Source organism: Vigna angularis, chromosome 8 (genome assembly GCF_016808095.1).
Source record: "Vigna angularis cultivar LongXiaoDou No.4 chromosome 8, ASM1680809v1, whole genome shotgun sequence".
In the NCBI taxonomy this organism is placed as follows: Eukaryota; Viridiplantae; Streptophyta; class Magnoliopsida; order Fabales; family Fabaceae; genus Vigna; species Vigna angularis.
The window spans coordinates 6,438,141-6,498,987 of NC_068977.1; the positions used below are offsets into that span (position 1 = coordinate 6,438,141).

General features: G+C 31.8%; 6 protein-coding genes across 10 annotated transcripts; 3 read left to right on the top strand and 3 right to left on the bottom strand.

Annotated features, from left to right (window-relative positions):
* Positions 1–601: 601 nt before the first annotated feature.
* LOC108344919 (UDP-glycosyltransferase 83A1) lies at positions 602–7,292 on the bottom strand. Its single transcript, XM_017583459.2, has 2 exons — positions 6,695–7,292; positions 602–1,600 (listed from the first exon to the last, which is right to left on the bottom strand). The coding sequence occupies exons 1-2, from the start codon at positions 7,179–7,181 to the stop codon at positions 723–725; spliced, it is 1,365 nt and encodes a 454-aa protein (XP_017438948.1). The 5' UTR covers positions 7,182–7,292; the 3' UTR covers positions 602–722.
* Positions 7,293–9,740: 2,448 nt separating this feature from the next.
* LOC108345324 (UDP-glycosyltransferase 83A1) lies at positions 9,741–15,476 on the bottom strand. The gene is made up of 2 exons (XM_017583915.2): positions 14,948–15,476; positions 9,741–10,792 (listed from the first exon to the last, which is right to left on the bottom strand). The coding sequence occupies exons 1-2, from the start codon at positions 15,447–15,449 to the stop codon at positions 9,915–9,917; spliced, it is 1,380 nt and encodes a 459-aa protein (XP_017439404.1). The 5' UTR covers positions 15,450–15,476; the 3' UTR covers positions 9,741–9,914.
* Positions 15,477–19,328: 3,852 nt separating this feature from the next.
* LOC128193560 (uncharacterized) lies at positions 19,329–29,212 on the top strand. 3 transcript variants are annotated; one of them, XM_052867297.1, is made up of 3 exons: positions 19,329–19,668; positions 22,584–23,554; positions 29,009–29,212. In XM_052867297.1, the coding sequence occupies exons 2-3, from the start codon at positions 22,597–22,599 to the stop codon at positions 29,038–29,040; spliced, it is 990 nt and encodes a 329-aa protein (XP_052723257.1). In that variant the 5' UTR covers positions 19,329–19,668; positions 22,584–22,596; the 3' UTR covers positions 29,041–29,212. The 3 variants fall into 3 exon arrangements, 1 of the variants encoding a protein (XP_052723257.1); XR_008244879.1 differs by lacking the exons at positions 22,584–23,554; positions 29,009–29,212 and adding an exon at positions 22,187–22,390; XR_008244880.1 differs by lacking the exons at positions 19,329–19,668; positions 22,584–23,554 and adding an exon at positions 26,150–26,489.
* A 5,116-nt stretch (positions 29,213–34,328) lies between these two features.
* LOC108345272 (protein CHLORORESPIRATORY REDUCTION 7, chloroplastic) lies at positions 34,329–35,469 on the bottom strand. Its single transcript, XM_017583859.2, has 3 exons — positions 35,310–35,469; positions 34,792–34,919; positions 34,329–34,686 (listed from the first exon to the last, which is right to left on the bottom strand). Exons 1-3 carry the CDS (start codon positions 35,362–35,364, stop codon positions 34,411–34,413), a joined length of 459 nt encoding a protein of 152 aa, XP_017439348.1. The 5' UTR covers positions 35,365–35,469; the 3' UTR covers positions 34,329–34,410.
* A 360-nt stretch (positions 35,470–35,829) lies between these two features.
* LOC108345305 (uncharacterized) lies at positions 35,830–37,114 on the top strand. 3 transcript variants are annotated; one of them, XM_017583894.2, is made up of 3 exons: positions 35,830–36,163; positions 36,609–36,717; positions 36,851–37,114. In XM_017583894.2, exons 1-3 carry the CDS (start codon positions 35,967–35,969, stop codon positions 36,941–36,943), a joined length of 399 nt encoding a protein of 132 aa, XP_017439383.1. In that variant the 5' UTR covers positions 35,830–35,966; the 3' UTR covers positions 36,944–37,114. The 3 variants fall into 3 exon arrangements, with proteins under 3 accessions (XP_017439383.1, XP_052723291.1, XP_017439384.1); XM_052867331.1 differs by having other exon boundaries at positions 36,818–36,893; XM_017583895.2 differs by having other exon boundaries at positions 35,833–36,163; positions 36,860–37,114.
* Positions 37,115–42,393: 5,279 nt separating this feature from the next.
* Positions 42,394–43,975, top strand: LOC108344535 (uncharacterized). Its single transcript, XM_017582965.1, has 2 exons — positions 42,394–43,154; positions 43,786–43,975. Exons 1-2 carry the CDS (start codon positions 42,394–42,396, stop codon positions 43,973–43,975), a joined length of 951 nt encoding a protein of 316 aa, XP_017438454.1.
* The last annotated feature ends 16,872 nt before the right edge of the window (positions 43,976–60,847 follow it).

Genomic DNA, 60,847 nt, shown 5'->3' on the forward strand with positions numbered 1-60,847 from the left:
TGACTTTTCTTGTCCTTCGACCCTGGCTAATTAGGTTCGACTTGTAATATAGGTCGACTTGGTTCTACCTACACCCTAAGTCGACTCATCTCGACCTTTGACTCAAACCAACTCTGATCGACCTTAAGACTAAGTTTACTATATTCGACCTTCCACCCAAAATGACTCAATTTGACCTTCGGTCGAGGTCGACTTGGCTTGACTTCTGATTGAATCTATAAGGAATCTAAGATTAGGTGACCCTAACAGAGGAACTATTAACAAATGGAACTAATTGTATACTTTATCTAGGGAAACTTCCTATACTTAGATAGTCGAGACTAATTGTATACTCGATCAAAAGTGACAATAACAGTGGAATTCATTATTATTTAACTTTAAAGAATTGGATGTGGTTTTTAGATGAAGAAATGTTTTATACATAAAAATGTCTACATGACGAATTTCATGATTTTTTTATACGAAAAATATGTTAAATATATAATTCATAATAATATACACATGAACAATGGTCGTACGATACGATCTCAAAGGAAATAAAGAAAAAAAAAGCTACATAATAACATTGCGTTGTTTTGACGCTATAAAATAAAAAGACATGTAAATAAGAAATCTCAATGGCTTGAAAATATTGCTAAGGTTTTGTGAGAGTTTTCATCAAAATGTCTAGTTTTATTTTATCCAACATAAAGTATGCATAAATTAAATTCAAATGGCAATTCTTACTCTTTAAGCCACTTGACAAACCTATTAAGGTTCTCCAATGATGCACCACCTTTGACTATGTTGTTCATGACTTTCTCCTTCAACTCAAGAGACCTTGATTTTGTGTTCTCGTCAATAAGGATTTGCTCCACTTTCAATTTTACCTCTTTGCATGACACAAGTCCATTTTGGTCTTTGTCAAATCCCAATCCAACCTTCAACTCATCACAAATATATTTTTTGTTCAGAATTTGGTCTCCAAAATATGGCCAACACAAGAAAGGTACCCCGTTGGACAAACCTTCTATGGTAGAATTCCAACCACAGTGAGTGACAAAACATGCTATGGCAGGGTGGCTTAAAACCTTTTGTTGAGGAGCCCAGCTAATTATCTTTCCTTTGTGCCCTTTGAATTCATGAGGGTATTCCATTTTATTATCTTCTCTTATAACCCAAAGAAAAGGTCTATTTGTGAGGGCTAATCCAAGGGCAAGTTCACTGAACTGGTTTTGGTCAAAATGAGTGAAACTACCAAATGCAACATACAACACTGTACCATGATGTTGTTCATCAAGCCAACTCATGCAAGACAGATCTTCTTCCCAGTATTGTCCAATTGCTTTTGTGATACCAATTTTACTATCATAACTTCTTAATAATGGACCAATTGGTAGGAGCTTAGGAAGAAATGATAATGCACCAGGTTCAAGTTCATGTGTGGTGTTGCAGAGCCACCATTCTGCCAAATTTAAGCTTTGACAACAATGTCTTAAATACTGAAATACTATCTTACCATTTATTTTGTCTCCCATGTTGAGCCAAAAAAAGTCTCCTGTTTTCATCTCAGCCATACTTGGTGATATTTGAATTGTCTCTTTCGTTGTTAATCTTACTCCTACAATAAAAAACAAAAAAGAAGCATTATTGTGGCAATTTTTAATTAAATGTTTAATACTTCTACTTATATGCACTAAATATTCCTAAAAATATAATTTGATAACTTCATAAATAGCCATATATTGTAATCAATTATAAAAAGCACTAGTATGAAAATTTCCTTTTACATAAAGATATTGTACTTTATTGATTGATAGGCATGGTCACGTAATTTGTATTTTCTCTTCAATGAAAGTATTAAAATCATGTTTTTAAGTTTTCAGTAAATAAAATTCAGTGAATTTTATATATTATTGTGATACAGAACAAGGAAACATTGAGTATGAATGTGAGAACTACATCATTCAACGTAGATATAGTGTTGGGATAAACTTAAATTTAGGGTTTATTTGTAATTACTTTTTTGTTTTTCATTTAAGTTGTACTTTTCTATTTTTTTTGTTGTTCTTGGGTTCAGGTTTGTCAGTTGTCGCATATGTTTCTATTTGTGTTTCGTTGTAGTTGGTTTTTTTTATATTCTTGATATATTCGGCAGTTATTTGGTCAATATTATTTTCAAGTATTCGTTGATCAGTATTCAGTTATTGATATACGACTATTTAATGGCCTGCTCTATTCAATGAATTTACACAAAGTTATAATTCAAAAATTTTTGGGTCATTTATTTTTTACAAATTGGTATCAGAGCTAAGCCTTGAGTGTTTGAGTGCGAAAAAAGAAAGATAGTGCTAGAGTGAAAAAAGAGAGAAAGAAGCGTGCTTAAGTGTTTGAGGAAAAGAGAGTGAGATGTCAAATCTTGTAAACGGTATGTTCCTATCGCAATTGATGGAGAAAACCAATTATGATAATTGAAGTCCATAGATGAAGGCTTTTCTTGGATACCAAGACGCGTGGGATGTAGTAAAGAATGGATATGAAGAACTAGCGGAGGATGAAGAACAAACTATTGCACAAATTGTCGCGTTGAGAAAAACTTGAGTGAAGGGCTAATTGGCTTTGTATCTATTGTACATAGTCGTGGACGACGAATCTGACTTTGAGAAAATAGCAAAAACTGCATCTTCAAGATAAGTGTGGGAGATCTTGAAAATTGCATATAAAGGGGATACTCGTGTTAAGCAAGTTTCGCTTCAAACTCTTAGAGGAAAGTTTAGAAACTAGAGCATGGAAGAGAAATAATGAGTAGCCAAGTACATAACTCGGGTGGAGACTGTAACAAATCAACTCGACAGAAATGGTGTCTGCGAATCAAGTTGTGGAAAAGATCTTAAATTCGTTGAGAAACAATTTTGAGAATATAGTTTGCGCCATCGAGGAGTCCAAGGATCTATGAACACTCTTAGTTGAAGTGCTTGTTTGGTCCTTAGAGTGCATGAGCAGCGGAGAAGGAAGAATTCACAGCCACTTGATCAAGTACTTCAAGCAAAACATGACGTGTAGAGAGATGCTTAAAACACTCAAGGTCGAGGTCTTGGTGGAAAAGGCTGAGAAAGTCGATGAACCGAAGGTCATGATCGAGATGACCATGAAGACGACAAAGAACAAATTAGCTAGCAAAATGGGTGTGGTCGAGGACAAGGTAGAGCTTGGGAAGGCTGGCTAATAGTGCAATGTTTTAAATGTGGAAAGTATAACCACTATACAAATGAGTGCAGATCGACAAGATGCAATAACTCTAATAAGGTTGTTCACATAACAAAGTACTTTTAGGAATTTCCTTACTGAAGAGGATGAGGAAGAAATAGGAATTTTGTTGATGGCAAAGAGCTTGAACACCAATATGCCGAGCTAGAGACCAGATGCCAAGCTACGTCCACGTGATGGGAAGGAGACTGGATGTTGAGCTGAGCTGCATGATGTCAGGAAGATTGGAAGCTGAGTTGTGTTCGAACTAGAGATCAAGTGTCGACCACAAGGACATTTCGAAAAGTTTGGATACTAGCAAGTAGAGCTCGCCAACATTGCCGAATAAAAAGGATTGCTCAACAAATTTTCCAAATGGCAAGAAGAACTCGACTAAAATGCCGAACAACAAAGAGAACTCGGGAAAATAGATGATCATACTTATGAAATCAACAAGACAACTAAGTAGCATGGAGAGGACAAGAAGACACCCTGACATATCAATGGTGCATTTGAAGAGGTTGACATCGTGCATTGAGAGCTCGAAGAAGCGTATGGGGAGTTTGAAGAGCAACTTGACAAGATTGCCAAGTAGTATGGAGAGCTCGTATAAACAATTGAGTATGATGGATAGGTCGGCCAGACAACAGAACAACCTAAAAAGGGTAAAAGAAAGCTCGGACAACCCATAAGGGTGACTTGGAAGTTTGGTGGAGAGTTGGGTTAAGAGTTTGATGTAAAGCTTGGTGGAGGGTTTAGTGACGAGCTCAATAGAGCATGTCGAAAGAGCATGAGGTTTGGATAGCCTAGAAAGTTTGGCAGAGAATGTGGAGATCTTAGATAACACAATACATTAGGTAGGAAACTCAAATATCTTTGTCTGGAAACCAAGTAGCTTGATAAAGCATGAGAATGGCCCGACTAGCCTCTGCATAGCTCAGAGGAGAATGTAAAGAGCCCGATGAAGTATGAGAGAAGCTCAATTAATTTGATGGGATGCCTGGATAGTCTAAAAAGTCTGGCATAGAGCGTGAAGATCTTAGATAACTCAAAAAGGAACATGTAGAGCCTGATAATGGATGAGAATAGAGTCTCAATTGGAAGCTTGAAGAAAGGGTGAAGTGTCTCAGCATAGAGAACCATATATGAAAAGAGTTGGCATATAAAAATATGAAAGAGGAGTTTGCCCATGAGTTGGCATAGAACAATCTAAAAAAGGAGCTTTCCCATGTTAGCAAGGAGAAGCACCATCTTGGCGGAGTCACCATTGATAAGTTGAATTTCAAAAGGAATAAGCATGGCCGGGAAGAGATGAATGAGAATGAATACGAAAATATGAACCAAAACAATGATATTGGAGGAAGAATCATGTGCAACGAACGTAAGGATAGTAAAAGAGTTGAAGCTACAATAGCTCGTGGTGGTAGCAAGGTTACTTAGAAGACGACCATGGTCAAGAAGAAGTCAATCATGGTTAATAAGAAGATAACCATTATGAGGGAAAAGTTGGCCATGGTTAATAAGACAGATAAGATGAAGAACAAGTCGGTCAATGTTATTGAGAAGTCAGTCAAAGAAATAGAGAAGTTGGTTAAGGTGAAAAACAGAATGACTATAATGAAAATAAAGACCCTGCCTGTTTATGGAAGGAGCAAACTTAGTAATGGATGAAGGATAGCAAAATTTAAGTTTTTTTTGGAATAAACTTAAATTTAGGGTTTATTGCAATTACACTTTTATTTTTGTTTTTTGTTTAAGTTGTATTTTTCTGTTTTTATTGCTAGGTACAGGTTTGTCGATTGCCACTTATGTTTATGTTTGTGTTTTGTTGTACCTAGTTCTATTTTTATTCTTGATGTACTCAGTCAATTATTTGGTCAATATTATTTTCATGTACTAAATTATTAGTGTTCAATTACTCATACATAATTATTTAGTGGTCTGTTCTATTCATTGAATTTACATAGAGTTACATTCATATATTAGTTGTATCATTTATTTTTTACCCATAATCGGTGTTAATATTATTGATTAAAATTATTAAAATCAAGTTTTTTTAGTTTTTAATAAATAAATTTAACTGAACTTTATATATTAGTGTGATATGTAACAATGAAACATTGAGTGTTACAATTACATCAACATGAATGTAGATCATAATTTGTCTTAATATTATTGATTTTTTTTTCTAAATATACCGTTTGAAGTGAAATTTAAGCTTAATTCAATATCATAAAATCGGTTTGTAAGTTGAGATCTACATTCATTTATATATATTATGAATTAGCTTTATCTTTAATTAATGTGGTACTTCCAACACACCTTTACAATGAGGTATTTATATCTGGTATATGAAACTAGACTTTAAAAGGTGGTCCTGTAATAGATAGAATAGTAAACCTAACAAAGCTATAATATAGTCTAACCTAATTTATGATACCATGTTAATATTACGTTAGTAAATGAATTTTAATTCTAACTCTTTCTTCTAGAAACTGATTATAAAATAAAATTTAGATTTATGAATTGATTTTATTATACATATATAATTAAACACTACGTGAAAAACACAATTCATATATATTATTTAAAACCTAATATTTATTTTTATTGTAATTTTTTTTTAGAACGAGGAAGATATCAACACAATTAAAGAAGTTTTTTCCCATGGTTAAGATATTTTTTATGTACTAGAAATCATTACTTGTTATGGATAGAATTGTATATGCTTTGATGTTGTTAGTTTAGTTTTTGTTAATAACTATGATCAGTTTAGATATGATTTAATTTCGATATATTAAAATATTGATGTATTTAAGTACAAGTTTTTAAATTGTTATAGAACATATATCACTGTTTAAGATCTATATTACTTCTCTAATTGGTATTCATACTTATAAATAACCAATATAAAATATACTACACATATATCTACAACACTAATTAACAATTTAAAAAACCTCTATTTCACGTCAGGACCACTTATATATATATATATATATATATAAGTTACGTGCAAACTTACTCTAATAATAAAAAACATATGAAATAATATTTTTATACTCTTTTCTTTATGTCAAGTTTTGTTATAAATTAAAAATAATAATTTGCTTGATTTGTAATCAAAATATTTAATAATTTTTAATATAAATTATTGTGTCTCATAAAACATAATTCTAAAAGACTTTTCATGTCAGATTTTCCATGAAAAAATTTAACAAACTGTATCCTATCAAATAAAATAATATACTTATTATGATTATATTTCGATACATGTATAAATGGTTCAATTTGTTTAAAATCATGTAACAACAAACAGAATTACTTTATGACCTAATACACTTAGAAAAACATGCAATATAAATAAACTAAAACAAACTGAATTTAAAAGTAATAAAATCACATTTAAAGTATTCTTTTATAAAAAAAACCAGATAAAGTATGAGAATAAGGTCAGCATCATCCTTACCCTCAAAATCTATGGTCCCACCATGAATAAGAGAGGGAAGACTCCACAACAAGGCAAAGATAGCAGCTGATGAAGGCCACACTATTGCTCCTTTGATCCCAAATTTTCTTCCAACATCCAACGCCCAAGCCATACACAAATCTGCAACAACGAAGCTGATTCTGTTATCACCTTTCAAGTTCATATCCTCTATCAGCTTCTCAAGTGCTTTTGGCATGGAGTTCTGCAGACCATCACACAGCTTGCTCAGATCGTTTCTGTCATCATCAGCTCCTAACCCATCAGGAACTGAAACCAACTTCACCGCCTGGTTCGTACCATGTTGTTGCTCTCCGAACGAACTCACCACTCGCCTGTGGTCGAATTCTGTGTTCACAAAAACCACTCTGCAACCATTCTCGACCAACTTCTGTGACAGGATCATCAAGGGATTCACATGTCCTTGGGCTGGATAAGGTACCACCAGCACAACTGGAAGATTGCTCATGTTCTTCTCACGGTTTTTTCTTTTTCTGATGCCCCTTTTATTATTTGATGATACAGGGATATTTCTTGCTATTTATTCTGGTTTTCTTTATTTTATGAATTTAGAATTAAAATAAATATATTTTTATGTTTTTTTAAAATATTATGATTATTTCTTTCTCCAAGAGTGAGAAATTTAATTATCTCACCTTCCAAAATCTTGTTCTATACAGGGTATTCTACTAGTTCCTGAAAAAGACAACCACTTATTGCTTTTAAATATGGAAATATTTTTTCTAACAATTCTTTTTTAACAATTTTTTTGACATGACATGGTGGCTTATGACGGGTTTTCAAATATTTTTCTGAAAATAAATTTAAACAAACAAATAAAACAATGACATGTGATCCATTATAAAAAATTGTTAAAATTTGTTATTAAAATATCATGATCTTTAAATATATATAAACATTAATATTAGTTTTGTAAACATTATTATTTTTGTCCGAATGATAGCAGACCGTTGTCAGAATGATAGCAGACAGTTGTCAGAATGATAGCAAACAAATTTTAATTAAAAATATTATTTTAGTTCTTGAAATGATTCCATGTCCTGCTTTTGAAATTTTGACAGCCTTTGTTACATGTTTTATACAGGAGAAACTTTAACAGGAGAAACTTTAACGTATTTGGATTTCTTTGAATAATATGACGATAGAAATGTGTAATTTTTTAATTTTTACTACATAATGTCAATTATACATATTTATAAAAATTTTAAAAATGATTTAAAACTATTTAATAATACTATAAAAATATAAAAGTATTCATTATTTGATTTATTAAAATATTAATATAATAAATATTATCTATTTGACTTGGTAAAGTCGGCATGCCACTTCATTTACTTTCCTTGTGTTTATAATGAAATAATATTTAATTTCCTTTCCATTTTTAAATAATATTTTATTTTTTATTCATAAATTTTCTTAAAGTAATTAAAATCTCAGTATTTTTCATTAATTATTTCAAATTATTTTTTATTTTAATTTTTAATGCTTAATTTTATTCTCCTTTAAAGGAAATCCTCCCACAATTTGGTCCACATGAAACTGAATTTCCAAGGGATTTTTTATTTCAAACATCAAAAAGTTACTTAAAAGTTCTGTCCATTTGAAGAAATAATCTTTATTGGTTTTGAAGAAATTCTTTCAAAAAATTATTATTTATGGGATATTTTAAGGATGTTAATTTTGTAATATATTTGGAATAAAAGTTATTATTATTATAATGGTATGTAGAAAAAAATAATAAGAAATAAAAAATAACTTTAAAATTTTATAATATTATTATTAATCAAAATATTTTTAATTATAATACTTTTTTCACAAAATTAACAATAGAATTTTTTTTCAAATTATATTTTAAAAAATCATAATTTATTTTTTTATTTTATTTGTTCTCCCGAAGTAATTAAAATTGGTGCACAATATATTTGATTAATCATTTTAGATTAATTTTTCTTAATTTTAATTTTAATTTTCCTTCCCATTTTAGATAAAATAAAGAAACAAAAAAGTCAAAGAACGTCTATTTAGGAAATTAATTTTTCAATAGATCTGTTTAAAGAATTTTTCTTTAAAAAAATATTTTTTTGAGAAAAAAAATCACGTTTAAAACTATTTACTTTTCAAAAATCAATATATGAAAAACAAAAACAGCAAAACTGAGTTAAACATCTATTCCAAAAGGTTTTTCACTATTTAGTTAGAATGGACGTTGCACATGTGTGGTTGTTTTTTTATACCAGTGTTCATTTTCTTTTATTTTAATAAAAATTTATACAACTATAAAATAAATTTATTGAAAATTATTATTTAAATAATAAAATTGGAAAAAATATGTATAAAAAATCTTTATTTATATATATATATAAGTATAGATTTCCGTATTTTAACAAGTTAAAATCCAATACTTATATTAATTTATTTAAATAAAAGTATATGTTAAAATTTTTTTCCCACCTTTAAGCTTAATTAAGTCTTTTTTTTAAGTGTAAATGAAACTTAAAGCACAAAAGACAATAGCACAAAGATAACAAGAAGCACCAAGCAAACTTTCCATGACCACGTAACATTATTGTTATTATGTGTCCTTTTAAGTTACGAAAAAAATGATGTTAAGAAAGTTGTGTTAGAACTAGTTTCCATAATGAAGTGCAAAAGGGCTGCAAACAGAAAGGAAAACAATCAAGAGAAGATGCTCACAAACTTTTCTAACTTGACATACGTGAGACATTAAGTTATGAAAATAAATGAATCTCTAAGGAATCCAAGATCAGGTGACTCTAATAGAAGACCTGTTCAGCCAGTTGAAGAGACATTTTGTACTTTATTTAGGGACACTTTCTATACTTAGATAATGGGATTAATTGTACAAAAGTGACACTAACAGTAGAATTTATTATTGTTTTAGCTTTACAGAATTGGATGTAGTCTCTTTTTGAACGAAGAAATGTTTATACATAAAAATGTCTACATGTAGTTCATAATAACATATACATTAACAATGATAGTACAATACAAACTCAAAGGAAATAAAGAAAAAAAAAGCTACATAACATAGTGTTGTTTTGACGCTATAGAATAAAAAGACACGTAAACAAGAAATCCAATCGCTTGAAAATATTGCCAAGGTTTTGCGAGAGTTTTCTCCAACATAAAATATGCATAAATTAAATTTAAATGGCAATTCCTACTGTTTAAGCCACTTGACAAACCTATTAAAGTTATCCAATGATGCACCACCTTTGACTATGTTGTTCATGACTTTCTCCTTCAACTCAAGAGACCTTGATTTTGTGTTCTCATCACTAAGGATTTGGTCCACTTTCAATTTTACCTCTTTGCATGACACAAGTCCATTTTGGTCTTCGTCAAACCCCAATCCAACCTTCAACTCATCACAAATGTATCTTCTGTTCTGAATTTGGTCTGCAAAATATGGCCAACACAAGAAAGGTACCCCATTGGACAAACCTTCTATGGTAGAATTCCAACCACAGTGAGTGACAAAACATGCTATGGCAGGGTGGCTTAAAACCTTTTGTTGAGGAGCCCAACTAACTATCTTACCTTTATGTCCTTTGAATTCATGAGGGTATTTCATTTTATTATCTTCTCTTATAACCCAAAGAAAAGGTCTATTGGTGAGGTCTAATCCAAGGGCAAGTTCACTGAACTGGTTTTGGTCAAAATGAGTGAAACTACCAAATGCAACATACAACACAGTACCATGATGTTGTTCATCAAGCCAACTCATGCAAGATAGATCTTCTTCCCAGAATTGTCCAATTGCTTTTGTGATACCAAATTTACTGTCATAACTTCTTAATAATGGACCAATCGGTAGGAGCTTAGGAACAAATGATAATGCACCAGGTTCAAGTTCATGTGTTGTGTTGCAGAGCCACCATTCTGCCAAATTTAAGCTTTGACAACAGTGTATTAGATACTGAAATATTATCTTACCATCTATTTTGTCTCCCATGTTGAACCAAAAAAGGTCTCCTCTGTTCATCTCAGCCATACTTGGTGATATTTGAATTGTCTCTTTCGTTGTTAATATTACTCCTACAATATAAAAACAAAACAGAAGCATTATTGTGACAATTGTTTATTCAATGTTTAATACTTCTACTATATGCACTAAATACTCCTAAAAATATAATTTGATAACTTCATAAATAGCTATAAATTGTAATCAATTATAAAAAAATTAGTATGAAAACTTCTTTTTATGTAAAGATACCATACTGTATTGATTAATACGCATGGTCACTGTACCGTTGACCGAACAACTTTTCCAAGATAGACCGAACGGTTGTCCTAAGGCCGTCCATCCAGATCATCATCAGGATCGAGCGTCGAAGCAAACACTGTCCTTGGACCGACCGTACATAGAACGAGCGATCCTCCAAAGGTCGCCCATCCGGGTCAGCCATCAAGACCGAGCTTTCAAGCTGACCGATCAGCAGAACCAAGTGGCCACCCATCCCGGTTGACGTCCCTGGCCGACCACCCTTCTGACCGGCCATCCCGACCGACCCAGGTCGACTACACAGTTAAATACTAATGACTCATTAAAGCCCTTAATAAAGATTAAGGTATGATTGGGCCGTTATCAGGCCCACGAAAGGTAAAAGCTCATTACAATCAGTATAAATAAAGGTTCCAGGTATGATTTCTGGAGGGATGGCTTACGATGCAATATATACATGCATTACAGACCACTCGGTCATGTTACTGACTTAAGCATCAGAGTGCTTTTGACAGGTACCCGATCGCTCGGCTTGGAGAGCGAGGAGAGAGAATGAATACTACAACCAGGACTTGAAGACGAGAGAGCCTGTTCAGCCCTTCCTAGCGCGTCCAACCCTAAGCCAAGAGGTAACCGTCCAGTTTTCACCAGCTTCTAATGCCCCCTAGAGACAAAGCCGCTCGGTTTGCTTCAGTTCGTGGGATTCAGCAACGTCCGCTCGGTCTTCGGCAAACTCTTGTGTGTTTTAACAGGGTCAGACCAGATCCGACCGAAACAGTCACGTAATTTGTATTTTCTCCTTAATGAAACTATTAAAATCATGTTTTTTAGTATTCAATAAATAAATTTCAATGAATTTTATATATTATTGTGATACTAAATAAGGTGTGACAACTACATCATTCATTAAATGAAGATATAGTGTTGGGATAAAATTAAATTTCGGGTTTATTTATAATTACGTTTCAGTATTTTGTTCTTCATTTAAATTGTATTTTTTCTATTTTTGTTGTTGTTGGATTCAGGTTTGTCAGAGTTGTTGTATATGTTTCTATTTGTGTTTCATTGTACTTGGTGCTTTTTTTATTCTTGATATACTAGGACAGTTATTTGGTCAATATTATTTTCATATACTCGGTGATCAATATTCGGTTATTGATATACAATTATTTAATGGCTTGTTTTATTCAATGAATTTACACAAAGTTACAATTCAGAAATTTACATCTGTCATGCAAAGAAGTAAAACTGAAAGTGGAGAAAATCCTTGTAAAAAAAAGAGAGAAAAAGAGAGAAGCGTGCTTGAGTGTTTGAGGAAAAGAGAGTAAGATGTCAAATCTTGTAAACGGTATTCATACCGCAATTAACAAAGAAAACCAATTATGATAGTTGGAATCTACAAATGAAGGCTTTTCTTGAATCCAAGACGCATGGGATGTAGTAGAGAATGAATACCAAGAATTAGCAGAGGATGAAGAGCAGACTATTGCACATATTGTCGCGTTAAGAAAAATGCGAGTGAAGGACAAACTAGCTTTGTACCTATTGTACATAGTTTTGGACGAGTCTGACTTTGAGAAAATAACAAAAACTGCATCTTCAAGAGAAGCGTGGGAGATCCTAAAAAATGCATATAAAGCAAATAACCATGTTAAACAAGTTTGGCTTCAAACTCTTATAGGCAAGTTTAAAAACTTGAGAATGGAATAGAGAGAATGAGTAGCCAAGTACATAACTCGGGTGGAGACCGTAGCAAATCAACTCGGCAGAAATGGTGCCTGCATCCAACTTGTGTATAAGATCTTAAGTTCGTTGAGAAACAATTTTGAGAATATAGTTTACGCCATCAGGAAGATTGGAAGCTAAGTTGTGTTCAAACTAGAGATCAGTGTCGAGCACAAGAACATTTTGGAAAGTTGTCCTACTAGCAAGTAGAGCTCGACAACATTGTCGAGTTGAAAGGAGACCTTAGCAAATTTTTCGAATGGCAAGAAGAACTCGACAAAAATGTCGAACAACAAAGGGAACTCGGGAAAATAACCGAGCATACCTATGAACTCAGCAAGACAACTGAATAGCATGGAGAGGACGAGAAGACACCCTCACATATTAATGGTGCATTTGAAGAGGCTGACAGTGGGCATGGTGAGCTCGAAGAAGCCTATGGAGAGTTTGAAGAGCAACTCAACAAGATTGTCGAGTATTGTGGAGAGCTCGGATAAGAAACCGAGTATGATGGATAGGTCGGCCAAACAACAGAACAACCTGGAAATGGCAAAAGAAAGCTCGGACAGCCCATGGGGTGGCTTGGAAACTTGGTGGAGGGTTCAGGGAAGAGCTCAATAGAGCATGTCGTGAAATCGGAAGAGCATGAGGCTTGGATAGCCTAGAATGAGAATGAATACGGAAACATGAACTAAAACAATGACATTAAAGGAACAATCATGTGCAACAAGCGTGGGGATAGTAAAAGAGTTGAAGCTACAATAACTCATGGTGGTAGAAAGGTTATTGAGAAGACGACCATGGTCAAGAAGAAGAGGGTCATGGTTAATAAGAAGATGACCATTATGAGAGAAAAGTTGGCGATGATTAATAAGACGGCTAAAATGAAGAACAAGTTGGTCAATAGTATTGAGAAGTCAACCAAAGGAATGGAGAAGTCGATCAAAGTGAAAAACAAGACAACTATACCCTAACTATTTATGAAAATAGCAAGCTCGGTGTGAAGATAACAAAATTTAAGTTTTTATTAATAACTTATGATTAGTTTAGATATGATTTAATTTCAACATATTGAAATATTGATGTATTTTTTAAATTGTTATAAAACATATATATCACCTTTTACATTTCTAACATCTATATTACTTCTCTAATTGGTATAAATACTTATAAATAGCGAATATAAAATATATTCTACATATATATATATATATATAACAGTAATCAACAATTTAAAATACCTCTATTTTACATCGTGCGGACCACTTATGTATAACTTACGTGCAAACTTACTCTAACAATAAAAAACAAATGAAATAATATTTTTATACTCTTTTCTTCATGTCGAGTTTTGTTTTAAATTAAAAATATTAATTTTTCTTGCATTTGTAATCAAAATATTTAATATTTATTAATATAAATTATTCTATAATATAAATTATTCTATTTCATAGAACATATATAAATTTATTTTCTAAAAGATTTTTCATGTCAGATTTGCCATGAAAAAAATTAAAAAAATTGTATCCTATCAAATAAAATAATATACTTGTTATGATTATATTTTCATATAAATGTACAAATGGTTCAAATTTTTTAAAATTATGTTAAAATTATGACCTAATTAGGATGACAAAAAATTCGATATAGATATTCACAAACAAAATTCGTGATGGATAATTATTATCTGAAATAACGAATAGCGAATATTTAAATATTTATTTTTAAACATACCAATTGCAAGTATTATACAAACGGATCTGTAAAAATTCTTAATCCATAAAAAATAATAATAATAATTTAATTTATATTTTTTTAAAATTAAATTTAATTAAAAATAAAATTAATTTATATTTTTTAAGTTATATTTAATTAAAATTAAATTTTAATTTATATTTAATTTAATTTATATTATATTATATATATTTTATAATTTTATTTTTAAAATGTATAAAATATATTTTTTAAAATTTTTACTCGAGGATTTTAAAATAACCACTTATATTATATTTTTTAAATAAGTATTTACATGGATAGCAAGGAAATTATGAGTTAAATTTTCATTTTGCAAGTGAAATCCGTGTCCAACCGTTAGACCTAATACACTTACAGAAACATGCAATATAAATAAACTAAAACAAGCTGAATTTAAATGTAATAAAATCAGTATTCTTTTATATAAAAGAAAAAAAAATAATATGAACAATCAAGGATAAAGTATATGAAAAGTATAACATTCTTACCGTCAGAATCTATGGTTCCACCATGAATAAGAGAGGGAAGACTCCACAGCAAGGCAAAGATAGCAGCTGATGCAGGCCACACTATTGCTCCTTTGATTCCAAATTTTCTTCCAACATCCAACGCCCAAGCCATGCACAAATCTGCAACAATGAAGCTGATTCTGTTATCACCTTTCAAGTGCATATGCTCTATCAGCTTCTCAAGTGCTTTTGGCATGGAGTTCTGCAGACCATCACACAGCTTGCTCAGATCGTTTCTGTCATCATCAGCTCCTAACCCATCAGGGACTGAAACCAACTTCACCGCCGACTCTTCATCATGGTTCGTACTATGTTGTTGTTGCTCTCCGAACGAACTCACCACTCGCCTGTGGTCGAATTCTGTGTTCAGAAAAACCACTCTGCAACCATTCTCGACCAACTTCTGTGACAGGATCATCAAGGGGTTCACATGCCCTTGTGCTGGATAAGGTACCACTAGCACAACTGGAATATTGCTCATGTTCTTCTCGATGTTTTTCTTTTTTCTGATGCCCTTTTATTATAGTGATGATACAGGGATATTTCTTGCTATTTATTCTGGTTTTCTGTATTTTATGAATTTAGAATTAAAATAAATATATTTTTGTGGTTTTTTTTGAAATATTATGATTATTACCTAACTTTCTTTCTGCAAGAATGAGAAATTTCATTATCTCACCTTCCAAAATCTTCTTCTATATTCTAGGTTGGTCCCTAGACAGAAGACAATCACGTGTTGTTTTTAAATGGTTTAATTGCTTCCTTTGTCCCCAGTTTGGTTGAATTGTGTCAAATTCATCCTCATTTTTAAAAAAGTTTCATTGTCGTCCTCATGTGGTATAAAAGTGTCAATTGAATCCAAACATAGAAAAAATTTGTGTCAAAGTAGTCATTTTTCCTATATCTCTGTGTCTTCCTTTCATATGTCACTTCTCTGGAGCTATGAAAAGCCTTAAATTGGATAAGGTAAAATGAATATCTGTACTTGATTGTATGAAAGGAAGACACAGAGATATAAGAAAAATGACTACTTTGACACAAATTTTTTCTATGTTTGGATTCAATTGACACTTTTACACCACGTGAGGACGACAATGAAACTTTTACACCACGTGAGGACGACAATGAAACTTTTTTAAAAATGAGGATGAATTTGACACAATTCAACCAAACTGGGGACAAAGGAAGCAATTAAACCTTTTTAAATATATAAACATTAATATTATTTTTGTGAATATTATTATTTTTGCTAGAATGATGCTTTTAAATATATGTAAACATTAATATTAATTTTGTGAATATTATTATTTTTGTCAGAATGATAGCAGACCGTTGCTAAAATATAGATCCATAACTACTGTTAATTAACTGTATTATGAATAGAAATCTGATTATTTTCTGTTTACGTAGCCAAAGTTTTTTAATTAAAAATATTATTTTAGTTCTTGAAATGATTCAATGTCCTCTTTTCAAATTTTTGACAACCTTTGTTACATGTTTTTATACAGGAGAACTTTAAGGTATCTGGATTTCTTTGAATAATATGACGATAGAAATGTATAATTTTTTAACTTTTATTAACATAATGTCAATTATACATATTTATAAACATTAAAAATTGATTTAAAACTCTTTAATAATACTTTAAAAATATAAAAATATTCATTATTTGATTTATTAAAATATTATATATTTAACTTGGTAAAATCGGCATGCCTCTGATGGAGTCATGCTTCTAGTTTTTAAAATAGACTGTCCTTGTGTTTATAATATAATAATATTTAATTTCCTTTTAATTTTTAAACAATATTTTTATTTTTATTTTTTTATTCATAATTTTTTCTAATTATTTTTTATTTTAATTTTTAATGCTTAATTTTATTTTCCTTTATTAAAAGAAATCATCCCAGAATATGGTCCACATGAAACTGAATTTCCAAGGGATTTTTTATTTCAAACATCAAAAAGTTACTTAAAAATTCTGTCCATGTGAAGAAATAATGTTCTATTGGACTTATTTGAAGATATTCTTTTAAAAAATTATTATTTATGGGACATTTTAAAGATGTTAATTTTGTAATATATTTGGAATAAAAGTTATATTATTATAATGGTATGCAGAAAAAAATAATAAGAAATAAAAAATAAATTTAAAATTTTATACTATTATTATTATTATTCAAAATACTTTCAATTATAATATTTTTATTTTTTTCACAAAATTAACAATAGAACTTTTTTTTCAAATTATATTTAAAAAAATCATAATTTATTTTTTTATTTTATTTGTTCTCCCGAAGTAATTAAAATTGGTGCACAATATATTTGATTAATCAGTTTAAATTAATTTTCCTTAATTTTAATTTTCCTTCCCATTTTAGATAAAAAAAAAACAAAAAAGTCAAATAACGGTCTATTTAGGAAATTAATTTTTCAATAGATCTGTTTAAATAATTTTTCTTTAAAAAATATTATTTTGAGAAAATAAATCACATTTAAAACTATTTACTTTTAAAAATCAATATATGAAAAACAAAACAGCAAAACTTAGTTAAACGGTCTCTCACTATTTAGTGAGAACGGAGGTGTCACCTTGTGTTGTTTTTTTTATACCCGTGTTCATTTTCTTTTATTTTAATACAAATTTATACATCTATAAAATAAATTTATTGAAAATTATTATTTAAATAATAAAATCTGAAAAATATATGTAAAAAAAATCATTCTTTGTATATATAAGTATAGATTCCCTTATTTTAATAAGTTAAAATCCAATACTTATATTAATTTATTTAAATAAAAGTATATATTATTATTTCTATATTTAATGTTTGTTCTACAATTTAATGAAAATGATATGGAGAATTATAGACCGCATATTTTAAAATTTAATAAAAGTAAGAACAGGAAGGCATGCCTACCCAAGATAGATGGGACCCTAACATCTTTATTATACATTATGATTAGCAGCAGGAGGGTACGAGGTTTAGCAAAACGGTATTTGACAATTTTTTTTTATAATATTTTAAATTATTTATGTATTATTATTTGATTAGTTTAAAATTATTATACAATAAATATTATAAATATTAACATGAATCAATAAATGAATATACCTGATGTTAAAATATTGTTAAAAAAATATTATCAAAGTATTATTATCTCAAATTCTATTATTTTCATTCTAAAAAAATTTCATGCTAGTGTGAAATTAGTATAACATATTTATTATATTTTTATTCTAATAGAATAACACATAATATTTCTATATTTTATTATTATTTTTAATATTAATTAATTAAGTTTTATAAGAAAAATAAAAATGTCATATAAAAAATATGATATTATTAAATATTAAATATTAGAGAAACATATTCTGATTTTTTAGTATCAAATAAAAATAATAATTATATATATTTCAAATTAAAATAACAAATAAAATTTATCGAGAATTAAAATATTTATTAAATTTATAAATAACAGTGAAATAAAGTTATAAAATTAAAAGATATTTCTAAAAAGTTAAAAAAAGAAAAACTAGTATCCAAGTTTAAAACTGTTTTAAATGTCTATTTCCTTTCTTTTTTTACATTTTAATTGAATTTCTTTTGTATTACCTATCATAGGTCTGGTCTCTTGTTGGCCTACCATGTTTGGGTGTTGCTCCCTCCACCACCACACCTTTTTTCCTCTATCTCCTCTTTACTATTTTGTTTTCACTAAAATTTTATTTTTAGGGTTATTATTTTTAATTTTATCCATTCACAACATATTTCATTAATAACATATTCTAGTCTCGTACATGAGTAAAATACTTTTATTTCATTTTAACATTATATTTCTTCTTCTCTTTCTTTCGTCGTTGTGAGATACTACAAGTTGCAAAAGTTGGTGGTGGTAGAAAGAATTATCAAGCAGTCACCCTCTCGTGGTGTAGTGTGTGGAGTGGTGCAGTGTGTGAAGTGCTTCCTCGTATTCGAATAAACCTTGAAATAAAACCCTAAAATAAAAAACATAACCTTTCAACGGATGTCAACATCCGTTTAAGGAGAAACGAATGTCAACATCCGTTTAAGGAAAAAACGGATGTCTGTAAGACCCAAAATAATTACGATCAATATTATTTTGTTTATATATAATTTAGTTGTAAGAATCTCTTGTTGTGTGACAATATTCATAAAATTGTGTGTTATTATAGGATTATATTAGTTTAATTATTCGACTATATTACATAGTAATGTTCAAAGTTCACAATGACATCCGAATAATTTATACCACTTGATTGAATATCTAAAAATTTGATTTTTTAAATTGAATAGTCAAATAAGACATAACACAGAGACATCCAAACTTATAAACTTTCATTATTGATGCAAAACAATTTCTCCTTTCCCCACACACAGTAGGTAGTCTACTTTCCATCGTAGGAGTTGAAATGTCTTTTGGCTTCATTATCAAATTTTCTTCGAGGCTATAAAGAAGCTACTTCAATAGGTTCCCTCTTTTGAAACCATCCGACATCGTAGGCTGCTGAGGACAAGCATAAAAACCTATCTTCCTCTTCACTGAAATCATAACAAAAGTACTAAGTAAATTAGAGAGAATCGTGAGGGTGAGTAGGGTTTCTTGGTTGAAGAAGAAAGGAGAATAGTTGGGGACTTAGAACACTCTGAAATTTCAAGATCTTTGCTGGAAAAGAGGTAGGGGCAGCTAAACCATTTCTTAGATATTACAATTTCATATTTCATGATCATGAATCTAAGCATATTGGAATTTATTAACAATAGCTATCTGTCTACTTTTGTGAATCTTAGTTTCTTATTGTTTTCTATTTTTCGAGTTACCTTAGTAAACTGTCCAATTCTACTTCATTTACCGTTAGATGTAGCTAAATATTTGATATATGGGATATAAGACATATTAAATTGCTTTGACCGTTCGGATTATTATTTTATCATCTGTAGTTAGAGAATTAAATTCCGCATGTTGGATCAATTTGATGACTGCTTTATTTCTGCCACTAAGTCTCTACGGTAAAACATACATTCCCACCTAGTGAACCGTTAGATCGACCTTAAATTTTGATATATGGACCATAAGATATATTATTTTGCCTTGACCGTTCGGATTGTTATTTTGAGGCCTGTACTTAGAGGAATAAGTCTCGCATGATGGAATAAGTTAATAATCACCTTATTTTCTGTTACTAAGTTCCCTCAGGAAAACATAAATTCTTGTCAATTTAACCGTCGGATGGATCTGAAATTTTGATATGAGGTTCCTAAGACATAGATTTTGAATTTGACCGTTTGGATTATCAATCAAAGTTATAAAGTAATAGATATAGATTTCGCATTTTGAAGTAGCCAATTTTCCAGCATGGTTTTATGCCTGGACCATCTAAGGAGAAATTAAGAGTTTCATCTCATCAACCGTGAGATTGATTTGAAATTTTTACTATAGGTTTTAGACATGTATAGGTAGGGAAGCTAAACCATTTTCTTTACTTCAACATGCATGATAGAGTAATTTCTTCACATGTAATTATAGTTTACCTCATGAACTTGGTTGAAATACACATCTTGACTTTGAAAGTGTGAACTAGATTATATTGAATGAATGATATAGCTTGATAGAAGTGTTGTTGACTTCAAAATATGAAAGAAGAAAGAGATCTTGATTCTTAATATGTTGTATGCTGCAAATTCCTTTTTCTCTCTGTAATTGAGGTGTTGTGGGATACTCACGGCAAGCTTAAAAAAAATAAGTGAAGGAAATTGTTTTCCTTTGAATTATTGATCCTCTCCTTTTCAATGAGTCATATCTTAATTTTAAATTATTTCCTTATAAAACTTGATTGTGTTTTTCTTTAAAATTTGACCTTTCTAACTTTGGATGACCAAACATTACGTAAATGTTCAGAAGAAGATAGACATGGGAATGAATTTTTAATTCCCTTTTTAATCAAACATGTCCAACCTTATCTCTCAATGTAGAAAATTTTGTAAGTTGTCAAAAGATGTGGGGCCTTAAGTGTAGAGTATAATACTCATTCAATTAGTAAAAAAAAAAATAGAATTGAGTTGCTAACTCATTCTGTAACGTAAACCATATGTTCAATCTTAATTAGAAACTTGAACTAAAGAGAGATTGAAAGTAAACTCACCTTAGAAGATTAGAGAAACATCAATTTTGAAAATTTCACTGCAGTTAGTACAATGGTCCAAAAATTATGAATTTGGTGTCCAATGAAAGTTCTTTCAATCTAGATTCCAAACCGAAAAGAATCATCTCATTTGGAGTTATGTAAATAGAGTTATTACCAAAATAGTCAGCCAAGGTCATTGCTGAAATTACAGAAAAACGTAATTAAAATGTTGATGTTAAATATTTTACTGCAGCTAACCTTAAAATCCAAAAATTTCGATTTTGGTGTCCTATGAAAGATATTTGAATATAGAATCCAACAAAACAAGAATCAACTCATTTGGAGTTCTGTAGAAAGAGTTATGAGTAAAACACTGAGCAAAGGTCAGAATTTACAACAAACAGTCTTGAACAAGATTTTTTGGGATTTATCTTGAATTGTCATTTGGATAGTTTCTTAAGGTATTTAAAATAGTCTTGGATGATTATTTAGTTTCATATGGGGAAGATTTATGCTCGGTAGTTAAAAGAAAGGAAATTTCCTTTTTGCCTGAGTAAGGCGATAGAAGGATTCGAGTCCTGTTATTTTCCTCTTACGAGGGAATATGGATGTCTTACCTTAAGTTTCTCTCTCGTGCTGAGTATTGTGCTTGGTGAATAGATGTTAATCACCAAAGTTTTTACTCGTAAGACCTTGAAGAACAAGGAAGATATGTCCGAAGTTGCGGGTGAAGGACAACTCTTATCCGCGGTTCATATGAGGAACCGGTGTTGATATATGAAGGATAGAACCGAGATAGGTTCAATAGCTGCGTGTGAAGGGCCAGTGTCCATTAGCTTTGTGTGAAGGATAATAAGTCTATTATTCATGTGTAAGGAATGGAAAAAGAAGTTAGACTTGTGTACATTTATTTGTATACGATATAATATCAGGAGTTAACATTTAATGTTACTATTTGATATTTAAGCTATGAAAATAAGTTTATAATGTATATCTATTTGTAATTGGTTAGCTCACCCTATTTATGTGTCTACGATGATCGTATAACTCGTAACGTTATACGAGAGTAGATGATGTTTCAGGTAAAGTGGGAGAAGTTTAGTGCGAGGATGCGATGGGAAAACCTCTATGGGATTTTAGAACATGTATTTTAAATTGTGAAATGTGTGGTTTGTAATTTTAAAGAGTTTTAATATTTAGTTTGTACTTCAATAAATACTCTTGAAACTTTGACGATATTATTGTGTAATAATATTAAGTGTTGTGATTTCAAATGTGAATCAATGCTTTGTTTTAAAAAAAAAAAAAAAATTTACTGTAATACTCTAAAAAGGGGTGTTACATTTGTTGGTATCAGAGCAAAGATCTTCAAGAATGTTTTGGGGATTTTGGGGAGTGAACTCATTAGCTTATACATTATAGTTCTGGAAAACTTGTGCTAAATTGTATTTAATTTGTTGTGAATAGAGAAAGAGAAAGCATGTCTCACACTGATAACCAAACACCCCCTGCTGATGAGTTCTCCCGAGCTGTTGATCGAATGGTAGATGCATTGGATCGACAACATACTACTCAAGAACCAAGACACCATTCTGGGTTGAATGATTTTCTGAAGCACAACCCACCGAAATTTGATGGAAAGGCTACACCAGATCGCGCAGAATCCTGGATTCGAGGACTTGAGAAGATTTTTCGAGTAATGAGGTGCTCAGAGGAAGAGAAGCTAGCTTATGCATCCTTCTTACTAGAAGATGAATCTGAATATTGGTGGGATGGTATGCAACAAATGATGGAGACCAATGGAGAAGTCATCACTTGGAACAGTTTTAAAACACGTTTTCTAGAAAAGTATTTTCCAAACAGTGCTAAGATCGAGAGGGAAACAGAGTTCTTGAATCTCCGTCAAGGAGGAATGACTGTGCAAGCTTATATCAGCAGATTCGAGTATCTGTCTCGTTTTTACTCTCAAGCTATGTCTGAAGAGTGGAGATGCCAACGATTTGAACAAGGATTAAGGCACGAACTAATGAAGATGATCGTGCCCCTAGAAATCAAGAAATTCCCAGCCTTGGTAGAGAAAGCAAAGAAGTTAGAAAAGATAGAGGTCAATCCAAATCGAATTATGAAGGTTCAAAAGGATAAGTTTCCTGCTAAAGAACAATTGAGGAAGCCGTATCTGAAACCTCAGCAACCTATTTATGGATCTGTGAAATGTTATGAGTGCGGGGGTCCGCATTACAGGAGAGAATGCCCAAAACTCTCTGGTAAAAAGAATGATGCGAAGAAATGTTTTAACTGCAATAAACCAGGGCATTTTGCTTACAACTGCCCTGAAAATATTGTAAAGATTGAACCACAACAACCCAGTCCTTCTGAAGAAAAGCCCAAAGCAGCAGGAAGGGTTTTTGCTATCACTGGAGAAGACGCAGCGAAGCCAGGTAACCTTATATTAGACACATGTCTTTTGTTTGGAAAATGTGTGCGTGTTTTGTTTGATTCCGGAGCTACGCACTCCTTTATATCGTCTTCATGTTTGGAAGAATTATGTTTACCTGTGAGTGATCTTGGGTATGTTCTGGTGGTTTCAACACCAGCATCGGGCCAGATCTTGACCAGTTCAGTCTGTGTCGGATGTCCGATTATAGTAGCAGAACACAAGTTCAAAGTGAACTTGATATCGTTGCCTTTACGAGATTTTGATATCATATTAGGAATGGATTGGTTGTCCACCAATCACATCCTAATGGATTGTGGACAACACAAGTTGATTTTTCCTGAAATAGACGGTTTGGAACTTGTTTCAACTAAGGAAGTTCTAAAGGATCTTAAGGGCGGTGCTGCATGTTTCGTGGTTGTAGCTCACGAGAAGACAGAAGGATCTGAACAAAAAACAATGGGTATTTCAGTGGTAGAAGAATACGCGGATGTTTTTCCAGATGAGATACCTGGGCTACCACCAAGGAGAGAAGTTGAGTTCTCCATTGACCTGATTCCCGGTGCAGGACCAGTATCTATAGCTCCTTACAGAATGGCTCCTGCAGAGTTGGCAGAACTAAAGAAACAAATAGAGGAACTGTTAGAGAAACAATTTATTAGACCTAGTGCATCACCATGGGGAGCTCCAGTGTTACTCGTGAAAAAGAAAGACGGAAGTTCGAGGTTGTGTGTTGACTACCGACAGTTAAACAAACTGACAATCAAGAACAAGTATCCACTGCCGAGGATTGACGACCTGTTGGATCAACTACGAGGGGCAAGTATATTCTCTAAAATTGACTTGAGGTCTGGTTATCATCAAGTTTTGGTCAAGTCTGAGGATGTGCAGAAGACCGCTTTTAGATCGCGCTATGAGCACTATGAGTATGTAGTGATGCCATTTGGAGTTACAAATGCTCCTGCAATTTTTATGGATTATATGAATCGGATTTTTCGACCCTACCTAGATAAGTTTGTCGTTGTATTTATTGATGACATTCTCATATATTCCAAAAGTCGAGAAGATCATGCAGAGCATTTGCGGCTAGTATTGAAAATTCTGAGAGAGCACCAATTGTATGGGAAGTTGTCAAAGTGTGAGTTCTGGTTGGACGAAGTTCAATTTTTGGGTCATGTTATTTCAGCACAAAGAATTTCTGTGGACCCAACGAAGGTTGAAGCAGTGCTTAAATGGGATAGCATCTCAATGGATTTCGTGACTCATTTACCAAGATCAACAAAGGGCCATGACTCCATTTGGGTAATTGTAGATAGGTTGACGAAGTACGCCCACTTTTTACCAATCAACCAAAGGTCGTCCTTGGATAAGCTAGCAGAACTTTATGTTAGAGAAATAATAAGATTACATGGTGTGCCATCCAATATCATTTCTGATCGTGATCCAAGATTTACGTCAAGATTTTGGAAGAAATTACAAGAGGCTTTGGGTACGAAGCTTAGGATGAGTTCAGCATATCATCCACAAACAGATGGACAATCTGAAAGAACTATTCAATCTCTGGAAGATCTATTGAGGACGTGTGTGTTGGATCATCTAGGAAATTGGAACGACATTCTACCGTTGGTGGAATTCACCTACAACAACAGTTTTCATTCCAGCATAGGGATGGCGCCATATGAAGCCTTGTATGGGAGAAGATGTAGGACACCTCTATGTTGGTATCAAGATGGAGAAGCAGTTACACTAGGTCCTGAGTTGTTACAACAAACGACAGACAAAGTTAAGTTGATACAAGAAAGGATGCATGCAACTCAAAGCAGACAGAAGTCTTATGCAGATAAGAGAAGAAGACCACTTGAATTTGAAGTAGGAGACCATGTGTTCCTTCGTGTATCTCAGATGACAGGCGTAGGAAGAGCTATCAGGTCAAAGAAATTGTCTCCGAAGTTTCTTGGACCATTTGAGATCATTAAAAGGATTGGACCAGTAGCATATGAAATCGCACTACCTCCACAATTAGCGAATCTACACAATGTGTTTCATGTATCACAGTTGAGGAAGTATGTGTCAAGACCAGATCATGTGCTGGAGATGGATGACGTTCAAGTTAAAGGAGATTTATCTTTAGATGTCAAACCTGTGCGAATTTTGGATCATCAAACTAAACAACTCAGAGGAAAGAGCGTCAGCACAGTGAAAGTATTGTGGAATGAGAGCACACAAGAGATGACTTGGGAATTAGAAGATCATGTTAGGAAAACCTATCCGTATCTATTCTCCGGATGACCATAATTTTCGAGGACGAAAATTTTTGTGGTTGGGGAGATTGTAAGACCCAAAATAATTACGATCAATATTATTTTGTTTATATATAATTTAGTTGTAAGAATCTCTTGTTGTGTGACAATATTCATAAAATTGTGTGTTATTATAGGATTATATTAGTTTAATTATTCGACTATATTACATAGTAATGTTCAAAGTTCACAATGACATCCGAATAATTTATACCACTTGATTGAATATCTAAAAATTTGATTTTTTAAATTGAATAGTCAAATAAGACATAACACAGAGACATCCAAACTTATAAACTTTCATTATTGATGCAAAACAATTTCTCCTTTCCCCACACACAGTAGGTAGTCTACTTTCCATCGTAGGAGTTGAAATGTCTTTTGGCTTCATTATCAAATTTTCTTCGAGGCTATAAAGAAGCTACTTCAATAGGTTCCCTCTTTTGAAACCATCCGACATCGTAGGCTGCTGAGGACAAGCATAAAAACCTATCTTCCTCTTCACTGAAATCATAACAAAAGTACTAAGTAAATTAGAGAGAATCGTGAGGGTGAGTAGGGTTTCTTGGTTGAAGAAGAAAGGAGAATAGTTGGGGACTTAGAACACTCTGAAATTTCAAGATCTTTGCTGGAAAAGAGGTAGGGGCAGCTAAACCATTTCTTAGATATTACAATTTCATATTTCATGATCATGAATCTAAGCATATTGGAATTTATTAACAATAGCTATCTGTCTACTTTTGTGAATCTTAGTTTCTTATTGTTTTCTATTTTTCGAGTTACCTTAGTAAACTGTCCAATTCTACTTCATTTACCGTTAGATGTAGCTAAATATTTGATATATGGGATATAAGACATATTAAATTGCTTTGACCGTTCGGATTATTATTTTATCATCTGTAGTTAGAGAATTAAATTCCGCATGTTGGATCAATTTGATGACTGCTTTATTTCTGCCACTAAGTCTCTACGGTAAAACATACATTCCCACCTAGTGAACCGTTAGATCGACCTTAAATTTTGATATATGGACCATAAGATATATTATTTTGCCTTGACCGTTCGGATTGTTATTTTGAGGCCTGTACTTAGAGGAATAAGTCTCGCATGATGGAATAAGTTAATAATCACCTTATTTTCTGTTACTAAGTTCCCTCAGGAAAACATAAATTCTTGTCAATTTAACCGTCGGATGGATCTGAAATTTTGATATGAGGTTCCTAAGACATAGATTTTGAATTTGACCGTTTGGATTATCAATCAAAGTTATAAAGTAATAGATATAGATTTCGCATTTTGAAGTAGCCAATTTTCCAGCATGGTTTTATGCCTGGACCATCTAAGGAGAAATTAAGAGTTTCATCTCATCAACCGTGAGATTGATTTGAAATTTTTACTATAGGTTTTAGACATGTATAGGTAGGGAAGCTAAACCATTTTCTTTACTTCAACATGCATGATAGAGTAATTTCTTCACATGTAATTATAGTTTACCTCATGAACTTGGTTGAAATACACATCTTGACTTTGAAAGTGTGAACTAGATTATATTGAATGAATGATATAGCTTGATAGAAGTGTTGTTGACTTCAAAATATGAAAGAAGAAAGAGATCTTGATTCTTAATATGTTGTATGCTGCAAATTCCTTTTTCTCTCTGTAATTGAGGTGTTGTGGGATACTCACGGCAAGCTTAAAAAAAATAAGTGAAGGAAATTGTTTTCCTTTGAATTATTGATCCTCTCCTTTTCAATGAGTCATATCTTAATTTTAAATTATTTCCTTATAAAACTTGATTGTGTTTTTCTTTAAAATTTGACCTTTCTAACTTTGGATGACCAAACATTACGTAAATGTTCAGAAGAAGATAGACATGGGAATGAATTTTTAATTCCCTTTTTAATCAAACATGTCCAACCTTATCTCTCAATGTAGAAAATTTTGTAAGTTGTCAAAAGATGTGGGGCCTTAAGTGTAGAGTATAATACTCATTCAATTAGTAAAAAAAAAAAATAGAATTGAGTTGCTAACTCATTCTGTAACGTAAACCATATGTTCAATCTTAATTAGAAACTTGAACTAAAGAGAGATTGAAAGTAAACTCACCTTAGAAGATTAGAGAAACATCAATTTTGAAAATTTCACTGCAGTTAGTACAATGGTCCAAAAATTATGAATTTGGTGTCCAATGAAAGTTCTTTCAATCTAGATTCCAAACCGAAAAGAATCATCTCATTTGGAGTTATGTAAATAGAGTTATTACCAAAATAGTCAGCCAAGGTCATTGCTGAAATTACAGAAAAACGTAATTAAAATGTTGATGTTAAATATTTTACTGCAGCTAACCTTAAAATCCAAAAATTTCGATTTTGGTGTCCTATGAAAGATATTTGAATATAGAATCCAACAAAACAAGAATCAACTCATTTGGAGTTCTGTAGAAAGAGTTATGAGTAAAACACTGAGCAAAGGTCAGAATTTACAACAAACAGTCTTGAACAAGATTTTTTGGGATTTATCTTGAATTGTCATTTGGATAGTTTCTTAAGGTATTTAAAATAGTCTTGGATGATTATTTAGTTTCATATGGGGAAGATTTATGCTCGGTAGTTAAAAGAAAGGAAATTTCCTTTTTGCCTGAGTAAGGCGATAGAAGGATTCGAGTCCTGTTATTTTCCTCTTACGAGGGAATATGGATGTCTTACCTTAAGTTTCTCTCTCGTGCTGAGTATTGTGCTTGGTGAATAGATGTTAATCACCAAAGTTTTTACTCGTAAGACCTTGAAGAACAAGGAAGATATGTCCGAAGTTGCGGGTGAAGGACAACTCTTATCCGCGGTTCATATGAGGAACCGGTGTTGATATATGAAGGATAGAACCGAGATAGGTTCAATAGCTGCGTGTGAAGGGCCAGTGTCCATTAGCTTTGTGTGAAGGATAATAAGTCTATTATTCATGTGTAAGGAATGGAAAAAGAAGTGAGACTTGTGTACATTTATTTGTATACGATATAATATCAGGAGTTAACATTTAATGTTACTATTTGATATTTAAGCTATGAAAATAAGTTTATAATGTATATCTATTTGTAATTGGTTAGCTCACCCTATTTATGTGTCTACGATGATCGTATAACTCGTAACGTTATACGAGAGTAGATGATGTTTCAGGTAAAGTGGGAGAAGTTTAGTGCGAGGATGCGATGGGAAAACCTCTATGGGATTTTAGAACATGTATTTTAAATTGTGAAATGTGTGGTTTGTAATTTTAAAGAGTTTTAATATTTAGTTTGTACTTCAATAAATACTCTTGAAACTTTGACGATATTATTGTGTAATAATATTAAGTGTTGTGATTTCAAATGTGAATCAATGCTTTGTTTTAAAAAAAAAAAAAAATTTACTGTAATACTCTAAAAAGGGGTGTTACAATGTCCACATCCATTTAAGGAAAAAACGGATGTCAACATCTGTTTTACCTTAAACGGATGTTGACATCCGTTGAAGATGTCACCTCCCGTTTAAAGGTTACGTTTTTTATTTTAGAGTTTATTTTATTAGGTTACATCTTTGTTGATGTATACTTCCTCATGCTGGTTGATGCTCTGAACGTTCCTCGATATTCCTCCACACCACGGCGGCAACGCTCCTTCACACCATGGCGGCAATGGAAGCTTTCAAACCAAAAAAAAAACTGGAAAGAAAAAGGAATGGAAGTGCGGGAGGTGGGGAGGTGAAACGAAAATGGGGAAAGGAAAAGAGAGTTCCGTGGCTGGGTGCTGGGAAAGTAAAATTAGGGTTTCAAATTATTTAAAATAGGATAAAAGTAAAAATCTTTTTAACTTAAGGATATAATTGTATTTAAAATAATGTGGGAAGGTGGAGGAAGTATAGAGTGGTGGTAGAGGAAGCAACACCGCATATGTTTATGTCGTTGTAGGATTTTATACTTGATTAATTATTTTTTATCTTTTATTATTTAATTGTAACTTTATGGTTTTTTTTCTTAGGGTCTCTGCATTATTTTATTTAATTCTTTTTTATAGTCTTATTATTTTTTAATTTTATTTTTTGTATTTTTTGAAATTCTTTTGAAATTTTGTCTAGAGTTTTATTTTTATCTTTATTAATATTTGTCATTCTTTGTTTAAGTTATTGAAATTCTTTGTCAAACATTAAAAGGAATTTGAGTGAAAGAAAAGCAAGAGAGTAATTAAAAAAATTAAGTATAATTTTATATTATTATATGGATAATGATATTTTAATAATATTTTTTTGATAATATTTTAATACCATCTATGTGTCATTTTGTAATTGGACCAAAATCACTTCACAATCAATAATAATAATCATAAACGCTAACATGGATCAATCACATAATAACACATAAATAATGTTAAAGTGTTATCAAAGTATCATTATACTTGTTATATATCATTGTTGTTGTTGCTTTTTAGGTTAAAGTCGCTACTATTATCACTGTCGTCACCGCATAAAAAGAAGAGAGGAAGAACATTACAGAGAAAGAAGGAGAAAATGTGAAAAGCTCATTCTAGAAAATTACTTTTTGAAATGTATTTCAAGTGTTTGAATTTTTTTTTTTAAATACATTTCACGTAAAGATATCTTGGAAAACTCGCTTAAAAAAACATTATATGCAATATGGAAAGTTTATTTCAAAAATCCTACATTTAGAAAAACCTATTCTGAAAATATTTCATGTTTCCCTAATATTTTGAAAATTTTGTTTGGAAAATTTAGATCTAACATTTCTATTTTGAAAATTTTATTTCAAAAACTGCAGAACATTTATTCCAGAAAGCTTACAAAACATGTATATTATGAAAATCATTTTCTCTTATGATAAATGACATTTTTAAAATTTAGGAGAATGCTCCAAGAAATTATGAGGATACAAAAAGTAAAAGACTTTAACCTCAATCTTAAAGTTTATGGTGGATTTGTTTTAAAGATAAACTTGGAGAAGTAGATTTGAATGAATTTGAGAGAAAGAAAAGTAAAAGTGAGGTTATTTGGTTTAAGGAAAAGAGGATGAAAAATGAAAAGATTTGATATAAAAGTTTATGGAAATTACCGAGTGATTTGAGGAATTTGAAGATTAAAAAAATATTTTAATTGAAAAAAATGAAAGAAACTATTTTATTTTGATCATAAAAGTAATTTAAATTAAAAAATAAAATAGTGTAAATTATGTTAAAGTAAAATATGAGTTATTAAACACGGATACTTGTTTCATCTTTTTCTTTGTGTTTATGGTGAGGTCGTGGTACCAATCACTAATCTGTTGCGTTTATTGAGGAGGAGGTTCACCGGGGAGACACAAATATTAATAAAATATAAATTCAATCATATAAAGGATTGACATCACTCTCTACCAAAAACCTTAAGACAATGCGTTAATGTGTCTTTCATTTTTATATAGTGCTCTACTTTCTCATTTCTATCCAATGTGGGACTTAGACTCACACTTGGATTCCCAACAATATCCCCCTCAAGGGTGAGTCCCTTTGACATAGGTACACTCTCTCTCCAGCGGAAGCATTCCCAACCAACCACAACCACGAGTAGCCCTTTCCAACTGCCGTTCATCTTAACGGAACTCACTTACCTGAATACCTTTTGCCAGGAAGACTTTCGATATAGGGACCATCATACTCGTTTGAGTCGGTCACCAAGACAAATCATCGATTCTGATATCACTCTTAAGAAAATCTCACAATACACATAAGATACCTCCATTGGTAAGACGCCTTTTGGAGTGATACAAAAAGCAATCTCTGAGGGCTTAGCCTAAAGCGGACAATATCTTACTAATGTGGAGATATGTGTGTGTGGAAAACCTCCCTACAAATGGTATCAGAGCTGATGTTCAGGTCTGGTGACCAAGCTCAGACGAGTATGTCCCTCCATGGTAAGGTGAAGCCTTGACAGGTGACCGGTGGCAAGCCAGATGTATCATGAGAGGTGGAGAGTAAAAGATGTTCAGTGTTTGACCATGAAGCAAAGAGAAGTGATGACCATGGTGTATTCGAGGATAAGAAAAGACTTTCGCTATAGGGGAGGTGGAGGTGGAGAACCATAGTCCTTTGTTTGAGGGGAGGATTGTTGGGTACAAACAAAGTCCCACATCAGATAAAACAAGAGATGGACATGGGTTTATATACACATAAGATACCTCCATTGGTAAGAGGCCTTTTGGAGTGGTACCAAAAGCAAATCTGTGAGGGCTTAGCCCAAAGCGGATAATATTTTACAAATATGGAGATCTATGTGTGTGTTGAACCTCCCTACACAATCACCACACCTACAATAAACACATAGTAGAGCCGCAAAACACTATGAGCAATCACCTCCAACCACACTTACTTAGCAACAAAAGACCAAACATAAAACCACCTTGGATGTCTTAGATTGTAGTGTCTTCAATCACCACCAACCACTAACCACTATGCTATCAAAATGGGTTAGAAACTGTGAGTCAACCCAACCCACCATAGGTTCGGGTTGGGTTGAGTTGAAAACAAATTTAAAATTCCGATATGGGCCAATTTTGACCCCAATCCACTAAGAAACTAGCTCACCCGAGTTGAACTCATGGTGAGTCGGGTTGGCTCACCAATCCACCTAATTTTGCTTTGGATTGTATTTGAACTTTATGATGATTTTAAATTGTATTGTTTTTTTTAATTGTCTATAGAGTTTAACATCATTTTGAGTTGAAATTTATTTATATTTGAATTAGAAAAAAAATTGTTATTTTTTTTTTAAATTGAAAAAAATAACTTGTAATTAAGTGAATCAGTTAGTCACTTCATTTAACCCATCAACTTGTGGTGGACCCGATCAAGTTCGAATATTTTCAACTTGCTAATAAGTGAGTCAGGTTGTGTTGACTCACTAAGTGGCCAACCTGTGGTGAGTCAGGAGGAGTGACCAATTTTGATAGCACTACCAACCACCATACCTACCATGAACACATAGTAAAGTAGAAGAACACCAATAAATATCACCTCCAACCACACCCTCTTAGCAATAGAAGACCAAACACAAGACAACCACAAGTGGGCAACCACCAAGAAATAGGATCACCACTAACACAAGTCATAATCGCAACCAATAGGACTACACAACCAAAAACGTATAATTTTCGTGTATCTCTTCAGTGTAGTGAGGACCATTTCTACATCTTCTCCCCTAAATTGTTGCTCACAAATGTGCTCTCATGCTTAGATACAAACATGTTCCACACAAATGAGAGAAACATTTATAAAAGCTAGTAAACGATGTGATGAGTTTGATAAATTAAAAAAATATTTTAGTTGACAAAATTATATAATTACCATTTTACCCTTCCTCATAAAAGTAATTTTTAAAAAATACAATTAGCGTAAATAATGTTAAAATAAAATGTGAATTATTATTTAAATAAAATAAGTTTAATTTTAATTTGGTCATCTAATTTCATTCAAATTTTTAAAAAGACCCCTAATTATTGGTTTTTCCAATTTAGTTTTTTAAAACCATCAAATTTAGTCCATTAATTTTTTAAAAACATCAAATTTAGTCCTTTAATTTTTAAAAACATTCAATTTGATCCTTTTGTTGCTTTTAGGTCCTTTAATTTTCAACCAATCATATATTATTTCTCTTCTCCATTCACCATGATATTAGGTTTATTCTTCTTAAACCACCGTTTATGGTCTAGCAGAAAATCAACTAACAGCCGAATTGAAAAAATTACCAAATTTGATCTTTTTAAAAAATTAAAAGACTAAATTAGAAAAACTAATAACTATGTATTTTTTGAAAATATGAATGAAATGAAAAAAACAAATTAGGAATTAAGCCAAAAATTAAAATTGATAAAATTATATCAAAATAAAATGGAGTTAGTAGAAATTAAATTAAAAGAAACTATTATTATTATTATAATTAAAAGCATTTCCACGTGCTCTGCATCTTAAAAAAAAGCGAAGATATATGAGTAAAGTTACACATGCATGAGTGGCTTTCTCAGCTCATTTTCGCACTTTTCAGAGGATCCCATTTCCGAACTCACAAAGTGTCACACAACACAAGGCTTCATCCAAACATTATTGCAGAGACAACATTCAATTCATCAATTTCATTTTACTCTTTAGACACAAATTGAGTTACACAGAATAACTTTATATAAATCTTATTTTTTTTATAAACATTTTACTTTTCATAAATATTTAATAACTAAAAATATGTTTAACCTCTAATAATAGTCACGTATTTTTTTAAAGAAAAAACTATCATCAATGTGCAATCAAACTCTTTTTTTAAAAAAATAAATTAAAAAACTAAAATTAATATACTAAAACAATACTTTTTTTAATTACACTAAAAATAAAATATATCAATACTTATTGTAATAAATTTATTATCTATCCATATTTTCTTCTTGGTTTTATTTTTTTCTCCAATCAATAAGTATTATAAAGCAAAAGATATTAATTGTTTCATTCTAAATAACTCCATCTTAGGTATTATGAATTTTGACATAATTGTTCCATTCACTCCAAACGAACTTCGTACCATTGAACCGAGCCAACATCTCCATCAATTTCAAGTTCACAGACATATCTCACTAAGAAAGAAACAGCTTCATCAATATCTTCATATCTTGAAAGATCAGGAGGAAGAACCTTCCCAGGCCAATTTTCCAACAACTCTTTCAACGTTGCCTTCAACTCTTCCTCTGAAACAAACCTTTCATCCTTCCCTGGTTCCAACAACACATAAGTTTCAGTTCTCTCATTTGCCCTCTTCCTTCTCCGAGCAGCAAAAACCTCATCAAAATGCAACTTTATTTTAGAAACAAAGACAAAATAAATGTACTTGGATTTACTATACTAACTTTAACATTTTAGAACATACTGCATAATTCTATGTACCTTAGTTTTGCTTCTGTCATCACCTGTAAACTGAGGTATTCTCTGATGAATTGAAGAACTAACATGTTTAATTTGGCCGAATAATGATGTACAGAATATCCTATTTTGAACATACTTACTTTCTGTGTCTGTAAATGATCACAAGACCAACATAATCAGTGAAAAAAAAAAGAGTTTCTTTTTCTGCATATGGCAATATTTACCTGTAATTTTAGTCTAGTACATGTTCAATGTCAAAATAAGCTACTATTCTTTATAAATAAAAAGCTCTCCAAGGAAATTGCTCAGAATAAGCAATTATTCTTTCAAAATAAGGTAAACTAAATACTCTGATCATTTGGTTCAAAACTATAGAGCATATTATATGAATACGAATGTAAATGCTCTCAAAACTGAAATTTCTCTGCATAATTATTACTAACAATTGTTCTGTTTGAGTTGGAAATATGTGAACCCTTTTGGCATTGTGTGCTGAAAAGGAAAACTTTAAAGGCTAATATGATAAGGGCATAGCTTACAGCAGAGGGGAGGAACTCCAACATTGAAGGGATGAGACTGCAAAATTCCCACCATGGCAAATATTTTGTGCTAAGCTTCTTTCATGTTTCAGAAGCTTTGTGCAATAAGACCAAGTATATCTATCATCTATAACACTTGAAAATATGCATCAATTACAGTCACAAACTCTAGGGATAAGTTCTTTTATTCTGGTTCTTTAACAACCCTCCATTGTTAGTATATTTTCACCATTGCCCTTTTGTACATTATTTGTCCTCACCCATAATCGCTTTTTGTTTTAGCCACTCTTTATTTTTGGCATTTTGCTTTAGTTTTCTAGAAAACACCCAACAACTGTGTTTCTGTGCCAGAAATGGCACTTTTGGTTTATACTATGATGATAAAAAAAAATTCTGGTTTATATGAAATATTAAACACATTAAATGTTTAATTATTTGTTGCATTGGAGCATTAGGTAACATAATTCATTCCAACGGACAAAAATATTTGAATCCCATTTTAGCAAATTCTCACACAATTCGACCGTTGAAAACCTTTTCCTCAAACGGTCACTTCATCATCTACCATTTTCATATACTCAGTCATCTGTACCATTGGCTTTTGCATTCATCATCTTTCAACTTTTTCACTTGAAAGAATTCATCTTTGTTGCTCTGATGGAAAAGGAAAACACGCTGAAAACTCCTCCAAAAGTTCCAATTCAAGCTAAGAAAGCTGAACCTGAATGCAAAACACCAACTCCAGCTCAACAACACCACCACAACAATGATCGCAGTAACTCCTCAAACGAATTGCGCAAACCTGTTACTCCTGATCAGCTCAGAGTCCCCAAGGCATTCAAATACCCTGAAAGGTATTTATATATTATTATCAATGTTATATCTATGAATTCGCCAATGATATTTTGGACACCAAATTTTTTCATATCTGTAATTTTTCTTTTTTTATCTTTGAGTATTGGTAAGGTCTCACATATTGTCATTCATAAATTTATAAAACAGTCAAAATTTGAAATTTAGTTCGACAAATCTCTGGTTCAAAATCCAGTGTATTGATGCTTTTCATGGAATCATCATAAAGTGTATTGATTCAGTAGAATTTGGCAATTTTCCATATTTAAATATTGATTCGAAGATTATACAGAGGTGTAGAATTTGTAAAGTGCATGTTGAAATTAAATTCATTTATGCAACCATTCGATCATTTTAAGAATTTTTGAAGAGAGAACATGCAGATGGTGATGACTATGTAATTGGGTTAGTGATGCCATGATGCAGTGTTTTTCTGCATTTTCTCAGATATACAAGTCCAACTGATATGATGATGTCACCAATAACAAAAGGCCTTCTTGCCAGAACTAGAAGGGGTGGTGGTGTAATGTTACCAACTGATAGAAATCAACAAAAGGTACACACCAATGATGCAATTGCAGATTGTTCTGCTTCTGTATTTTCCTTTTCTAGCAATGCAAATTTACATTTTTTGGGTACCTGAAATTTGAGTATAGTGTTTGTATGTGTCAATGTCATAACTGCTGCAGATTCTGCAGATTGTAGATATGCCCTTGAAGGATGTGGGGAGTTTTCAGAACAAGTTTCAAATGCAGTTTGATGAGAAGATCAACACAACTTGAGAGGTTCAAAGGGAGTTTAAAGATTATGTAACATTTGAGAGACAGATAAAGTTGTCTGTTCTGTTATTATAAGCTTGAGAGGTCTCATTGTGATGCTCATTTTTCTTCTCAAACAGTCCCATTTTGTAGAAATTATTGGTCCTTGTTATTTCATAAAGGTTTATATTTTCAGATTCTGTTCAAACTTGGAGAAACTGAGTTCTGAGATTAGGTCATTTTATTTATTAACCTAAAGTTAAACATAGGCATTAAAATAAAAAATACAAAATAAATAACTAATAGGGTATTCTGATTTTTGTTGTCTTCATAATTGTAACATCCCAAAAATACAGTATCAAAATCATATAATAGAATTATCACAATTAATAATATTACAGATCAGTCTTACAAAATAAAGAACGTATGTTTGTGGCCGAACGGCCTTACAGATAAACAAGAAAACTAAAACCGAACAACATAAGCAAACCCGACCAAACAGTTTACAAAAGGCTATACCGAACGGTTCTACAAAATAAGAGGGAAAAGATGATCGAACGATCATCTTAAAACTAAACTAATAATACTGATCTAACGGTTCTACTGTTCGGTCTTAATTTCTACCTCAACTAAGTTTTCTTCTTCTTGCAGCTCGTCTCCTTATGCTCACATCCACATGGATGATCATTACAACGGAAAGACAACCGAACGTACAAAACAGACAAGACAGGAAACATAGGATAAGCTTATGTAATTCAATTCATGTATAAACATATATTTCACACAATCAACCAAACAAGATAATTCATCACTCGTTCATGCAAAGCCTAATACTAAACTGACTGTCCGGACTGTATGAATTCTGTGTAGCTACGACGTTCGTGCACCCGGGTGATGTAGTAACTGGGATACCCTCAACAGCTGCCACCCGAGGTTAGTCCTATATGTCCAAATTAACCATAAGGACTAGGACCTCCTGCCGTTCCCACACATGACTTACCCTCCTCTACGTGAGGACGAGTAATCACGGAACATCAGGATGAACCGCCAGCTTAGCATGCCCACGTTCATACTTTACCAATTCCAATATTCATTCATGAGTTGTTCCTCCCCGGAACGCTCGTCCATAATCCAAAACATTTCATCCATATCATATTCTATTCATCTTTCATTATTAATAATCTCAATTAAACCCTTCGTACAAAGATCACTAAGGATACCAAATACCGAACGTTAAACATCAACCCTGAACCAGGCTGAATGCTTGGAGTAAGACCAAAGGTCTCCAGTTCCAAACAGATTAAAACCGAGAGAGGGAATCATTGGTTTTAAGAAAGGGAGTTATTAACATAATAGTTCTCAAGAACGATGAGGAATCAAACGTTTATTTACTAGGTGAGCCAATTGAATGAACTAACTCCCGAGTTAGACCGAACGCTAATAGGCCTAGGTCGAATACTAAGACTCTAGGCTGAAACCAATTTAAGACAGACACTGTAAAAGCCTCAAATACGGGTAAAGAATTGAATCAGGTGAATAAACTGAACGTCAATAAATATACTTAGCTTTTGAATGAGTTAAACATCAAGAACAATCAGAATGTCATTCGAAGACCGAGCACTGAAAAGGGTAAACCCTATTGAGTTTGAACGAACGTTCATATATATGTATATATATTTTTCAGAAAGGAGAATGAGTACTTGGTGTAAGACCGAGCACTACTAAGTACGAGCGCTTGGTGTAAGACCGAACACTACTAAACTTATAGTAGAAAGGCTTGATAAATATAATAAGATACCATTTTGAGTAGTGTTTAAGAACAAACGAAAAATATACAAATACATATAGATATACTTAAGTTTATAACCGAATACCAAGATACAACTATGCTTGGCCGAACGCTCATACACAGTATTACAAAACGAAGACACTCGTCCTCAACTAGGATTCTTCCCAAATGAAAGAATCCAATTCCAACCAAGTTCACTAGAAAAACCGAACGGTCAATGACCGTTCAGTGACGAACATACACTTTCATAGGGAAATTTCATACTAGAATTCTTTATATCAATTCATCTCTCAAAATCTATTTTCATAAACTCAAACATCCATATCATAATAAATAATCATACTTCATATAGTCAAAACATATCAATAATCATACTTCATATACATTCCGCCACTCATCAAACATGCATTCATTAGCAATGAACGTAAAAACGAACATGCAATTAAATTATATAAGCTTCTCTTACCTCTAGCATGACCGAACGTTCACAGAGACAGAGTACCGTTTCACCACTACCAGTTCTTCTACCCTCAATGCTCGACAATTTTCCAACTAAACCAAGTAAAACCAAAACACTATCAGAACCTCTCATTTTAGAGGAGCGATCAACACATGAAACCATAACTTGGTTTGCATGTAAAAGAAAACGCACGACTAAGTGAAGAGAAGAACTTACCAGCTCAGCTTCATAAACCGAACGGTTTAACTAGAAGCTCTTGATGCCGGAAGTGCTTCTACGGTGCCTGAATGGTGATCGGAGAAGAGAAAAGGTGAGATTTTGTTGAGAGAAGGAAGAGCTTTTAGAGAGAAGGAGGAGAAAATGGAGTTTCAGAAATCAGAGAAGAAGATGGTTGCATGCAGAGAATTGCGTAAACTTTTGAAACTCAGATTTTACTTCTACCAACCAAAACCGAACGTCCAATTCCTTGCAGCCGCCTGTTTTTCACTCTTTGAAATTCTAACTTTCTTTTCGACACTTGGCTTCTACTAAAAAAGATTTTGGGATGCGTTTTTAATGGAGTCTGACAATAATACACATCTTTAATATATATATATATATATATATATATATATATATATATATATATATTGTAAGCATATCCTTTTTAACAAACATATTTTATTTATTTTCAAATTTATTAAAATTACAAAATTATGAGATTTGTTGAATACTTTTTTATATTTCTTTTCTGTGAAATTTTTTTTTTAACATTTTTCTGAAAATGAAATATGTTTGTGGGCCTATTTAGCTGCACATGTTTCATCACAAAACAATTCATACAAAATAACCATAAATCCTAACAATAAAAAACCTTTTTTTATAAGAAAAATGTTTTTTTTATATATATATTGCTTTGCACCCGTTCATAACCTACTTTTTAGAAGTATTTTGACTAGGAGGTATTATGTTTACACCATTGAAGACAAAATACTTACACATTAAAACCCAAAATAATAATATTTAAATTATATATATTTTATTTTATTTTTTAATTTAAAATTTTAATATACATTATTATATTATTAAAATAAAAAGCATGTCAACAAGGAATGATATTATGTTGACACCATTAAAGACAAAATATACTCATTATAACCCAAAAATCATAATATTTAATTTTTTTTTATTTTTTTTAATTTAAAATTATAATATACATTATTATATTATTAAAAGAAGTGTTAATTGGATGTATTTTCTGAAAAGGATGTCACCATATTATTTTTCTTGAAAAAGTAAACATTTTTATTTATAAAAAAGGAAAAAAAAGTAAAATAATAAATATAATATATGTGTAAAAATTTATTAGGTGTCAATAGTACCCTTTTATTCATTTTCAACAAATTTCAATTAACATATAAACTGTGTTCAAAAGTATACTAAACTAGATATAAACAAGTAAATAGTGAAACTGTGAGTATGTTTCAACAGATTCACATGCAAGAAATTTAGAAGATAACAAACAAGAAAAAAATGAGGTTATTACTCATAATTTCTTATCATATATTCATTCCTCTGTTATTTAGAGACATTATTTTTACTTGTCTCCCAACTAATATTCTTCTCACTCGAGTTTTCACTATCACTGTCTTAATATTCCTATTTTAAGAAACTCTCTCTTACACTCTTTTATAGCATCATCTACCATGCTTGTGCAAAGACTTGAATTATGATTCCTAGTATATGTAGTAACATGTCAAGGTACAATAGATCTTGTCCTCTCACTAATGTCATGATGATGATGAACTAGGTAGGTCAATATATATATATATATATATATATAAGATATTACTCCTTACATCATTACATTGATTTTATTCTAATGATGCACAACCCTTTAATCTCAAAAAACTATACAGCATATTATGAACACCAATGTAAACGCTCTGAAAACTGAAACTTCTTTCCATAATCATTAGCAACAAGAAGGCAACAATTGTTCTCTTTCAGTGCAAACATGTCAACCCTTTTGACATTTTGTTCTGAAAGGGTAAATTTTGAAGGCTCATATGATAAGGGCATAGCTTACAGAAGAGGGAATGAACACCAGCACTGAAAGAAGACTGAGACTGCAAAATTCCTACCATGGCAAATATTTTGTACTAAGCTTCTTTCATGTTTCAGAAGCTTTGTACATTAAACCAACTATTTCATCTATAATATATAGCAAGCATCAATTGCAATCACAAAATCTAGCTCTCTAAAAACCCTTCATTGTTATCATATTTTCCCTTTTGTAAATAACTTGTCCTCACTTTTTGATTTACCTACTCCCTATTTTTGACTTTTTTGTTTAATTTCTCAAGAATTAGAAACTTTACAGATCAAATGTGTTTATGCGCCAAAAATGGAACTTTTGGTCCATCATGTAATGACGTAAAAGACTTTTTAATTAAATCTGCTATATTAAGTATGAAGTCACCAAATAAAGATATGAATGGACAAATTATTTTATGTGAATGATATATGGATGAACTTGAAAACTATAGAAACATTACAAAGTTAATGAAAATAGTATATTCTTTTGATAAAATATTTTCATTAGGCATTAACCATCTAAGGAATAACGACTATCAAAGTTGGTTGAGTTCTGATATGGCATAATTAATCACTCTGTTACATTGACAGAGCAGTTCCCGAGATCCTCTCCTTGCCTTTCTTTAACATTGCATTGTGAAACTTTTCTGTGTTTTTTCATAGACAAACTCATATACCCCAAAACCCAGCTTTCATTTCCTTAAATATCCTTGCATGACAGCTTCTCCCTCCTTTTTTTAAATTTTCATCTTGATTCTCTTTGCGATTTTCCATCTCCAGAACGGTGGTGCAAAACAGGTTAATCTTGTAATAAACCTCATTTTGCACCATTTTCTTTGAAGGGCCGTTGTAAATTGAAGCCACGGGATTTCCAGAATTCATTCTAAAAATAGTAAGTTTTTCATTACTTTTCCTTTGCCGATTGTACAATAATAAGAGGGTATTGGTTTATTATTTTACATGTTGTATGCTAACGATGCAAACAATCTCTTCATGTTTAAGGGTGAATGTAATGTGTTGTGTTGTAGCTTTTGTATGCATTATTCTTTCAGAGAAAAAGAACAATAATCTGCAACATTACAAGAAATTGTATCAGAATTGTGGTTTATAAGTGCTACTGGTGTTGCTTTTTGCAGAGTTCCAAAGTTAATGGCTTATTCGAATTATGAAAGCAGCAAGAAAGGAAGTGGTAAGAAACTAAAAGTGCATTTTGATCTACCTGAGGATGATGATTATCCCAATCACAAGCGTTCTGGTTCTTTAGGATCTGCTAGATCTTCTTCATCAGATTCTGATGATGGCATGGACAATGCTGATTCTAAGTATTGTGGCATGTATGGCTCTCCTGTGTGGAGTTTCCAAGGAGGGTCAGTGACCCAATCTCCTCCACTTCAGCTCATGAATTCTCCTGGGTATGACCCTAACAGAATCCCATCTTCTATATTTAACAAACCTGCAAGTCCTATGGAATGGAGTGTCGCCTCAAATGAATCACTGTTCAGCATACACATAGGAAACAACAGTTTCTCAAAGGATCATGCTTTTGCATTGAGCAACAGATCTGGGGATTTTCCTAGGACTACTGATATAGCAGCACTGCCATCTGTTGAAGAGGTAAATTCTAAAGACAAAAATGTGGACATGGAAAGACACTCTTTGTCATCAGATTCGCCCAGTGAAACTTCAGACTCAGTTACAAAACAAGATCATGAGAAAAAAACAAGTGAAAATGCAGGTTCAGTTGTTGACACCAACAAGACAGAAACATCAGAAGTTTCCACACATGAGACAGTGTTGGACAAAACTCCAGATGATCATAGTAAAGAAGTAAAGATGCCTAATGGGGAACCTAAAAAAGTTTTCCGTTCCATGGGAAGCGATTTAAGCACACGTTCATTTCAATTTCCTATGTGAGTTTTCATTATATTTTTCTTATGTCTGTGTTGTATCATTATGCTGTAACTTCTCACAGAGGGGTGGATATTTTATGCATGCAAATCGAATAGAAAATCTTGTTTTGATGAAATCTTAAACAAGCAAGACTTTTATATATGTTCAGACTGGTTCTTCCAACCTCAAAAGATTTTGCTAATAATTCATGCTTTCCATCATTGATCACTAACATGTGTTGATGTCATAATATAGGAGGTGAAAAATGTGCATTGTCAATAACTACAGAAATTTGGTGGAAGTTATTTGACAGAAATTAGTCTTACTTGAATTTCATGTTATGACCATCTGCTCAATTTTTTGGTTCTAGACAATGCTTTCAGACAGTTGACCATATTACTACCTTTTCTTTGGATAGCTTTTCACATGTACCATAAATCTATGTCATGAATTTTTAATTTTCACATGTACCATAAACCCTATAAATGTAGTCAGATTTGCAAAGTTGAGTTAAACTTAAAATAAACTACTTAAGTTTTGTTCTTCTTCTGTCATTTTTGTTTAAGCTTTGTTCTTCTTCAAGTTAATTTGATTTGCTTAGGGGTATGATGTCCTGCTTTTGACCACCATTTTGCTCTTGAATTCTTTCAGATTGACGGCTGAAGGAGGAAGAAATAGTTCATCAACAGTAGATTCATCAGAAAAGCAAGAGAAAGGTGAAAACCAGGAGCAGCAGCCAGAGAATGATCTGCAGAAAAATCCTAGTTCTAAATCAGAAAAGGCACCAAAACAAAGTGGCAAAACTTGGTGTTTCTGCTTCACCTGTTCACCATGTTTTTGAGAGAGACAGGTCTTTAATGATGTTGGAATGGAAATAGCTAAATGAGAAAAATGATGATGGTGACAATGGTCAAACAATAGATCTACTGGTTACATGGAAATCATTTCCCTCATTGAAACATGAGCTTCAATCACATGGTTAAGAAGGAAATGAGTTCAATGTTAAAAGAGTATACATAGATGAATATTTTTTGTCAATAACCTCTGACAACAGATCAATCGAATGATGATTATGTAAACCATCCAACAGTGCTTGAAAATAGTTATTATGCTTTAAAGGGTCCAAATTCTTAGATATTAATCTTTTCGTTAAATCATTTGCATTAAGATTCCTATTCATAGATCCCTCTGTTTCAGAAATCAAAATTGAGAGGATTCAACTCAACACTTCTTACTGTTTCAAGTTTTATAAATTTAGGTTGTTCATGTACATCGCTAGTTCTATCATTTTACACCTTTTAATTGGATACTCGAAGTTCAAATTCAGTATATTCAACCCATTATGGTGTTTGTGTTTGTATATGTTTAGGGTGAATAATAAAATTAAATAAAAGCAAAAAAAATGTAACATCCTATTGTAATAGTATAAAACTACCAAAATGAAACGTTACATAGATGCTAAAATAACAACTAGGTAAAATAAACCTCCTTCAAAGAAGAGATCTACTTCTGTAAATCTATCTAACAACTCATCTGCTACTCCCTCACCTCTAGTTGGAACAATTGAAAAGGTGAATCCCTAAGCTCACACCATTAGGTGATCATCGCAAAAGAGAAACAACATACAAAGACAAACCACATAAAAACAAGGGTAAGTTAGATAAACAAGGAAATGTCATATTTATATAAATATAAACAAATCAACCTCAATTCAAAAGGATACGATACACACCAATCATTCTATACATCTCATAACTTAAACAAGACTCATCCAGATTAAGTATGAATGTCGAACTATTGGTAGTTTGTGCACTTGTATGGTACAACTGGCACTCTCCAACACCATACAAGGTTAGTCCATATTCAATGTCTAGGGCTAAATTCAAAGCCTATAGACAAGAACCTCCAGCTATTCTCACCACATGCATCATTCCTCTTTACTTGAGAATGAATGATCATTAGAGTGTCGGAATAACCACCATACATTCCTACAACAACATCAACATCAACCAAAGCATTTCCATGAAATCTCACTCTCAGTCATGGAAATACGTCCAATAACCATACTTAGGATATTCCTCCTTGGAATTCCTTTTTCACACGATACATGAAATCCACACCTCACACATTACTTGCACATTATCATCACATCACATCCATAATTACATTCATAACTATCCGAATAAAACTGACAGTGCTCCTAGACCTCAACCATTCGCTGAGCGCACCCTCTCGCTGAGCGAAATTCCTCAGACAGAAACTCATCTCTACAACCACTCGCTGAGCGAATCCACTCGCTGAGAAAATCCACTCGCTATCCGAATAAAACTGACAATGCTCCCAGACCCCAACCATTCGTTGAGCGCACCCTCTCGCTGAGCGAAATTCCTCAAACAGAAACTCATCTCTACAACCACTCGTTGAGCGAATCAACTCGCTATCCGAATGAAACAGACAGTGCTCCCAAACCTCAACCATTTGCTGAGCGCACCCTCTCACTGAGCGAAAGTCCTCAGAGAGAAAACCAAAACTCACTCAGCGAATACACTCGCTCAACGAATACAATCGCTTAGCGAGTCTGCATAATCTACAACACCAATTATGTAGAATTACGCAACCTATACCAGTTTTTACTAATTCTAACTATTTTTCCCAACTTCTAACTCTCCTAGATTGTTTTATATACTTAATTTAACTTGTACAACTGTTTTTATAGCTTACAAACATCAATCTAAACAAGTACCTACAAGATCTCAACCAAAAACTCAACTTAGAGACTCAAATTGAATTCTACCACTTATGGCACAATTTCAAGCAACTTAAGGACTCAAGCAAGTCCCAAATGACTTACCAAAACTTTCCAAACTGACCATTTGGGCACAGAACCTCTAACTCAAGTTTTGACTAGTTCACTTCCTCCAATTGAGTTCTAAACCAAGTAGAACTCTACCTTATCTATCACCAAACCTTCTCCCCACAGATTTCATCCATTTTAAACATCTTAACCACTCACAACACACTCAAAACAGACTTCACATACTTCAAACCAGTTCACAAGACTTCTCTCACAGGTTTCACTTTCTAAGACCTCATTTCTAGACCAAAATAACCTATAACCAAGAGTAACTCTTGCTCCCAATAATTACATCATCACAATTCACTTTATCAACACTAAATTCAACATCAATCTCATATACAAATAGATTCAACATATTATACATCATTCATCAACACACAAAACATCAAACACCTAATTGATTTCTCTACATTCAATCGTAATAGATATTTACTCACACAGTTCAATATTCATGCATCCTCTAACACACACAATTAGCATCAATTCAAGAAAAATCTAGCTTCCCTTACCTTACACCGACGATACAAATCTCAAATAATGCCCCAATTACTTTTCGCATAAGAAATTCTAGAAATACCTACGAATCACCAATGGCGATTGGAGACAAATTTTAGAATCCAAATTTAACCAATGATCAAGAAAGAAGATCACTTGATACATGCAAATCAGTTCCTCTTTGCATGATGAAGGATCAAGAAAAAGAACAAGAAAATGGATGAAAACTTGCTTGCTCTAAACACCAAATTGATCGGATAGAATGGTAGACCTTGACGCCGTGATCGTCTAGGCACCTCTTGATCGTCAAACAGATGACTTGAGATCAAAGACTCTTAGAGAGAACGTAGAAAACTCTAAAAAAGTAATATTTAGAGAGATGATACGTTGTAAGATAATGAAACTCGTTTATAACAAAACTATTTATAATAAAATAGTTTAATATTAAAATAATCGAGTCTTACTATTTTTTTTAGACTATCACCACCTCTAAACTACCATTTTATGGGTCTTACAAAAAAGTTGAGTTTTAAACTTTATGTGTTACAAAATGCTTATTTGAATATAAATTATATATAATTAGGATTTCAACGTAATTATTATGTACTTAAATAATATTTATGTTTAACAAATTATATTATGAGATAATTATGTAACAGTTAAATAAATTTAATACATTTTCTCGTTAATAATGGTCACATGATTATTTAAGGAAACATTACTATTAATATCCAGTTATGTATGAAATTTTTTTGTTTCGTAAATTTAAAATTTTTGGTGATTTCATTAATACTAATTGTATGTTAATATCATTATTTTTGCTTTAATAAACATAACTAATTTATTAATGACAAAAACACATATTCAATTATTTTAAACAAAATGATAACATTAAAGTTTTGTTTACTAAAATTGTAACTTTTTTTTTTATTCTATATCAATATTTATATATCATTTTACTTTGCTACATAGATATGAGTTTGGTCATTCATGATGATAAATGACTTAATGTACTGTGAAATGTCAGTTTCATGTGAAGAAAATAACTATTTATTCAAAATTATTGAATAATCATAGTAATTTGTTTTTTGAAAAAATGAGCATTTTTTTAGTCTTGATTATTTAAAAGCTAATATGTATGTTTATCGTTCTCATCTCTTATGATAAAAATGATCTCATTTAATATCTATTATATATATATAATATTAAAGTAGAAGTGTGACTGAGGCATATGTGAAGAACGTGGATAGGTAGCTGAGAGACTGTCACAGTTCACAAGTTGACGCTTTTCTTTCAGTCTTACGCAATGGTGACGTTTGTAATAGGTAACCTTTTTAATCAATTTTTCTTAGGCAAAACAGACCAATTAAGGCCATTTAAGTCTAGTCTATTTTGGTCACAAAAGATGAATTGGGTTAGATTGTTTGTGAATTGCAAATGGATTAAATTTTAAAATTTGGACTGATGGATGGTAGGGTTGATCTATTTTTTTATCATTGAAATACTAATATTGTAAAAATAAATTAAACTTTTTTATTTTTTACATAAAAATATATTAGGCTTAATTGCTTGATTTATCTCTAGTTTGGTTGAAGTGTGTCAAACTCGTCCTCTCTTTTAAAAAAGTTGTTATTTCGTCCACATGTGGTTTAAAAGTGTCAATTGCATCCAATAATAGAAAAATTGGTGTCAATAAAGTCATCTCCGTTAAATACAGACTAACAATGTTAAGTGACTGATGATTTGGCAGTTGAGAATTAAAACGTGTCAAAAAATGGCAATATTGGTAATGACTGTGTGAATGAAATTAAAATTAGGAAGTTGTATTTAAAATTTGTACATCAACAAGGCCCTGAAAGCTAAGTAAACTCTCCAAATATAATACACAGCCAATTTCAGATTCGTCAGATTGTCAAAGAACAAGAGACGATTCAAACACTTCAATGGAAAATACAGTTCTTGATATGGCTCCAACAGCAGCCCCTCGAATGAAGCCACTCTCAGTTTCTTGTCCTATCAAAGCTCCACTCAAAAGGCCCCCCACAAAGTTCCCACTATAGATAAAACAATCCATCAAAACTCGTTGTACCTTAAGCATAGCACATGGTACCAATAAGATAGGAAAAACATTAATCACAACACAAATTTGTATGTCTTTGAAGATGAAAATAACAAAACAAAACAACACAAGCAAAACAATCCAACCAAGAAATGGCGCACCTCCACCCCATGTTTCAAGTTTCAATTTTTATAAAAAAAAATATGCATTTTTGTCTCAATCGAAAGCCCCCAACAACACACAACAGAAGACAATGACAACAATCCACCCAAAAAGATTAAAAACACGACAAGAAAAGGCAAAACCCATGACGAAAGGAGGAAAACAGAAGTAGATCAAGAGTTTGGATTAGATTATAAAATGTAACAAAAGGAGAATGGAAATAAACAGAAGAGAAAGAAGAAGCGAACCTAATGCAAAGCAGAAGGTCAAGATCACAGAGAAGATGTTCCCAATGACGGCGGAGACGGCGAGGGTACCAAGCTGCTTAACTCTCTCGACGAGATTCCCGAGCGAAGACGAACGCTGTAAGATCCTTGAAAATATTAGTTAGATACTAAAAAAAAAAATAAAAAAAAAATTAGTGAATAGTAAATTGTGAATAGTAAATTGTGAATAGTAAAAAGTGAATAGTAAAAAAAAAAAAAAAAAAAAAAAAAAACAAAATTATTTTTGGAAAGGATAAGTGTTACACGTAGCTTTGAGATCAGAATTCACCAATTTGCAAAAAAAAAATTATTTTTGTAATAGTAAAATGAATAAAAAAAATGAATAGTAAAAATGAATAGTAAATTTTTTTACTATAAATAGCCAAGGGGGGAGGCTGGAAATTTACACCAAAATTCTAGAGAAATTGTGAGAGAAGAGAGTTGGAGTAAATTCTAGTTGAAGAGGGGAAATTCTGGAAGTTTCCGGAGAACGGTTTGAGAAGAGGAAACTAAGTCTGGAATAGAGGTAAGGGGAGCTAACTTTGAGTATTTCCTTTTGTATTATCTTGAGTCTTGAATATGCTATATTTTGCTTTTGTCTGATCTTAAATCTTGAATATGGAGTATTTTGTTTCTGTATGATCTTGAATTTTAAATGAGAGTATGCTTTGGTGTCGATATCCAGGTGTGATAGTTGTAAAATGTGATGTTGATTATGTTATGTCATTTGTATGTTATTAGTTGTTTATTTTTGTATCTTGGAAGGATTAGAAATTGTCTAACCGGCTCTGCCAGATTCAATTTCTTGTTTCCCCAAACATTGTATTGCTTTCCTTATTTATTTTTATTGTATTTTGGAAGGATTAGAAGTTGTCTAACCGGCTCTGCCAGATTCAACTTCTTGTTTCCCCAAACTATTTATTGCTTTACTTATTTATTTTATTGCATTTTTGGAAGGATTAGAAGTTGTCTAACCGGCTCTGCCAGATTCAACTTCTTGTTTCCCCAGACATGTTAATGTTCGTGTTATTTAATTATATTGTATTTTTGGATGGATTAGAAGTTGTCTAACCGGCTCTGCCAGATTCAACTTCTTGTTTCCCCAGAAATTTTATTGTCTTATCTATTTTTTTATTGCATCTTTGTGGAAGGAGGAGAAGTTGTCTAACCGGCTCTGCCAGATTCAACTTCTTGTTTCCCCTGAATTTTTATATTAATATTATTTTGATGGTAAGGGCAAATAGTTATTTTTGTATGAATTTATAAATATACGAATGTTGAACTGGTGTTCTCTCGCGAAACTGTTAAATTGTACATGTTGAGATGCGATGAATTTATTGAATGAGTTTGTTGGCTGAAATTGATCTTGTTGGAAGGTCTGGAGTAAGGGTTCGGTAATTGCTTATATATGAGTATTAAATAGATATACAGATACTGTTTTGAGGTTGTTGTGAGAGGAAGTAAAAATATTAAAATTAGGCATTTTAGATTTAGAGCATAAGCGAACAAGGTAGATAATTTAAATAAATAAATTGTTAATTATTGAAGGCCTCCCTTTGTTGGTAGGATAGAGGAACCTTAAAAACCTGAGTTGGCACATCCCTGATCATAGAGCAGCCCTGGCCTGGTCCAGTCAGTTGTGACTAGTCATATGTGTTGGCGTCGAAGGTGAGTTTGATGCGTTCAGACATCTGGGTCCTCTCCGGTGACCAATTGGGGTAAAGAAAGATCTCTAATAGGATGAACTTAAAATAAAATAAGTTAATTCGAGATGCATAAATTTATCATGGTAAAAACTTCATATGTATTTTATTTATCGTTACATTGAGTTCAGACTTTAATACGTAGTGGCTAAGATATGATGAAATGTTTTGGCTGATCTATGAATCTTTAATTGGTGAAAATATGTTGAGTTATACTCGTTATGGTAAAAAATGAGTTTATAATATGAAGTATGATAGCCGGCGATATGTTTAATTTATTAACACCAACATAGGTTATTGTCAAATTATGATTAGAGAATGAACATGATTGAATTATGTGGAGAAGAGGTTATGAATTGTTGGTTTTATGAAATGTTAGAGTGGATATGAGAAATCATTACTTATGAAATGATGTTTACTACCGGGAGTAGTATGTTCGAGTTATACCATAAGAGTTTGGTATGAGCAAAGTAACACCTAAGGTTTATGAAAGCAGGCAGAAAGTGGTCTGACCATAAGGCTTTGACATAAACATATGATTCGTAAGTTATATAGAAGCAGGCAGAGAGGGGTCTGACCATAAGGCTTCAGAAAGTAAGACATAGTATATAAGTGAGGCTTAAGGAAGCAGGCAGAGAGCGGTCTGACCATAAGGCTTCATGAGTAAGCATGGTACACTTGTAAGATTTATGGAAATGGGAAAGATGAATTTGATAATGATGAATTAATGACATCGGAATAATGATATTTTATCAATTGCAGAAATACATGATTATAATATTTTTATTACACGTTTAATGATTTTATGATAAGGTTGGCTTACCCTTATTTGTTTGTACTATGATCATATAACTCATGTTATATGTGATTAGATAATATTGCAGATGCGGTTGAACAAGCTTAGAGATGAGATAGATGCGGGGAAAAACTTTTAGGGATTTTTGTAAAAAGAATAAATTTGTATTGGGAAGATTATGTTGTGTAAAACTTATAAGTTGAAATTTCAATGGTGAAGACTATATTGTTTAAAGTTTGTAAGTTTGGTATTGTACTTTGGATTAAATGAAATAAAGTTTGAATGTTTATAAGAGATATCAAATTAATTTAGTCTCTACTATCAGTAATACCCTTTAAAATAGTAGGGTGTTACAAACGCAAAGGACAGGGATTTGGCACAATAGAACCCACTTCGCACTTCAAATGGACCTTCGAATAGAACCACTTCGCACTTCCAAATACCCTACGAACAATGCGAAAAGCACTTCCAAATCACCAAACGCGCATCTGATTTCGAAAGCTCCAATTGCAATTTTTCACTCTTCGTCAACTCACAAACACACTATCTCAAATGCCCTAATTTGATTTCAATCACAACAAAACCCGTAATTTTATTTCGTTCACAAATAAAAACCCCTAAATCAATTAACATTTTAATTTCCCCAATTCACTAACCTATTTTCGTGTCACTCTACATTTCATTCACACGTCGTTACCAATATTGTCACTCTTTTGACACGTTTTAATTCTCAACTGCCAAATCATCAGTCACTTAACAATGTTACTCTGTATTTAATGGAGAAGACTTTATTAACACACATTTTTCTATTATTGGATACAATTGACACTTTTAAATCACATGTGGATGAAATATCAATTTTTTTAAAAGAAATGACGAGTTTGACACACTTCAATCAAACTGGGGACAAACTAAGCAATTAAGCCAATATATTAATGATAAGTTATCAGAGTAATTTTGAACTAAAAGACTGAAAAGACTATTATCTGTGAGCTATTTTAGATCTTAGTTAAGTTGTATCAAATCTTGACCAAGTTATAATTGAGTTGAATCAGACTTTAGTTGAGCTAGTGAGTCTCAATTTTTTTTAATAAAATTGATTGGCAAGTTGGCTTGACTAACCTACGAAACTAGTCTACTACATTACTAAGTTGGTTCAGATTTTAAGATTTACCTTTTTTTAATCGGGCTCATGAGTTAAGTTCAATCCTTTTTGTCATCTATTTTTAAGAAATGCTTAATTACAAATCTTAATATGGAAAAATAAAAAATAATATAATCTTTTTTAACTTTAATTAAAACGTAGTAAATGTTTTAAACCTCCCAGTTTCTTTATGACACTATCTATAGAAAGAAAAAGAAAAATTCGTTTAACACCAAATACTTATGAGCCAAAATTATTTATATATACACACAAACATACGTACATATATAAAATACGTAAGATTTAAATTGAAAAAAAAAATATTTAAATAAAAACAAAAGACACGTGATTTAAAATTTTTTTAAAAAAAAATACAATATAATGTAATTATATAACTTCAACGTTATAAAAAGTGTAAGAAAACAATTTAAAAAAAGAATATAATATGAGATAATTATATAACAGCCACATTTAGAAAAAATGTGAACAAAATGCAAGTCAGAGGAAAATGGAGTGCAACTTTTATTTTCCTTCTCTTTCCTTTTTGCAACTTTTTTTAAGCTTCTGATATGTGTTTGCTTATGGCTCCATCCTCCCGGCAGATACATGGTAATAATAGTTGTACTATACCCGGTGGCCAATAAGCTAAGAGGAATTTGGAGTCAAAACAGATAACTGATCGATTGTCAGTCAAACACTAGTCAAGAATGGTAAATATCATTAATGGTCAATCAATACATTTAATGGTCATATTGAATGTGATTATACGCTATTTATGAGTGATTGACAGGTTGTATTGTCTAAAAATATATTGCACTAAAAGTTAATGAAGGATTTCGCTGTCACAAGTCCTATAAATATATAATTGATGTTCAGGTACAAAAATCTTTATCTATTATAATAAAATATAGACCTCTTTATGAAACATATCTGACTTGAGGGTCTTCTGCAGGTCAACAACATAGGAGTGGATCGCGTTCTCGGAAAGGATTGAAGATCAAAAGAGAACAGAGCAAGGAAGGACAATCGACCTCAGACCAATTAATCGAAACATTTTGGCGCCTACCATGGGGCCGAGCGGCATCCCCATGATTCCACGAGGAACCAGACGTGCGCTCGGTCTCGACATCGCTACTTCGAATCAATATCGGGTTGCAACAAGAGAAAAATATTTGGCAATAATTTCTAAAGGCATGTCTTTTGTTTTGAGAACTTTCAGAAAGCTTCAATCCTACGTTCAACCTTGACACATTCCACTTTTCATTATAATTTATAAATTATAATATATTTGTTTAACTCATATTTTTGTGAGTAAAAGGTTTAGTCCTACGTTCAACCTTGAGAGGTTCCACTTTTGATTATAAATTATAATATATTTGTTTACCTCATATTTCTGACTAAAGATTCAGTCCTACCTTCAACATTCACAGGTTCCACTTTTCATTATAATTTATAAATTATAATATATTTGTTTAACTCATATTTTTGTGAGTAAAAATATTCTCCAGAGGAAGGTTCAGTGCTACGTACCGATTTTTGATTATAATTTATAAATTATAATATATTTGTTTAACTCATATTTTTGTGAGTAAAAATATCCTGCACGCGAAGATTCAGTCCCACGTTCAACCTTGAGAGGTTCCACTTTTGATTATAATTTGTAAATTATAATATATTTGTTTAACTCATATTTTTGTGAGTAAAAATATCTTGCACAGGAAGGTTCAGTCCTACGTTCAACCTTCACAAGTTCCACTTTTCATTATAATTTATAAATTATAATATATTTGTTTAACTCATATTTTTGTGAGTAAAAATATTCTCCACAGAAAGGTTCAGTGCTACGTACAGGTTCCACTTTTCATTATAATTTATAAATTATAATATATTTGTTTAACTCATATTTTTATGAGTAAAAATATCCTGCACAGGAAGATTCAGTCCTACATTCAACCTTGACAGGTTCCACTTTTCATTATAATTTATAAATTATAATATATTTTTTTAACTCATATTTTTGTGAGTAAAAATATTCGTTCAGTCCTAGGTTCAACCAGGTTTCACTTTTGATTATAATTTATAAATTATAATATATTTGTTTAACTCATATTTTTTTCTGAGTAAAAATATCCTGCAGAGGAAGTTCAGTCCTACGTTCAACCTTGATAGGTTCCACTTTTGATTATAATTTATAAATTATAATATATTTGTTTAACTCATATTTTTTGTGAGTAAAAATATCCTACATAGGAAGGTTCAGTCCTACGTTCAACCTTGACAGGTTCCACTTTTGATTATAATTTATAAATTATAATATATTTGTTTAACTCATATTTTTGTGAGTATAAATATCATGCACACGAAGGTTAAGTCGTACTTTCAACCTTGACAGATTCCACTATTGATTATAATTTATAAATTATAATATATTTGTTTAACTCATTTTTGTGAGTAAAAATATTCTGCACAAGAAGGTTCACTCCTACGTTCAACCTTGAGAGGTTCCACTTTTCATTATAATTTATAAATTATAATATATTTGTTTAACTCATATTTTTATGAGTAAAAATATCCTACACAGGAAGATTCAGTCCTACGTTCAACCTTATCGGGTTCTAGTGACTTTTTATAATATATTGAAGTGTTTACTTAACACATATTTTTGTGAGTAAAAATATCATGCACAGGAAGGTCCAGACTTACGTTCAACCATGGTCTTCTGGTGACCAGCTCACTAGCAATCTTGGGCGGCCAAGTGACCAGCTCACTTGTGTCTTCTAGTGGTCTACTCACTAGCAATCTCGGACGGCCATACAAAGACATTCAACTATGGTCTTCTAGTGACCAGCTCACTAGCAATCCTGGGCAGCCAAGTGATCAACTCACTTGTGTCTTCTAGTGATCTACTCACTAGCAATCTCTTGCGACCATACGAAGACATTCAATTATGGTCTTCTAGTGACCAGCTCACTAGCAATCCTGGGCGGCCAAGTGATCAGCTCACTTGTGTCTTCTAGTGATCTACTCACTAGCAATCCCGAGCGGCCATACGAAGACATTCAATTGTGGTCTTCTAGTGACCAGCTCAATTCGCTCCTACCACGACTCAACTACAAAAAGTTAAACCCCTTCGCACCTGCAAACAGCTGCTCGGGGCTTGGGGGGCTTAATTACTATACCCTGGTGACCAATCGGCTAAGGAGAATCTGGAGCCAAAATAGATAACTGACCGGCTGTTAGTCAAACACTAATCAGGAAAGGTAAATATCATTAATGACCAATCAATACATTTAATGGCCATATTGAATGCGAATATACGCTATTTATAGTTATTAACAGGTTGTATTGTCTAAAAATATATTGCACTAAGAGACTTGGCTGTCACAAGTCCTATAAATATATAATTGATGTCCAGGTACAAGAATCTTTATCTATTACAATAAAATATAGACCTCTTTATGAAACATATCTGAGTTGAGCGTTAGAGTGTCTTCTGCAGGTCAACAATCCATCGGAGTGGATCGCGTTCTCGAAGAGGATTGAAGATCAAAAGAGAACAGAGCAAGGAAGGACGACACCCTCAGACCAATTAACCGAAACAATAGTGAAAGTATGGTGCACCACATGCTGGTTGTTAAGAATTATAAACAACATCAAGATAAATTGTAAGAAATAAATAAGTGATTTGTTAATTGTTTTTTATTTATTCTTATTTTTTAATTAAAACATATTTGTCCATAATTTTGAAATTATGAAATTCATCTAACGAGTTGGATCTTGTGACTTTGTACTCATCCAATAATTGGAGTGCGTTCAATAAAAAATAGGGTGTTTGACAATCATAGTGCTTTTTGATTCTGCATCCATCTTGTACCTATGATTTTGTTGTTTTTACCAAAACACTCCTAGGTATAAGCTTTTGATCATTGTCTAATGGAATGTAGTTCTCATTCTCCATGACATCTAACATATTCATGTGGCTTAATTAATGCTAATAACTTTTGCTTTCAAGTAGTCATATTCCACTCCTTTAAAAGCATGAGATGACGTATATTGATCACATGCCTTTGTAATACCATTTTGGCATAGTTAATCTCCTATCATGTTTCGAACTCAAGTCTATTAGGATTGATAGGGTTAATCAATATATTAGAGGTATTCTTCATTTTAAAGTTTGGAGTTCTATTATGGTTTTATTCTTAAAAAAAAATTAGAAGATTATAAGAGGAACGAGTATTTAAATTATTCTGAATCTCAACTTCTACATAACATGGAACTATTAGGTGTACCGAAATAAGTTCCTAATCGAGGGCTAGGAGAGTTTTTGTCCCACAGACAACACCAATGTTCCGATCTCAAGTTTATTAGCATCGATAATGTCAATCATCACATATGAGGTATTGTCTGCTTAAAGTTTAGAACTTCATCATGGTATTGTCCTTAAAAATTGCCTTGAAGAGTTATAGAAGAAAAACATATTTAAACTACCTTGAGCCTTAACTTCTAGTACACGTGTTTGAGTCTTCTTGTGGAATGTCATATTTTCTTTTTATACTTATGTTATGTAAAATTAAAAACAATAAATAATAATAATATCAAATATTATATTTATTTTCTTTTTATGGTAAACATTCTCATTTGATTGATATAAATTATATCCAAATAAAACATACAAAGATATTACAAATAATATTAGAATATAAATAGAAAGATTGATACATTGTATTTGATCAAGAAGTTAAAACATGTAATGTTTATTATTAATGATTGATTTTATATAAATACCAAGCAAGTCAATTATATTTGTTAATTAAATCAATATTATTATTAGATGTATATAATATTAAGATTGTATTATAGTTTATTAATTGGTAGAGGCTTTGTATTACACATCAATCTAATTTTTTTTAACATATATAAGCTTGTTAATATATAAGAAGAGTAACATAATACAAAATAACCACTTTGATGCTTAAGTACTTTTATTATCAACAAACACTTAAGTGAAGGGTTTTTAATGTTAACCATAACCATAACATCATATATTGTTTGCATTTGCTATATATGTACACTATTACCATAAGATTGATACATTATTCTCTTATCTTCAATATATTTCTTTCTTGGTATCAGAGTATGTAAGTCTTGAAGGCTTTTGATCCAATACAAATCATGACATATGTTCTAGATTCAAATAACAAAAATGATATTTTATCCATTGTGTATTAAAACATGTAATGTAATTACTATTAATGATTGATTTCATATAAATAAAATCAAGTAATTTACATTTATTGCACTACTGTATAAATAACTTTTTATGATGACCTATTATGCCGATTATAATCCACCAGGAAAGTGACGTGGTGACAAAATTATAAATATGATAAGATTTTTTATGTCAATTATCACTAGAATCGACATAAAAAGTGAGTATGATGACATTTTTGAAATAAAGTAAAAGACTTTCTATATGAGTTATCACTAGAACCGGCATAGAAAGTGGGCATGATGACAATTTCATAATAAAATATTATATTTTATATGCCGATTATACTAGAACTAGTATACAAAGTGGGTGCGTATATTATTTTAATTTAAAAAATATATATTATGCCAAATTTTCCCTACAACTAACATAAAATTTTTAATTTTCATATTCCCCCTTCTCCTCCTTCCACTGCACTTCATTGTTCGACTCACAATATTCTCCTCCCTCACACCATTCTTTACTCTCATTGGTGGCTCGTGTCTTCTCCCTCTCCTTACACTTGGTTGTCACTCTCATTATCTTTCTCGATGATGATGATCGTTTTCGTTCTCACAAAGGTCATTGTCATTGTGTTGCTCTTGCTCTCGTAGACCCTTATTGCTCTCGCAGGTATTAGGTTTTAGGGTTTTGAGTATTTCCTATCTCAAGGGAACTCTGTAGATTTTAGTCTTCAATGGAGTGGCCTCGCCATTATCCTTCGTTGTTGTCTTCTCCCAATCTCTTGCTTTGTTTCACTCCTTCTATTTTCCCATATTAGGAATTTTGATTTACGAAATTAGTTATACATATTAAGGTACTTCGTTGTTTTTATGTTTATTGATTTATGAAATCATTTATCAAACACAACAATCATGAAGCAGAGGTAATGAAGTAAGAAATGAATTGCAACAATGGTGTTAAGGGTTTGAAAGTAACAAACAATGATGAAATTAAGGTTTCATGAAAATCTTGATATACCGTTGAAAGTAACAAACAATGCCGGTTGTGTCTAAACCAATATAAAAAGTTGATATTTTTTGTATTAATGTCAATTTCAAAGTCTAACATAATTTCTTTTAACCGGTATAAAAGTCTTTGCTATACTAATGTTAATTAAATGAGTATTATTATTAGATGCATAAGGTGGTATGATTGTTCATTAATTAGTAGAAGATTGTGTTACACAAGAACACAATACAAAATAACCAATTTAATGTTTAAGTACCTTTATTATAAGCAAAATTCTTAATATAATACTTTTAGATATCGTTCCAATCGTAGTATCTCAATTTACGTAGAATATAAATATCTTATTCAAATATAATATAGAAAAATATAAATTAATTTTTTTTCTTAATTACTACTACAAAAAAGTGTATAGATAGCGCTTTTTTTTGTCATAGATAACGCTTTTTAAACGCTAACTATGACTGCGCTATCTATTAATAGATAGCGCTTATAAAAAAAGCGCTATCTATTGTTGTTTGACAATAGATAGCGCTTATTTAAACAAGCGCTATCTATTGTCAGACAGTAATAGATAATGCTTATTTAAACAAGCGCTATCTATTGTCAGACAACAATAGATAGCGCTTATTTAAATAAACACTATCTATTGATCAATTTTTTTTAAAAAAAAAATAATATTTTTCAATAAAATATTTCAAAAAATAAAAAAAAAATCAAAAGAAAATATAAAATATTAGTTTTATTATGTACAAACCTGTGCTATTTATTGGTTTATTATTTACAAAAAAAATATAAAATATTAAGAAAAATATGACAGACAAAAATCTAAAAAAGAATGTTCATTAATATGAATAAAAATTATTATACAATAATATTTTTAAATATAATCGTTAAGTCATCCCGTATGTGTCATGTGTGTCATAACATGACATTGTTTTATAAGATAATATATACAACGATAACATATATATCCTATCAGTACTATAAGAATGTATATCATCATAACATAACTTATAAGCATGTACTAATTACATGTAACACCAATCTTCCCTCACTTCAATAATGTGATTGTCACGACATTGTTGACATCTGCAATTAGAAAAATACTGCAAGAAATAAAAGTAATATAAAATTAGTTAAGTAAGCTATATGAGTTGCTGCAGTAATTTTGTTTTATCTGAACCAAAGACATGATGTAGGACATGCCAAAGAATATTCAGTAAGCTAATATGCCATGCTGGTATAGATTCATACGTTTAACATTAAAAGTGCAGAGAATGAAGTTATTTGTTTACTCTTCCAAGAACATTATGACAGTTTACTCATCCACACAATTTCACAGACATTTAATCGTCTAATGGCCTGCAAGACCAATGCACATAAATAATGCAAAGACTAATTATAAATGACAGATGTTTACCTAGACAACATCCTACAGTTCTTTCCAGGGAATTTGAAACTAGAGCACATAATACATTCGGGTAAGGATAGCTATAATTTAAAAATACCTGATCTGGAATGAGAACACCAAAAGATTTCGAGATGGATTTGGTGATATCTGAAATCAAAGGATACTTCAAGTAGCCAAGACCATCGGACTTTCTATCAGTTTGAACCCATGCAAGGTGTGAAAATACAATGATAACAACAACACTAATCAAGAAGAAGCAAACTTAAGAAGTGCCTATGGATAAGGCTTCAAAAGATAATTATGCATTTAGAAAAAGAAACAGTAATAGATCACAATATATAAAGTTGTCTGTTTTCAATTTGGGTAAAACAGCCATGAATCCTCTGCTCTCAGGATGAATCACCAATTCACAGTGCCACGTCAAATAAAATTGTACACCTCATCAGTTTTCTTCCAGCTGGACAGCTGTGCCGTTAGTTTTTTAACGCCGTAACCAAAAAGGACTAACTTGCACCGTTTTTGCGAAAAGTGGGATCTTAGTGAACATTTGAAAAAAAGTAGGACCAATTTGAACAGACCCTACGAAAAGTGGGACCAAAA

Excerpts from the sequence above, each read along its gene's own strand:
- LOC108345272 (XM_017583859.2), bottom strand. The coding sequence starts at position 35,364 with ATGGTGGGAATTTTGCAGTCTCATCCCTTCAATGTTGGAGTTCCTCCC. Across the intron at positions 34,920-35,309 it reads TGGAGTTCCTCCCCTCTGCT|ACACAGAAAGTAAGTATGTT; the intron begins GTAAGCTATGCC and ends GATCATTTACAG. Across the intron at positions 34,687-34,791 it reads ATGACAGAAGCAAAACTAAG|GTTTTTGCTGCTCGGAGAAG; the intron begins GTACATAGAATT and ends CATTTTGATGAG.
- LOC108345305 (XM_017583894.2), top strand. The coding sequence starts at position 35,967 with ATGGAAAAGGAAAACACGCTGAAAACTCCTCCAAAAGTTCCAATTCAA. Across the intron at positions 36,164-36,608 it reads GCATTCAAATACCCTGAAAG|ATATACAAGTCCAACTGATA; the intron begins GTATTTATATAT and ends GCATTTTCTCAG. Across the intron at positions 36,718-36,850 it reads CTGATAGAAATCAACAAAAG|ATTCTGCAGATTGTAGATAT; the intron begins GTACACACCAAT and ends TAACTGCTGCAG.
- LOC128193560 (XM_052867297.1), top strand. The coding sequence starts at position 22,597 with ATGTCTCACACTGATAACCAAACACCCCCTGCTGATGAGTTCTCCCGA. Across the intron at positions 23,555-29,008 it reads AGAAGACGCAGCGAAGCCAG|ATGATGTTTCAGGTAAAGTG; the intron begins GTAACCTTATAT and ends ATACGAGAGTAG.
- LOC108344919 (XM_017583459.2), bottom strand. The coding sequence starts at position 7,181 with ATGAGCAATCTTCCAGTTGTGCTGGTGGTACCTTATCCAGCCCAAGGA. Across the intron at positions 1,601-6,694 it reads TGGGACCATAGATTTTGAGG|GAGTAAGATTAACAACGAAA; the intron begins GTAAGGATGATG and ends TTTTTATTGTAG.
- LOC108344535 (XM_017582965.1), top strand. The coding sequence starts at position 42,394 with ATGGCTTATTCGAATTATGAAAGCAGCAAGAAAGGAAGTGGTAAGAAA. Across the intron at positions 43,155-43,785 it reads CGTTCATTTCAATTTCCTAT|ATTGACGGCTGAAGGAGGAA; the intron begins GTGAGTTTTCAT and ends GAATTCTTTCAG.
- LOC108345324 (XM_017583915.2), bottom strand. The coding sequence starts at position 15,449 with ATGAGCAATATTCCAGTTGTGCTAGTGGTACCTTATCCAGCACAAGGG. Across the intron at positions 10,793-14,947 it reads TGGAACCATAGATTCTGACG|GAGTAATATTAACAACGAAA; the intron begins GTAAGAATGTTA and ends TTTATATTGTAG.